At 41.5% G+C, this 60948-nt stretch overlaps 5 protein-coding genes across 6 annotated transcripts; 3 read left to right on the plus strand and 2 right to left on the minus strand.

Annotated features, from left to right (window-relative positions):
* Positions 1-2558: 2558 nt before the first annotated feature.
* Positions 2559-4684, plus strand: LOC308326077 (cerebellin-1-like; the record flags this gene model as incomplete). Its single annotated transcript, XM_080778887.1, has 3 exons — positions 2559-2757; positions 3677-3805; positions 4374-4684. 3 exons carry the CDS (start codon positions 2559-2561, stop codon positions 4682-4684), a joined length of 639 nt encoding a protein of 212 aa, XP_080635013.1.
* Positions 4685-15404: 10720 nt separating this feature from the next.
* Positions 15405-15692, plus strand: LOC308325375 (cortexin-1-like; the record flags this gene model as incomplete). Its single annotated transcript, XM_080777859.1, has 1 exon — positions 15405-15692. One exon carries the CDS (start codon positions 15405-15407, stop codon positions 15690-15692), a length of 288 nt encoding a protein of 95 aa, XP_080633985.1.
* Positions 15693-26799: 11107 nt separating this feature from the next.
* Positions 26800-43900, plus strand: LOC308325507 (ceramide synthase 2-like). Its single transcript, XM_080778025.1, has 11 exons — positions 26800-26846; positions 27973-28164; positions 31925-32042; positions 34548-34666; positions 36698-36755; positions 37285-37335; positions 38428-38520; positions 41713-41841; positions 42449-42558; positions 42936-43092; positions 43665-43900. The coding sequence occupies exons 2-11, from the start codon at positions 27974-27976 to the stop codon at positions 43878-43880; spliced, it is 1242 nt and encodes a 413-aa protein (XP_080634151.1). The 5' UTR covers positions 26800-26846; position 27973; the 3' UTR covers positions 43881-43900.
* Positions 43901-46239: 2339 nt separating this feature from the next.
* LOC308324955 (C-C chemokine receptor type 3-like) lies at positions 46240-56493 on the minus strand. Of its 2 annotated transcripts, XR_013964978.1 has the most exons (9): positions 56450-56493; positions 53921-54039; positions 52994-53222; positions 51019-51202; positions 48965-49067; positions 48186-48311; positions 47577-47781; positions 46658-47115; positions 46517-46539 (listed from the first exon to the last, which is right to left on the minus strand). XR_013964978.1 is itself a non-coding variant. In XM_080777306.1 (8 exons), the coding sequence occupies exons 2-8, from the start codon at positions 54014-54016 to the stop codon at positions 46907-46909; spliced, it is 1152 nt and encodes a 383-aa protein (XP_080633432.1). In that variant the 5' UTR covers positions 54017-54039; positions 56450-56493; the 3' UTR covers positions 46240-46906. The 2 variants fall into 2 exon arrangements, 1 of the variants encoding a protein (XP_080633432.1); XM_080777306.1 differs by having other exon boundaries at positions 46240-47115.
* A 2643-nt stretch (positions 56494-59136) lies between these two features.
* On the minus strand, positions 59137-60156 carry LOC308326078 (acyl-CoA desaturase-like; the record flags this gene model as incomplete). The annotated part of the gene is made up of 1 exon (XM_080778888.1): positions 59137-60156. The coding sequence occupies one exon, from the start codon at positions 60154-60156 to the stop codon at positions 59137-59139; it is 1020 nt and encodes a 339-aa protein (XP_080635014.1).
* Between the last annotated feature and the right edge of the window lie 792 nt (positions 60157-60948).

Consider the following 60948-nt stretch of genomic DNA (forward strand, 5'->3'; position numbering starts at 1 on the left):
TCCAGGGTCTCAACCTGACAGGGAGCCCCCCACCTCCAGGTGCTAACCTTTGTCTCTCAGCAGGTCGGGACCCTCTGGTTCAGAGCATGACATTCCAAAATTAGAAGATGGAGATGATACTGAGCAAAAGCTGCCAACAGGTATACCGGGTGTGCGGTCGGGTAAGTAACTTTTTTAAAGAGCATTTCTCAGAGAAAACCAGCACTCACGGAACTCATGTTTAAAGGCCCTTTTAATTATTATTCTTTCAATCAGTTGGCATGGTATGCCGCAGAGCAGCAGTACTGGTTCTACTGTTGCTCTGTGGCATACTATGCCAACTGATTGAAAGAATAATTAAAAGTGCCTTAAAAAAACAGTTCAGTGAGTGCTGGTTTTCTCTTTGAGAAATGTTCTTTAAAAATCACACCTGTGTGAACCGAGTGGTGCAACTCCCCCCCCCCCTCTCTTTCTCTCTCATTAGCAGGCAACAGTCTGTCAGCACGGTCTCTCTCTCTCTGTTTCTGCATGGCACAACAGTGCCCCTACTGGTGCTCATACATAGGTGAACACATACAGTAGGTGAACACATAGGTGTACACGGACATTGCTGGTTGTAGGAGTGGTTGCACCACTCAAAGATAATTTTCTATGGTATAATAGTTATGCTAATTCAAAGAGAGAGAGAGATCAGACACTGCAGTGCAACTCGAGGTCAACTGGGTACATACCGTGCTGTATGTACCCAGTTGACCTCAACAGAGAGAGAAGCAGAGATGGGAGAACTACTCACATTCGTTACTTAACTATTTATGGGAGAAAAAGAGCCTGTTCTCTTCCTGGTCTAATATTATTTTCATCGTAACTGGCCTGTTTTGAAAATGTAAAAGTACAGAATACTTGTGTTAAGTGAAGGTAAAAAGTGATCTGAAAAAGAAATGCGTAAAGTACAGATAAAGGAAACAACTAGTAACAAAGTATCTTTTACTTTGTTATTCCCATCTCTGGAGACGAGACTGAGTGAGAGAGAGCAGAGGTTTTTGTACATGGATTGGATTGAGGGATCAAGTTTAAAGAAACGTGTTAGACAGCATTCCTGTGGTAACACTATCCATATACATCTGAACTCAAATCAACCCAGAGGTGTTGCACACACTGCTGAAAATTGCATACACCACGAAATGATAACTAAATATATTTGCGTGAGTGTGGAAGACATGCAATGCCAGGCAGAAACCTCTTGTCTCCATATTTAAGTTTGTAATTTAACGCCCTACTTTGTCATACCACAGTGTCACTCAAAAGTAGCAGATCCATTAGCTCGAAAACGCAGCGCGAAGGGACACAATTTCAAGCTTGTAAATCTGCTAGATTTGGCAAAAAAATATATAGTTTTGGACATAATGGGTTTTTGTATTATTTGTAATGGTCAATATTTCATTCACAATCGCTCTGAATGTGATCCGAATAATATCGTTCACGCCTATTGTCGTTACAGCTTTGTGGTCTCTACCATCCAGTTCAGTTAGAATGCTTTTAAATAACATTTACAGTTATACATTACACAGTACATGCATTTCTTCATCCATCCATCCACATGAGAGGGTGTGATTTACAGTCAATGGCAGCGCTGAAGTGCCATTAATGACGGTAAAGCACGACCTTTGAGTGTAATATTGCAATTATACAACAGTTACCCTTAAAAAAAGAATCTGTGAACTCAATTTCATTATAACTATGATATTCACACAAAAAAAATCATATTATGTTTATGTCAGATGTAGCCAATACAACTGAAATGTACCTAGAAAATAGACCAATTACAGTATAATATGAGAATGCGAACATTATGTTCCATTATGTCACAGCAACACTCCATATGAATTGAATATAGTCGCAGCATTGTTCCATTCCACATATGGACTAAATATGCTCAGAGCTCATGATTTTATACAGATGGAAAGTTTACGCAACACTGGCTCTACTGTATATGTAGTCCCACCAGGACAACTATGATGATGGCTATGGTGTTATACTAAATATGGTGTTACACACACACACACAAACACACACACACACACACACACACACACACACACGTGCACACACATGCACGCATGGGGGGACTGTGGCTCAGGAGGTAGAGCAGGTCGTCCAATGTTCCATGGGTCGGCGGTTCGAATCCGATGTGCTGGTTGGTACCTTGCATGGCTTCGGCCGCAATCGGTGTATGAATGTGTGTGTGAATGGGTGAATGTAATGCACAATCTATGTAAAGCGCCTTGGATAAAGGCGCTATATAAATGCACCATTTACGCATGCACACACACACACACACACACACACACACACACACACACACACAAAAGCTCTCTTCAAAGCTAGGCTCCTCTTTGACACCCCTCCCCTAATAAAAAAAAGAAAAGAAAAATCATAATATCAGCAATAATTATATTCTGCCTGAATGAACCAATCAATGATCGGCCCAAACATACTCCCCCCCCCCCCCCCCCATACCTCCCTCCAATAAAAACAAGGCAACATGCCTGTTGTCTGCATTATAACATCTACTGTACAGAATGAAGAGTGGTAGTGCGTTGCTCGTTGTGCTGTTCTGTCTGTGGGAGTCTGGGGCTCTGGGAGACGGTGGTGTGGTCAATGATGATGATGAACCCGGTACCCCCTCGTTGCCCGACATCTGGACCGAGGTCAAGGGGCTGAGAGACATGCTGGTCGAACAGAGAGAGAAGCTGAAGATCATGGAAGAACAGCATGCAGGTTGGGATGGTTGAGATGCTATACAATGTTTCTTGCACAAAAAAATGTAGTTTCAAGAAGTTGAAAATGTACAGAGTTTTCAGAGAAAGCATCGGTTGTCATATTAAATTTGAACCACTTTAACCATTATTTTGTGTTTTGGCTATTCAAAAATAGCAGTTAATATTAAGCTCATGGCGCGTTTTTGCTTGATGGGGTCCCTGGAACAAATACATAAGATTGTGGGGGTCCTTAATTGACATGGAAATTGAATATCACTGATATCACATTTTTATATATTTTTTCAGAAATCTCTGTAGAATTGACGTCTGGTCTTAATGGGTTAATAGCTATGTTTCTCTGCGTGATATTTTTTTTCAGAAATGGCTGACAAATTGAGTGCCAGTCAGAACTAGGGATGTCCTGTTCACGTTTCTTTTGCTCCCATTCCGATTCCGATCGTTTGATTTTGAGACAAACAGTACCGATACCTATCTTTCCCGATCCGATCTTTATGTGACTATACTTGTATTAGAATGACTGTCATTGTTTACTTTTTCTTGAAAGCATGGAATCATAGCAAAAATAATTATGTATCGGTTAATTAGAGTGAATACAGTTCTACAGATTATAGAACTGAAGTAAACTCTTAAAGAGTAGCCTATCTCTCTCATTCAGACACTTATGCCATCATGCATAGTTGATTTGCATAGTTTCCTTTGTTTTCATGATGGTATCTTTCAAGCCTCTGAGTGTGATTAGTCTTTGTTTGATGATCTCTAGCTGGGACCAGAAAGAGAAAGACTTGCAACACTTTTTACTAAATCGCATTGCTTATACATTGAGATTTATATTAGACAATACAAATATGGTATTTTCTCCCCGATTCCGATCTTTTGACATTCATTCTTGATTCTTGATTGTGATCCTGCGTTCACAGACAAACCAAAGGTGGCCTTCTCTGTTGGCCTGACTGATTACGGGTATGTTGGGCCTGTTGCTAATCACACCACTCTGGTCTACAAGAGAGTCTACACTAACATGGGCAACGCATACAATTCATCTACAGGTAGGTGGTCTGGTTATGAGGTTAACCACTTAAGCCATGTCAACGTTAGCCATGTTAAGTTCATGTTAAGAAACTCTCACCTTACTAATTACACAACTTACTGGTCATGTTATTTGTCCAAAACCATTACTTTTCAAAGAAAGCTCTGCGGTCGGGCAGAAACCAGTAACTCCAAAATGTCGAATTTTCAGGAAATAAAAAAACAAACTAAATTAAATGAAGAAAACCATATTTTTAAACAAAGCAATACTGCCTCATCAAAGTTGGTATTGTGACTTATATTATAATATTATTGTCAGATACATGCTTCATTATATTATCACCACTTTACACCAATCCAACTCAAGCTGCTCCAAGCTAACTCCACCCACTGTGGTGGAGTTAGCTGGTTTAGCAGTTTGAGGATCCAATTGAGTTAGCTGGTTTTGTCAGAAGCGCTTTTTATTACTTTACTTGGTTCAATCTTTTAAATAAAAAACATACTCTAAACATATATTTAAAAAGTTGTGAGCTTATAGATCTGCTATTGTTGCTACTTTTATGTGACAAGTGTTCTCTGATACTGTAGGTGTGTTCACTGCACCTGTGAAGGGGGTGTACGACTTCAGATTCACTGCAGCCAACGCCAGACCCTCAGGCAAACCTATAGAGCCCGTGTTTATCTTCATGTACAAAAATGACCAGCACCTCATGGGGAACTATGGAATCAACAACCACGAATGGTTAGAGTACGTCTCTAATGGCATCCTGATGGAGCTGGAGCAGGGAGACACGGTGGACATGCGTTTACCTGCCAGTGATAAAACCTACAACTACTCTCTATTTGATGACTACAACAACCACAACACATTCAGTGGCTTTCTGCTCTATTCTTTGTAACACTGCTGCTGATACAGGGGACCTAAACATTGCAGATATCCCTATTATATATATATATATATATATATATATACATGTATACAATAAGAATTGTGCCAATGTGCACGACTGGTCTCATTTTGTTGTTGTCGGGTAAAAACCATAATGGCTGACCGGGGACCTTTTGACTCACAGAATTTTCTAATTCAGGGGTCTTCCCCCACAATTTGCATATTTGAACTGGGGACCTCCAAAATAAGAATATTTGAACTGGTGAAAGTGAAATGATGTGACCGAGATATCTGACCCTGTCTACAACATTGAGCACCTTGTTGGCCAGATAAAAAGAGGGGAATGTTGCCTTCCGATCCTCCTTAGTTTTCATACATGACTACACTCTTTTTCGGATTAAACTTTATATCAAACAGCAGTCCATAATCAGAGCACACACTAAGCAACTGCTGTATGCCCGCAGAGCAAGGAGACATGATGACCAGGTCATCTGCATACTGTACATTAGATGGTTAACGAGCCTCGATCTGCCACTATACAGTCCTACACTTTCTGAGATTTGTAGCACAGGCGATAAAATCCCAACCTGTTTGACCCCATTAGTCACTAAAAAGGCCCAGATATACCAACCTTTGTGTGTGACAAATCGTATGACTTTGACTTTGCATGGTGTGACGGTTCCCTATATTATGATATATATATTACTCTTAGGTTGTCTGGTTTTGGTATATGTTATGTTTACCCTATAGTAACTTTCTTTTATCCAATAGGATTGGGGAGCAGAGCTACTAATGATGATCAGCTCGCACCTGGGCCCGGGTGTCGACGCCCTATAAATGCCTGCTTCCCCAGTCCTTCCCCAGTTCTGTTCTTTTCATTTGCCTCCTGAACCTTTTCCACCATGCATTCTTTTCAACATTTCTGTTAATACATACAACACGTACACATACATTTCACTCATGCATACACGCACTACACCACTGACTACTGATCTCCACACTTCATCTGTTCAATCATGATTTATTCCTTACATTTACTATTTTTGTTTAATTAATAAATTCTATTTCTTTGGTAAACTGCGTCTCCCCTGTTTTTGTTGTGTATCTTGGCACCCCCTAGGCCAGGTCACGTGCATAACAATGGTTTGATGGGAGTACCAAAAATGTAAAATACGTATTAAATAAGAAGAAACCCCTCTATCTCTTGCAACGCAAGGCGTTGTGAGCTTGTAGATCGGCTATTTTCACAAATTTTGCCTTTGTTTTATATCATTTCAGAGGTTGGCCAAATATGTTTCACCAGTTTTTATATTACAATCTGTTGATTTATTTTGACGCAGGAATGGTCTGTTTTCATTTCAAAGCCTTTCTTTCTTTCTTTCTTTCTTTCTTTTTGTATTAAAGAAGTCATTTTTTAATGTAATTTAATGTTATCTGGCGACCCCCAGGTTGAGAACCATGCACTGCCTTAGCTAGCTGAGAGAGAGATGAAGCAGGGTATTGACATGTAGTTGGGGTCTAGTTGTTTGTATATCAAGTCAGTATAAGTTCCATTCAGAAATATCGGGAAGACTTTATAACATCATTCCTCTCCTATAGCAGCTAGAATGGCATGAGTGGGTGTTCATTCATTCTTGTGTCTGTGTGGACCCCTGAGACCAACCCCCTTCACTGACAGCCTTTCAATGAAGACACCGCCACAATTGATGGCTCCAAGCTTCCCGGAAATACCCGATCGACAAGCTCACGACCATATGATGGAAGAAGTACTCACATGTTTTACTTAAGTCAAAGTATCAATACTGCAATGTAGATAATACTCTGTACAAGTAGAAGTCCAAAAGTAAAAGTACTCGTTGTGCAGAAGTTCAAAATGTATAACATCTTTTGAAAATAGCTGATCGTTCTGAGCATGGATTTTCAAATGGCCGAATAGGGCAAGTCATAGTGTGTTTTCTAATACTCGAAAAAATCTACAAAGTAGCCTAAGTAGCAACTAAAGTTTTCATATAATTGTAGTGGAGTAGAAGTGCTATATTTTCCTCTGAGATGTATAGTGGGGTAAAAGTAAAATTGTAAATACTGAAGAAAGTAAAAAATAGGCCTACCTCAAAATGATACTTAAGTAGGCCTACACTACACATGTTTAGTTACTTTACACCTGCACTGCTCACGATGCGTCGCATTGGGACGCGTCGTGCAGCTTGTCGATCGGCTATTTTCGGCACGCAACTGGCCCATGCGGCAGGGAGGTATATCAATCACTTGTAGGAGGGGTATAGGAGGATGTCCCTATGGTGATTGATCAGCGCAGACAGCTATAGGATAGATGCTCCCACGCATGTATTGTCCCTGTGTGTGTGAACTGACCAGACGTGCGTTATTTAAAGCCTGACCTATCAGCCCCGCACTGCCAAAATCCATAGCTTTATTATCAGGCAAGCGTCCGTGACCACGTCCATACACATCTATCACTGCAATGTCACCTGTCAGGTGGACGCCTTTTGTATGTCCATAAAACTGTTCCTTTTTTAAATTAAAATAGGGAAAATAGTGTACTGAAGGCTTAAATAATTAGGGAAATTTAGCGAAATTTGTGGCAAATCTGCAAAATAAATGCTTACCACTAGCTTTCTTCACATTTGTGTCCATACAGGTGTCTACTATCACCTCTCAATTTGTTCCAAGCCAACTCCCTTGGGAAACTGTGACAGGTGCTTAAAGTTGGGGTTCTATTAACCTATATGCAGGCAAACTTTAAAAAAAATTCATTCTGCTTTAAGTAGCATGTGACGGGTCGAAGCTATAGTGGAGTAATTCAGACGGATGGTGAAGAGCGTGATGAAACATAATCGAGAAAAATGACGATCTTAGCGCCGAGCGCCATTGGATAAAAGACGTCCAAAGACGTTCCTGGCGGTGAATGATTTTACTGTAACTGTGAATTCCTGTTGAATGGGATGATGGCAAGTCACACATCTTCAACGTAAGCAAAGGAAACCTTGAATAATAAAAATATAAAGAAAATGGAAAAAATAACCTGTCTTCCAATAGACAACGTTGCACAGATAGTAGTCTCGCATTGCAAGAAAACTATTTCACACCTCCGTATGCTAATCTAGTCTGGAAATACATCTTCCGAATGTCCATCTTCTTGGATCTGGCAGCGTCAGGTTAGGTCATGTGGCCACCAGCCAGCCTTTACGTCACACCACTGCACTTTATCTGCCTATTGTGTGTGTGAGTCAATGGACTCTAACATGTGGAAACACACCGTGCGCTTTGAAGCGTGGCCTTTTGGTTCAGTGCTACAACTCAGTACACTCTAGTCTTTAAATGGCACAGAAAATAGAGATTTTGATCTGAAGAAATGATGATACAGTATAAATGAGTATACACAGTGCCTGAGCCTCATCCTTCTCCCCCTGACCCTGTCTGTCTGTGAGCCGTGGGAGGCCTCCGTAGCAGCACATTTTTATTGAATTTTAGCAGATTCTTTCGAATTAAATCCCATTTAGTTTTAGTCTTCATTTTTGTCGTCCAAAATGTTTTAGTTTTAGTCTAGTTTAAATCTACAGTCGATTTGTATGTATTTTGGCGGGCATTGATCATCATAGAGAGTTTCAGCGGCGTTGTCACGCCCAACCGGGAGGCATACTTTGGTTAGACATAGCATTGGTTAGACATATAGCATTGTATTGGTCTGACTGGATTAAGGTTGGTGAGGGGTGCGTTAAGGGTTTGGACAGGGTTATGGTTAGGTTTAGGTGTGCTGCCCCGTGGGAGATTAGGGTTAGGGTGAGGGTTTGAGATATCGGACCAATGGCTCCGTCGAGGCACACACACACAAACAAACAAGCCCTAATACCACCACTTTTACAGAACAACATAAATGATACAAACCAACAGACAACTACACAACCCTTTGTAGAGGGTTTATTTGTCACTCACTGATACAGGTACAGTGGAATTATCATGATGGCACTGGCAGAATGGCGGCCCCCTACGGTCGCGGCCCACCGGGAATATGCCCGGTACGTCCTGTGGCCATGCAGTCCAACCCTGACCGGGGTGCATTTAGACTATAGTCATTGGTTAGACATGGGTTAAGGTTAGGTTTAGGTGTGCTGCCCCGTGGGAGGTTAGGTTTACGGTGAGTACTGCACCCCATGCACCCCATTCAATCACAATCACAAGTCGTCAAAAGGGTAACTTTTAATCGTGTTCTCAATACATGCTGCGATGTTTCCATGACCCACATCAGGTAATTGTGACAACCCACTGGCTACACTGTAAAACAATGTGTTAATGTAACTCGGAGAGTGCACAAACGGACCCGCACGGGTCAGTTTGTGCACTCTCCGAGTTAAATGAACACCCTGGGTATTAAGTAAGGCCTTACGGAGACCCCGCTGTGCTCTCTGAAGGGGCAATGTGGTAAGATGTTGATGCTAGACGGTCTTTTCTGAACTCATGACTCACTTAATCATAGGCCTACCTGTGGCTCGGCAGCCCTGATGATGTGCATTATAAGTATGCCCCGTGCTGATTTGCTCCAGATTTGTGGTCATGTAATGCAGGGCGGCATCATAAGTGTGTCATTGCTGTAAGTTCACAATTATGCAAGAAGCAAAAGCATGGTGTTTTTGTTTTTTAGAACAGACAGAACAGAGAAACTGAATTCATAGGCTTGCTTAGTCCTGTATGATATGCTTTGATGGGAATAGAAACTATTCCTTTACACTCTGTATAGTGTAAAGAAAATAAACACTTTTCCCACATTATCAGAGTTAAAGCTTGCACTTTGAGTGATATTTTGTTAAGCTAAGTGAAAAATACCTCTACACAGTATAATGTTATAGTAATCATTGCTATAGAGTGTTTGTTCATCCCATCTCTCTAGCTCTTTAGTAATAGTCCGGCAGCCGACGGGCTTCTTTTGTTTAAAGTGGGAAATTTGCTATATATAGTCTTTTTTTATTGGCCTAAAATATTGTCTATATACATTCATTCATGAATCCATCCGGCTGTGACTATTGGTCATTTATTTCCCCCCATTAACATCCTTTGGCAGGCAAAATTGTCAAAAATGTTCAACTTTCCTTATGCTTTAAGTAGCATGTGACTTGTCAAACTAGGGTTTTTTCATGATTCTGAATCCATTCCAAGCATTAGTTTTGCACAACAAACACTTCTTGCGCTAAAAACGGCCATAGACGTCATGACAAATGTGATGAGGTCAGCACATTTTGGGCAAGTGGCTATGGCAGATTTTAGCCCAAGGAGTGTATTTTGTGCAAAACTGATGCTTGGAATGGATTCAGAATCAAAACCCCCTAGTTTGACATGTTATACATGCTACTTAAAGCAAAAGGAAAGTTTGACATTTTTGCCTGCCATAGGATGTTAATGGTAGGGTCACAAGAAACCCCTAAAGAATAAATTGCCATATACCGACAGCCGGTCAGCAAGTGGATTCATGAATGTATTGTATAGACAATATTTTGGGCCAATAAAAAAGACTATAACCAAATGTCCCACCCTGCCGGAATATTTTTATGTTTTAAAAAACACAGGCTTTTAAAACACCAACATATCTTATTGTGCAAGTCGACTAGTTGGCAAAGGCACATCTGTATTTTGGTTTGAATGAACTAACTGAACTTCTCTGAAACTATAGTCCCATGACATGACAAATATAATACAGAACAGTTTGTTCTCATGGTATTGTGTTTGTCTATGTCTGCTGTTTTGAGTGATCCGACCCTTGCATTATATCTTTTCATTATATTCATACAGTCCTCTTAATGAAAACATGGCCCTCTGGGCCCTGTTTTGAGGTCTTGTGTATTCTATACAAAACTCAAACACCTATAAAAGTCTGCCCACTGAGAGTGTAGAAATGGTAGCAAATGGACCCGTTATGGGTCCATGGCTACCACTTGTACGCTCTCAGCATTAAGTGACAACTGAAGGTTTTCCGGTGTAGATAGATAGAAATAGAAGCAGTGAGTGGAGGGGAGGGGAGAGGAGGGGAGGGGGCAGGGTGGTCACATGGAGCAGAACCCAGCAGATAAAAGGGGAGCTGTCCACAGTGCTGAATCCCACTTACAACTTCCAGTCACTGCTGTTAAGGAAGGATTCATTCAGTGCTGGGGAAGGATCGAGGGAGCTGGATAGTTCAGCCAAAGTAAGTTCTGTTCAGGCAATTATTCGGGCTGATTTTCTTTTTCTTTTTAGTTGAAAAATGTTCCTGCATTTAAAAAATGTAAATGTGGAAATAGTAGATTTACAAACTGACATTGTGATATTGTAGATCCGCTATCCCCACTAAAATTCAGATTTTGAGTTATAAGTTATGGTATGTTTTGGCCATAATATATTATTATTTTTTGATTATTGAGTAGTAGTCATTGTCAGTCATATCTTTGTATGTAAGTAATTTGCCATATCTACCCTGTGCAGTTTTTCTTTACAAAACCTAAAAGGCAAACAGCTCCTATTGTAGCCTATATGTATTTTGTCATCTATACCAGGGGGTCTCAATGTTTTTGGCTGGGGACCCCCGGAAATGCTTTGGCCATGTCTCGGATACTCTTCCCCAATTTCATCCAATTGGGGAAGAGTATCCGTTTTATATCAGCTTCAATTGTATTAATTACAACACCTTTAACCACTTAAACCCTCTGTTCTTAGTAAGACGGACCTGAGTTGTAACTTTTCACTAAATCTCTGCCAAAAAATTGCTGATAAGCTTCGTTAGCTTTGCGAGCTTGTAGGTCGGGCTATTTTTGCCCTTGTGTGACCCATGTATTTGACGTCTCCAGTGTTTTGTAAGCAGGAGAAAGCACACGTTGTAGTTGAGAGACTATGTGTTGCAGAGAAAGAGCTGTGGTTTGATTGAAGAGGCTGGTCACAGACACAGTCACATTGACGTACTGCTTAGGAACCTTTAGCCCCCGCAGGATCGATGGATGTGTACAGTACACCAAGTGCTTCTCAAATATTTTCATGTCAAAGATCTCCCAAATTGATATGTATCATTTGGTCGCAGACCTCCATGAAAATATTGTGTGGCATGGACCTCCATACTTGTACAGTAAATTGTAATGGACTATTATGATTTATGGGTTTCGAGCAGTGCTACTTGTCAACTTGTAGAAGTCCTACCTGACACCAGGGTGTAAATATAGGTGGAAGAGTCGGGAAACCACATTCAACCACTGCACATGTACAATTGATTGTTCATCTAGGGCAAAAACCTTGAAGTTTTTTAGCACAGTAGTAGATCTACAAGCTAATTTTAGTTTATTTCAGTTTAAAAAAACTGCATTACAGGTAGGACAGTCAAAGGTTATGCTAAAAGGATAATGCAAAAATGGTGCTTGTTTCCATTGTGGTCCTAAAGGCTATACTCATAGTATACACTCATTGTCTTATGAAATGCAGTATCACAGTATAGTCAGAGTATTACAGTACAGTACAGGTTACATTACAGTGTAGTCAGTGACAGTTAGCTCATGCACCACGTCTCTCAAACTACTGTGTGCATTTAACCCTTTAATTTGACCCAATATAAGCACACAGGGACCATTTGATAATTGATGCCGGGGGCCTCATTAAACCTGGCTCTGGCTTTGTAGAGCAGCTATTAACACACACACACACACACACACACACACACACACACACACACACACACACACACACACACACACACACACACACACACACACACACACACACACACACAGAGAGAGAGAGAGAGAGAGAGAGAGATTGAGACACTGGAGCACAAAGCGCTGACTGAGGAGAGTGCTTCTTCTCGCTCTGTTCTTCCAACGGATTGTTGCCAGATTTTGCTTGTGCGCGCGAGAGAGAAGCAAGCAACCAGGTCTATGAAAACAAGCCCCAAAAATAATTGACAGTCAAGCTCAGTTTAAAGCCCTTTAATCGGATATTGTAGTGGTCCCCCGTTACTTATATTTGGCACATTTATGCTTATTTTCACACATATTGTACCAGTATTTGATTGAAGTATTTATATTCGCACAGCATATGTATTTTAGTCAGTTGTATTTGCACACAAAGGAAAAGTCATGAGTTGAACGGGTTTATTGAAAGTATTATGAACATGGGAGTTGTTTCCTATCCGGCAGGATGGCCACTCAGCAGTGGACAGTATCACCTGGGGAAACAGAGGGATGTTTGGTCATGATGGGCAAGTGCAATACAGTTAAGAATGCAATATGTGTCAGGGCAATAAGTACAATTATGTAATATGAGACTGTGTTATGGGTAATTGAATACTTACTGCTTCTGTTCTGTCTGTTCCAGTGTGTTTGGGCAAAATAGCCCCCAGGCTACCAGAGCACCATATTGGTCTGGACTGGACCACAATGAAATGGCCAGGGGGTGTTTGAGTTATGCATTGGAGCTGCTAATGATAATGGGATATGTGGTTTATCTTGCAATAGTGGGCATAATTGATATTTACTTACCGGTGTAGTGATATAGATTTATAGGCTCATGTGATGTGGGTTATGTGGGGTTCAGAAGTGTTGCATGTTTGACCGGTAATATGGTAGAGTCTGCACTGATTGTTTCAGCTGCCTATAAAAGGCTGCCAGGAAGCACACACCCACTCAGTGTTAGGTCAGTGAGAGGGCATGGTGGAGCTGCACACCAACATGCCCTATTTTGTTTGCTGTGTGTGTCATGCCATTTCCCATGCTGTAACCTTCTTTTGACTCTGTGCTCATTTCCAGCCGCTTATCGGGCCAACACCACAGATATATCGAATCGAATATATGAAAATTCATATATAAATTTGAAAGATGCATAAGAACACAAATATCGTATGGGTTGGGGAGGATGGTCCCTGGCACAACATTTTCGGATGGTGGTCCGCAGACAAATACATAATTTGAAAATATTTTAGAGCCACTGGTTTAGGAAGCAATCCCAAAACAAGCAACTTTGGAAACGAGCTAAGAATAAATAAACACAACCCAAAATACAAGTGACTTTACAGGAAAAAGACATGCCCAAAGTTGCTTATAATAAGTGGACATGGCAACACTGATCCGAAGCCCATTAAAGAAGCACTGGAGAGAGAGAGAGAGAGAGAGAGAGAGAGAGAGAATGCCCATCTCAAAGGATTGGGGACATCAGCGAGTGATTTATTTATTGATGCTGTTTATTTATGCTGCTGTACTGTACCTACATGATGGGTACCAGGGAAGACCGCTTGTCCATACACGTGTTTGTTTCCTTGTGAAGGCGAGGGACTTTCTAAAACGAAGGGCATGTTCACATGACACAATGGAAATGCAATGCCTTGTATCCAACGGTTGGCTTTTAACCACTCAAAACATGCAGTGGTTATGTGGTTCTCAAACTTTTTCATGTCAAGGACCCCCAAATGTACACATATTATTACCCACTTTTGAAAAGATATGCCAAAAGAGAATGATGTACCCCCGGGACCCAAGCTAGTAAAAATAGCAGATCGGCTATTTTCACTAGGTTTTCTGATTAATGGAAATTCTTAGATTTCTATTTTTATTTATTCATGAAAATACTTGAGAACCACTGACTTAAACAGCATCCGTATTCTAGCAGAAAACGATCAACAAGCCTTGTGCCAGGGACCCCCAGAAGAGACATTTATGTTTGTTTTTTTAAGTATTCAAAAATATCACAAACTCATTTACAAGCTTGAGAGCTTGTAGATCAGGCTTCTTTTTTTTTTTTAAGCCTATATTTTTGTCGAATGCTACTATGTACTTTGCTGAAAGTATTTTTGCCAAATGGTCTATTTTGGCTGAATGTTTGCCTGTTAGAGTCAAATGTTTGCCTGTTAGAGTCAAAGGGTTAGGGTTAAAGTGTACAAATGGAACCAAATGGACCCTGCAACTCAGTAAAAAAGTGTTTGCACTCTGACTGAGAGTGTACACTTTGCATTTACATAGACACCCAGACAGTATGGTTGTGTGCAAATAATTTACTCATGAAGCAACGTATGCTCTTTCTGTCTCCTACTATAGGACAAGGTTATAGGAGTGAACCCTTGACGGATTGAAGAAGAGCTTCTCTGAACAGGAGACACAGTCCACACCGCACACGCTCTGCTGACTCAGCACAATCTGACAATCAATCCTCTCATCTCTTCCCTTCGTCATAGTGCTTGGAAAAACTATATGACATAAAACATTTTCCATGAAGGAACATCTCCAGTCTGCTCGTGCTTTATTCTATCGATCCACGGAAAATCTGAAAACCCATCAGTTAAGATTTATTTCCTTGACACAAAAATACTGCTGGTGTCACTGAACTGCTACTGAAGTACCGCCGAAGGATGTTACCTTGATGCTCTGTATGATAACGGTGTCCTCTGCAGGGTTTTCTCCTCCCGAGGAGAGAAAAGGCTAGAAAAAAGGTTGACACAGAGGTAGTCTCTAGACGACTGTTCCACGATCTCTGAGCATTACGTAAAGTTTCCAAAAATACATATAATAACAATAACAACATTTGAAAACAACTTTAAAGTCTCCAATTCAAGCTAGATTTATAGACAATTTATAGACACAAAGTTGCGTTTCCATTGTACAGAAGCATTTGGACATTGTGTGAGAGTACAGCGTACAGAAAGCATACCTGAACCCCAGCCAGCAGTATATCACTGAACAACTCCCAGAACTCCAGTCAAGACTCACAACAGTCTTAGGATGAGCGACACAAACTACTGGGTGGTGGACTACGACTTCTCGTCCCCCGCTCCTCTTCCAGGGGTCCCCAGGGGGGCCCCCGCGGTGCTGCAGTCCATGTCGCTGCACGCCGAGCAGGGCACGGCGCTGTGCTTTGTGGCACTGCTGCTGCTGCTCCTCCTCTTCCTGCTGGTGCGCTGCGTCCGCGTCCTGTTGGACCCCTACAGCAGCATGCCTGCCTCGTCTTGGACTGACCACAAGGAGCAGGGCCTGGACAACAGGGGACAGTTTGACTACGCTATAGTATAGCCAGCGAGGGGGTTTGGTTCTCAAACTTTTTTACATTTCAAGGACCTCCCGTCAATCTGGCAGTGTACGAAATGCAAACCAAAAGGGTCCATTTTGCTTGAGGAATGATCGCGTGAGTGCGATATAGCCAACACCAACATGGGACTCCTGAATCACTGCCCTCCACACACTCCTATCTAGCATCAGGGTCCTGAGCTCTACAGTGTTGTTGGCTAAGATGTCGCGCCACAGTGCATCTACAGTACGTAGGTGGTGCGCTTCTTGTCTTTCCTGACTTTGCCCCACAGTGTCAGTTTGCTTGCCACTAGTTCCAGGTGCCTGACGCAGTTCCCTGCCAGCCTCATTATGCTATAGTGTAGCAGTAGCACACAGTGGGTCTCAAACTTCAAGGGTTCACAGACTCCCATAACTCAGTGACTGTGTACAAAATGCAACTATGGACCTGGGTTACAGACCTGTAATTGTTCATCAACCCAGAAGGTTGATGGACCCCACTCTGAGAACAATTGGTATAACAAGGAGGAACTGAGTGGTTTACAGGACGGACGGTTTTGGAATGCATAGTTGAGACCAGGCCTTACATTTCCATGAAATTCCTGACCTGGTTGAATTGCCAGGCCCGATTTGACGTGTGTTTTAACGTTTAAAAAAAATCACGAGAAGGTGAACCAATTGTATACACAGTAAAATTCTCAGTGTCAATTTGTGAACATCAACACATGGAACATTACACTACATTACATCTGATAATTGTTACTGTGCATATTATGCAACATTCTTGTACTGTGCATGCACACACAGACTGTTCTATAGCAACCAACAAACACAACAAGTGTGAGGCATAGAGATGCAGAGCAGAGCATCTGTGTTTGTGCCATCATATTATTATTGTTTTTCATAGTGTGTAATGCTGAGACAAATCCCAGGACCGGATTCTGACCCAGCAGCAGAGAGCTCTGCTGCAGATGCAGGGATATCCTGATTCAATCACACGGACCCTTAAATGACTTCAGGGATGCACATGGCAGGACTTACACATAAATAACTATCATCATCATCATCATACTTCCAGGGAGACCTTTTAAACCTCTAAACCACTGTTTCCCAAACAGTGGGTCGGAACCCATTGTTGGTCACTATGGGTGACAACTCGAGTAAAAATCTAATTTTCTTTTCCTACAATACTTTTGTACATTTTGAATTCCGGACTTTTACTTTTACGGAGTATTTATATATTGCAGTATTTGAGTACTTTTTCCACCACTGACATTGTGACAATCTTATCGCCGTGTATTTGCGCTATGCTGGAAACCTCAGCAGCGTGACACGGCACCAAGCATTTATTGTGCACTGTGCGTTCAGGCGTGGGAAGTATTTTCAACTCTGGGCGTTTGGAAGCATTTATTTTGGTAATCGCCGGTGAACGCACAGCCTTAGTAAAAACTGGAGCTTGACTAGTATACACCCCTGTGGGACTAGTCAACTACTGTAAGTTTATCATCTCTGTCCAAAACTGTTACTTTTCAGGAAAGAAATCAATGTTGTGGATCTGCTACTTATGATCAAGTAGGGCGTTACAATATGGTTGAAATAGGTTTTAAGATGTTACGTCTGAGTTACATTTACTTTTGTCTGTATGTTAACTTACACCGCAACTACTTTCAGTGTGCAACACTTTGCGTGCAACTTAAGTATACAATGGGTTTGCATATTATACATACTGTACAGCTATACTGTATGTAATGTAATACAATACGTGTTCAGGTTTCTGCTATTTCATGCTGAACCAAATATACTGTTTACTATTAGCTGTAATACCCTTTTAATATCCTTGACAGCTGCTCAGGATGTGTTTGTGAAATGCTAATTCTCAAGTGAGGTGAGTTTTAACACAAGCTTTTTTAGTGTATTGCCTACGTATAATACACAGCTAGACTGTACATGTGTACCAGCTGCTCAACAGTGCCTTTAGGAACTTATTATAACATCGTACTGCATGCCCTACAAAGCCAAAGTGCAGTAAATTTGTTTTTGGACACACCGACTGACTTAGTTGTGTATCCCAAAGGTCAAATTAGCCTTTGTGAATTTGGGGGATAAACAATTACCTCAAGAACAGATGTACAATTAGTGTAATATCACTTAACATGCCGACAACCAATTTGGCTGACCAATTAAAAAACGATTTAAACCCATTTATCCGTTGAATTATTTGAGTATAGTTACTTTGGCTCTGTAGGGCAATGTGTTTTTCTATCTTACTGTTCCTCCCGCTCAAGATGTTTTTTTTATTGTATGAATTTTCTCGTTTTATTATAAAATAACCTACACGACAGCACTTTTGAAAATGAAGATTTGCTTGTTAATTGTTACTTTCCTTTCATTTGTTGAGAAGGTGATTACGGTAATTGTCATATAGGCCTAGGTAAAAAAAGAAAGTAAGGTCATTGTTTTACATGTCTAAGATGTACTCTGTTTCTACGGACCTTCCCTGAGATTAGATATTTTCCTAATGGGTTCCCTGATGAATGAAACGTGGTTTTATAATGAAATAAATCATGTTGTCTGTGAGTTGTTGTTTCTCTAAGCTGATTACCTTATCATGAACCACGTGCGCGCGCACACACACACACACACACACACACACACACACACACACACACACACACACACACACACACACACACACGCACACACACACACACACACACACACACACACACACACACACACACACACACAACACAACAACTTTTCCTTCATGGAGGTTTGGTCCTCAGATCGATATGAGTGAGATTTAAAGCAAAGCGGATCAATGCAATAATCAATAGGAAGCTCGTAAAGAGACACAGCCGGTTAACTCCAGGGACGCATTGACTCATGGAGGGAGATCACGTCTGTTGATATACAGCATATCCATGGGCCGAGTGATTTAGAGCCTCATCACCGCCTGTTTAGACTAGAAACAAAAATAGCCTACGACTCGAGAAGTATTGGAGCGAAACAACAAACACCCAAAGTAAACTTAATTGCTATCTGGCACTTAATAGACAATAGTCTACGTTCTACATCATGGCAGAATATTTGATCACAGTCGGTAACTGATATAACAAATTGAGAAAAACCTTAACGATGTACACTCAGACCCCTTCCCCTTTTCCACCGGTTGGTTCCCAATGGGAACCGGTTCAGTTCTTTTTGGTTTTTAGTCCATGAGCCAGAGCCCCATAATTTGTGGGCAAACTATACCCTGGCCACCGAAAGAGGCCGGCTGCCCAGAGAGGACAGGCTGTGCTCTCACTGTGGCCAATGCTGCATAATGACAAATATAAACACACAAGAGACGAATACAACCCTAAATTTACATTTTGACTCAGGTAACTTATTAGGTGAGTTGAAGTGTGGCAGCAAAATATGTAGCAGCCTGCCACAAAATGAGGGTGAATAAAGCAGCCACAAGAGGTGTGAGGTTGACTCCAATGAAACTATTCTTAACTTGAAAAAGTGCCCCTTGGGGTCTCCACCAGGCCAGGTCAGGTTGTCACCTCCTTCTTCCGGGTTGGAAAGGTGGTTTGCTTCGCCCATTTTGGGCCTAAAACATCACTAGAATTGCATTCATGAATGCGCCGGGCCGAAACCATGAACAAGCACCGCGATTTGTTCGTGCATGCATGTGCGTGCGAGTCATGAACGTGCACCAGCGTTACGACACATATTATTCATGTTAAGGCTCAGTTCGGCTCAAAAAAAGTATCTGTAGGCTACATTGAAACTATAGGATGGTATGAACTTAGACAGTAGCATCTGTCAATGTTAAATTATATTACATTTTTACATGCCAAGTAACAAAAAAACAACATGAGAACTAACCAGTGTATGCCTGCATGGTTGCTTGGTCAAGTGCTAATTAAGTGCTGAGGTGGAGTCTGAAGAGGTGAGTCTTCACCTTGCTAGCTTTCCATCACAAATGTGCAATAGTACTGCTGTACTGTATTGATGCGTTGTAGGGGCACGGTCTCGTGGCCTCACTTAAGATCCCGGGTTCGATTCCCGCCGGGGATGCTCTGGGCCTGTGTGTTCTCTCCTCTGTGTCATCAGTGCCCATGCCCTCTGTGGGGTTGGCAAAAGGGCCTTTCTGTGTGGAGTTTGCAAATTCTCCCCTACTCTCACACAAACATGCGGTAATCTACCTCCCCCTAATCAACCGGCTCCAACTGGTTCAAATTCTCCAATGTGGAAATTTGTTCCTGTACATGAAGGGCCTGCTCACTCACCATGCATTGAAGGAAGCGTGAGCTCAGTTTAGCGTTTCCACAGGTTGGCAGAGGGAGAGTAGCAAGAGTAGCGAGCATACAGATTACGCACAAATTAAGTTTATTTTTTATGAAGATTATGATGATGGAATGATGGATGATGGATGATGGTGTAGATCTGGAACGATGCAAAGACGCGTTGTCATTATTTATCCATCTATGTATGTAGGCTACGTGTCTGTCGCTGTTCCAACTTGGCTCGCCGAGGGACGGTGGTGTTGCTGACTTGCTGTGCCCCTAAAGTAACACAACAGCGGCGAGTGTATTTGCATTGTTCCATCTGACCGCGGCGATGATCATCATCATAACAAAATAACCGTCCCTCAGGAATAGGGAAATGTGTCATATACTGTGCTTTTATTGTGTAGTTATGATCCTAAAGTGTTAATTTCCTTCTGCTCTATAATTGCTACCTGTCTTGTGACTCTTGTCTCACCAGTCTGTAATTGCAATTGCAGTTCACCTGTGTCAAGTTCAGTCTTAGCCAATCATGTGTTGATTGTAATTATGTTGCACCTGTGTCTAGTTAGTCTGTGTCTACTTAAGCCTCGCTGTGGTCAGTGTTATCATAATATCTTGCCAGACAGTGTATTCCTGATGTCTGTGTATATGCCCTTCTGCTACACTGCATTGTGTTAATAAATAATCATTGACTGCATCGGTTTGCCTGTTTGGTTCTGCTTCTGGGTCCTCACCTGACACACCGTGACAAATTGGGCATGTATAGCTGTGTACACATATAGTCAGCTTCAAACAATATGATTTAACTGTAAGGAGAAGCAAAAATAATTGCCTGAGCTCATGCCAATCCATAATAAATAAATAAAAATCCAAGAGGCAACAGTAAACACATACTACATGTTATGTACAAGTATAAATTTTATAATTTTGGCATTTAGCAGACTCTTAATCCAGAGCGATTTACAGTAAGCAAGAACACCACAAGGTAAAACATTGAATGCATAGACATAGTCATAGCCTAGTAGACGACTATCATAAGTAAATCAAGAACTTAGAATCTGTCTAATAGAATATCCATACATATAAATAATGACCTGTCATCTGTCTACATACTATAGTAGATAACATGCTATCCCTGCAGAGTATCCCAGATTGACCACACATGTGGTGCAATTATAAAGTTTATCGTATAGATCAGTGGTTCCCAAAATGTTCAGGTTCCCAAAAGAGGGATTAGATGTTTGTTCTACAAGCACACAATGTGCCACTTAGTACCGTGTTGCTTGCTTGTAGATCGGCTATTTTCACTACTTCTTTATTTATTTGTTCATTCATGGAATTTCTTATATTTGTTTGTTTTAACATTTATTTTAAACACACGCACACGCACACACACACACACACACACACACACACACACACACACACACACACACACACACACACACACACACACACACACACACACACACACACACACACACACACACACACACACACACACACACACACACACACACACACACACACACACACACACGTATCTTTTCTTGTTCGCTGATGACATCTTGTGGATATTTTAAGAACTGGCACTGCAACCATTGGATCACCCCCATAGCCATTACAGCAAATTCAACACAACCAAGTCTGCTTTTCTATAAAATATATGTATATAATTCAAGTAGAGCAAGGTCAAAATAGCGACCCGTCATCAAGGGGTCAAGATGTCCGTACTCGGACAAATGTTTCTGTGGCAAAGATTGGTCTTCTCCGTGGCAAATTCCCAATTACTGAATGTCGTCTCCAGGTTGTTGTGTAGGCCTATGACACACTGTTATTGACAATATGGCATTAGGAGTCCAACTAGTACTATAGTGCTTCTCAAATGTTTTATTTGCAAGGACCCCCTTAACTCTGAGAGTCTATGGTCAGATCAGGGCTAGCTCTTTGTGTTTCTGCTGATATTATTGTCCACTCATTTTGAATGTCCATGGCAAAAACTTTATTCTGACCAAAATGTCCACCACAAGCCAGAATGGTGATGCCGATGACCCCTGTATGTCATACTATTAGGACAAACAGAGCAAATTAAAGGGGGAGCCATTTTCTATTGTTATGACCCGGCTCTTAGGCCATAACAAAAGGAGTTATAGACACGGCCGTTTAAAAGTGTACACAATATTTATTTGCAACATAAATTAAATCAAACGTGAATCAGCAATCCTAAGGTGGGGTGTGTTAATCAGTAGTTTAAGTGAGTGGATGTGTGGTAATGGTGCAAACAAATGCTGCTGCTCTCATGGAGGATGGGGTGTGTTAATCAGTAGATCAGTAGTGGAGTGGATGTGTGGTGTTCTATTCATTTATCAATGAGTTCTGCATTCTGAGTTTTGCTTTCTATTTTCTTTTTGGGGGGGAACGAAAAAACATTCCATGGATGCTAGCTAGACATATCCTCAGTGATGTATCCCAAGGTCATCTGGGTTTCGGGTCTCGAAACATCATACCACTTACTCAGGTGACCCAGCCGGGGTGATCAAGTCCCGACTTACGTTCCAGTAGCTACCCTCGATCAGTGCCATTAGGGAAAAACCAGGGCCACACAATCCGTTGCTCCGGAACTACTCCGGGACACTTAAAATAGCAGATCTACAAACTCACAATACTTGCAGATTGGCTATTTTCATGCACTACTTCTAAACAATTGTTTTATAATCTTTGATTTCTTCATGAAATCACAGAAAAAAACATATATTATTATTTTATTTATTTTTACTTTTTTGGAGATTTTTTTTGAAAATATTTTGAAATAATAATAATAAAAAAACATGCATGAAAATGTGTCCGCGACCCACAAATGTAACCGACCCACTGTTTGGGAAACAGTGCTGTAGAGAACATGTAGCAGATTGTATCTGATGGCTTCGTACAGGTGCAGTGTGACGACGAGGACAGCCGCGCCCCCACTGGAAGAATGTTGACACCAGCATGACGATGCTGATGTTATCCACACACACACACACACACACACACACACACACACACACACACACACACACACAAACACAGTTTGTCAGTTTGTGTGTGTGCGTGCACATTCGTTCATGTTTGTGTAGATGGAGAATGTTGATTTGTGTTCACTTAAAACTTGAGAGCAAGCAAGTATAGAGGCAGACGTGTGTGTGTGTGTGTGTGTGTGTGTGTGTGTGTGTGTGTGTGTGTGTGTGTGTGTGTGTGTGTGTGTGTGTGTGTCAGTGTGCCACAGAGGCAGATCAAACAGTTTAATGTGTACCTAAGGTTTGCTCTCCAGTCTCCATATACGTATTTAAAGCAGCATGACGGAGTGGCTATATGCACATCAACTCCATGGTGAGGGGTTTACTTACACAACACAGACCTTAACCACTTAGCCCTTTTGGAGTCCTGCAGGGCCCTATACTACTGCCTGAATCTCTTCTCACTCTACACTAAATATCTTACACACACACACACACACACACGCACGCACGCACGCACGCACGCACGCACGCACGCACGCACGCACGCACGCACGCACACACACACACACACACACACACACACACACACACACACACATGAATGGGTGAATGCAATGCACAATGCTCTATGTAAAGCGCTATCTGCGCTTTGGATAAAATCACAATATGAATGCACCATTTTAATTAGGAGATATATGAACACTTTCAATATAGGCTGTATAATTGTAACAAAGACATGTTTTAAACAATAACAGAGACATGAACTTGAATTTGTCAAGCATCCTTCCAAAAACAAATGTCCAGTGTGTCGGTTTCTAAAGCTTTGGCTAGACATATCAGTGGAATTGTGTTGCCTTTAGGAATAGCTTAGGGCCAAGTTTGTTTAAAGGTATATGGTAATTGGTAAGTCATCTTCTTTTCTGAAAATGTTTTGATAGTAATCATTGTTTGTTCAGTAAGAGGAGTCTCCCCATCTCTCCACCTCTTAGATAAACACAATGTGATGACACAAATAACTGAGCAGACATATTTTGAACTGGAATACGTTACTATACAATTTAACTAATATAGGGCTTCTCTTCTGATTGGCTGCAAGTTTCAACCTCAACTTATATGTTTTATGTGTATTAAACGAGAAATGAGGAGACAGCTGTTATTGAACAAACACTATACTATAGCAATGATTACTATCTGCCAGAATATAGAGCTATATATTTAACACTGTTACCGAACAAACATGGTTTCCTCCGCCATCAGTGTGTGAATTTCTGTCAGAATATAGATATATATATTTATGTTGTGAGCTTCTACATTGGCTAGTTTTGGCAAAGAGATTTGGTCTATAGTACTACCTCGAAAGCCCTGGTGGATTGTGTTTGAATTGTGTCATTGTCGATGTAGAGTGTTGTGGATCAACACGTCAATTTAACCATAATTTTCAATAGGCATTTAGTAGACACTTGTATCCAGAGCGACTTACAGTAAGCAAGCTAAACACATGCCTCAGTAAAAATCTGTACATGGAACTATAGAACCTATAGGATGCCAGGTCAACAATGGACCTGGCATATTTGTCTATGACATTTTAACTTTTGCATGAGACGCATGGTCGCCAAGGCTAGGTCCAGTGCTAGAATGCATGCAATGACCTATTGTAGGACATTCACGCACGCACGTACGCATGCACGTGCATTGGCTCAGGGCTAGTGGCTGGCAGAGCGGCCGGATGGGAACCGTGAGATTCCCAGTTCGATCCCGGCCTCCCCCAGGGTTAGTTTAGTTTCAAAGTTTTGAGCAAGACGTTGAACAACTAATTGCTCCTGATGAACCGTTGGTGCCTTGCATGGTTTCCTCCGCCATTGGTGTAAAGCGCTTTGGATAAAATCTAGAAATGTTCTGTAAATGCACCATTTACCATTTAGGCCTAACACACACACACACACACACACACACACACACACACACGCGCACACACACGCACATGCACACGCTCACACACGCGCGCACGCACACACACACACACACACACACACACACACACACACACACACACACACACACACACACACACACACACACACACACACACACGCACGCACGCACGCACACACACACACACACACACACACACACACACACACACACATTATACACGTTGGTTAATAATTAGATGAGCACACTGGGGATTTTACAGTGCAATGCTGTGGGCTATTTATCTCCATTCAATAGTCCCGCCCCTGTGTCTCTGCAATAGGCAGTGTTGTGTTGCCATGTCTGTTTATTATTTGAGCTTTTCTGCTTGTATATATTATTGCTTTTTTTAGGGCTTGTTTCCTAATGTTGTTCAAAAACCAGTGGTTCTCAAACATTTTCATGTCAAGGACCCCCAAATGAACATGCATTTGTCTGTGGACCCTCCATATAGTGACTAGATCCAAACTGTTCATTAGATCCAAACTGTGTGGGACAAGTGGGATGGGGGGACAGGGCGGGGTTGGCAGCGTTGCTATTTAAATGCCTTGATGTGATATGATATTCGACAATAGGCCTAATAAGTCTCACATTTTGGTAATTTTTGGTCATGGGTGGTATGGCCGACTTGGTACTGCCTAGGGGTCTGGGATATTAGGCCAATTAGGGGACTAGTAACTATAGACTTCCAAGTCTTGGAAACGAGGGACTGTGTAACGCAAAGGGGGATATCTGGTCACCCCTACCCCCATCTGAAAATGTGAGATGGACATCACCAAGACATAAAACCAAAACATAATTTGGTTGTTAGTTAAAATGTTACGGAACACATTCCAAATAATTCAACATACTGTATTCCAGATTGTTGTCTTTTAAAAATAAATAGCAGATCTACAAGCTCATAACGCATCGCATTATAACACCAGGTACATGATATTAAGGCTACAATTATACCATTCCATTGTGGTCCCATGTATTCAATTCATCAACATAGCATAATAAAATATCACAACATGCCATCAATAAATTCAAATACAAATAGAGTCTCAATGAATTGAATACACAGGACCTCAGCGGAAATAATAAGCTCTGGGCTTTTTGGGGGTTATCCTTTTAGCATCCTTTTGTATAGCCAGAATATGTAGGCTATCCCTGTATCTTTTTTGCATTCACTCAAAATTCAATAATAATGATAATAATGAAGCAAATATTTTTTTCCATTAGCCTCAGGGACCCGTTATATAAACCAGTGGTTCCCAAAGTGGGGTTTGGGGACCCACAGGGGTCCTTGAAGGAGTTCCAGGGGGTCCCCAGCTAAATGATTAGGAACCAAATGGACCATTATGGGTCTGTAACTCAGAGAGTGTACAAATGGAACCACATGGACAATCTCAGAGTTAAATTAACATTGATTTTACAATATAAATTGGAGGTCCCAGAGATAGAAATGCCATTAAATGGGGGCCTGATATGCATGTCAAACTGGGGGGGTACTTCAAATTAAATGGTTGAGAATCACTGATAGAGCCGTAAAAATCTTCTCTTATGGGGGTCCATGGCATATCTTTTCAAATGGGGGTCTGCCGGCTAATTAGTGTCAATTTGGGGGTCCTTGACATGAAAAGGTTCGGGAACCAGTGATATAAACAACAATCTGCAAAGTGGCATTGGTAGTTTTCATATGTGCAATTGCTTGTTTCTGGCTAGATCTGGCAACACTGGCAATAAGCTCTCAGCCACCAGTGCGAACCCAACCCATTTACACGCAGGCTGCTGTGAGTGACATTGTTATGTCTGATAGATGGATGGAGAATGCTGTAAGGACTAGGTAGAAGTTGAACCATCTCTGGACATCCCAGGTCTTCAACGCTGTTTACACTTTGGACTTTACTACAAGTAGCCTATGCAGAGTGAGTTGACTGAGTTATATAGCCTATTTTTCTTTAAGAAGACCATGTTATTCTTGTAATGCAGTTTCCTTTTGCAAAACAAAAAAGCTTGCAATGGACAATAGCCTAATAGGCTAACTGTGTATTTTAACTGCATTTAACCACTCTATATGGGATTCAAGTGGTTAGCCTGAAGTAAAATTACTTTAAGCCTAGATCTCTTCCATAGCCAGATTTTGTATTTATTATTATTAGCCTATTATTAATGTAGGAAATGTTTTGCACGTAATTGTTCAAAAGCCGGTTTACTTATGCCGTGCATGTGAGCAGACATATCAGATCTGGACACGCAACTCGTTTCTATAGCAGTGACAGTGTGTGAGAGTGAGTGAAGGCTATATACACGTGTTGTCAGTCAAGCGACAGCAACATGTGTTCAACAACAATGGCTGCTTAAATGTTTTAATAACAGAACATTTACATGGTGTTTTCTTTTGTTAAAATGAGTGTTAAATAGATAAATTGTGATAATTGCTATAGTGTTTGTTCAGTAACAGTGTTAAATATCATATTGTGATAGTAGGCCTAATCATTAGCTCAGTGTTTGTTCAGTTATAGTAACAGTGTTATATTATATAGCTCTAATTGTGATATAGGCTATAATCTTTGCTAGTGTTTGTTTCTTGTTTCTTGTTTACTCATTGATACACTATAGTACACAGTGTTTGTTCAGTAACAGGAGTCGCCCTGTCTCTCCAACTCTTTAATAAACAGAACCTACATTTAAGGTCAGGATACCTATTCAGGATACCCATATCTAACTGGAGAGATAACTCAAGTCATACAGCCTAGGATCCACAAGTTAGTGAAGTCGGAGGTGATGACACAAATACAATAAACGAGCAGACCAAATTGGAACTGGAACACTGCAGGGTTATGTCAAATCAAATAGCAGATCGGCAGGCTCACCATGGGAGCCTGTCTATCTGCTATTTTGCTACTTTTGAATGTGAATCCTGAAAAGTAAAAGTTTTGGACATACCGGTAATAAGGTTTCCGCCCGACAGAGACGATAGTGTAAAGAACTGTGTTGTATATGTGACTCTCTCTAACCTCCCCTTGTATTGCTGTGTGTGTGATCATCCAGCATGCTGGTGGTGGAGGAGGTGGTGCGCTGGGTGGAGGACCTGGTGTGGAAGCCGGAGTACTGGCTGCCTCCAGGGGTGAGCTGGGCGGACATGGACCGGCTGGCCCATTCTGAGAGGCCCCTGCCCCGCGACCTGCTGTTGGCCCTGCCGCTGGCCCTGGCTTTCGTGGCCCTGCGCTACATGTTCGAAAGGTAAATAAAGTAAACCCCCACCCACATTGAAATACGCCTACTAGTAGTCAGGCCGATGCGTTCTCACTCGCGAAACAAATACAACGCTCGCCCCCCAAAACACGCTCGTCGCAGTCGAATCCTGCCATATGGCAATCAATTGGCTGAGGCAGAGGCTGGAAATTGCACAGGTGAATGGATTTAGGCAGATTAGGCCCACTGTCAGAGCCTGAGCAGAGCCTTTTGTGGTGGTTCTGGAGAACCGTGGGTCGGACTGACTCGATACCGGGCACTGCACTCCCTGCGGGGTGTGTCGAATTAGAAGTCGGTGGGGCAAACGGTTCTCGAGTTACGTTCATTTCAACCGTACACACACGCACGAAAACACGCAGAAACATGGCACAGGATTATGTGTCCTTTCCTCATTTCTGCTTAAACAAAACGAGTATCCCATAGCTGTCATTAATAGTGAGTTATGGCTGTGCTGACATTTTCAGAAAGCCGCTGATTTGACTATACGCTGCAAAGCGCAGTGATGGAGGAACTACTGTGATTTATTTTACTCAAGTATAAATAGCATTACCAATATGTATAAATACTAGTCCCACTTGAGTAAAAGCATGCAAGTATTGCCATTAAAATATACTCCAGTACCAAAAGTAAAATTATTCCTTATGCATGGCCTAGATAAAAATTTCTTATTTTTTCTTTTAAATAGACGATCAACGATCTGCTATTTTTCAATGGCCGAAACATAATAGGGCTAATGCATGTTGTGTAATAATTATTACACACATGTGTTGTCAGTTCTTCTTTATGCCTGATGAAGGTCTGATGACCGAAACGTTGCTCAATAACTCAAGTGAAGACAGGCAGGATTATTTTTTATCTACTCAGTTCCAGTTATCCGACGCACCTGTCCATTGTAGGTGTGCAGAAGGACTTTTTCTTATTGTGTAATGGAAAAAGCGGCACTCCGAAATATAAGATGCAAGACTGGCTCAGATGCAATTTCACATTTTATTGAGAAGGCTTATGCGTTACAATACATTATTGGTTGTGTTGACATGTTCAGAAAGCCAGTATAATTTGACTACAGGCTGCAGAGAAACCCCACGCGTCGTTTGTCAAACACAACAAGCAGCAGTGTGGATTTGACTGAAAGCGGAGGTGTGTGTGTGTGCGTGTATGTGTGTGTGTGAGGCGCTGTGAGCAGGTGTTGTGCCAGGTTATACATGTATTGTTAGCATTAGCACCGGTCTATAGGGGATAGAGATGCAGACCAGTGTTGCCATGTTAGCTTATTATAAGTGACTTTGGGCTTTGGTTTTCTTTTCTGTAATGCCAATTGTAAATTTTGGAAGGGCTTCCTTCCTAATGTTGTTTAAACCAGTGGTTCTCAAACTATTTCAAGTTAAGGACCCCCACGCCTCCCCAAGAATTGTGTTGTTAAAATGTTTCAATACGATTTCAAGATGTATTTGAAAATAGCAGATCTACAAGATGCATAAGCTATTTTCGAATAGCCATGTGTGCGTGCGTGTGTTCATGTGTGCGTGCGTTAGTGTGTGTGTGCGCGTTCACGTGTGTTCGTGCGTGCTAATGTGGCCTATAGTTGCTTCTTCTGGGCTTGTTTTTGTACAGTATATAGACCCGAACACATGTTTTCTCTTGCAAAATCTGGCAACGCTTAATGCAGACAGACAGTGTTGTATTGTTAGAATCAGCACAGGTCCACTAGGGAGCCACCCTGCACTATAATAACATCATGCAAACCTCATCCTAAATTACCGTACATCTTGTTTTAGTAGCAGAGAAGTCATGTACATCAGTGCCTTTTCAGGTCGTGGCCCCAAAAATAATCATATTTGAACATGGGGACCTGACTCGGTTCCACAGATAAATATTGTGAAAATAGTCAATCTGAGTCGTTTGTAGATCGGCTAATTTAATTATTTGTTGATTACTTATGATGATTTACTGTTGATTCAGTAATAGTCATTTTATTTTCTCTATCTCTCGTGTAAAGGTGAAGATCACTATCACCTCTGATACACCGGCCTGCATGGCTTTGACCACACTTATCTTCCAATCTGCATGCTTTGTTGTGCCTACTTAAGCAAACAATCGGGTCATTAAAATGGATTAAATGTTAACATAAATTATGCCAGGGTGGTGACCATGCGTGCTGTGTGTGTGTGTGTGTGTGTGTGTGTGTGTGTGTGTGTGTGTGTGTGTGTGTCTGTGTGTCTGTGTGTGTGTGTGTGTGTGTGTGTGTGTGTGTGTGTGTGTGCGCGCGCGCGCGCGTGCGTGCGTGTGTGTGTGTGTAGCCTGTCCTGTCTCTAGCCTTTAGAGCTTACTGTAGATCGGCTATTTTTGAAAGATTGACACCTTTTTAACTATGATTACTTTTACTTTTCAGACTTTTAAGTATATCTTTATACGTTTGTACTTTTACTCAGTCAAGTTCTGTTTGAATACAGGACTATTACCTGTAACAGAGTATTACTCTGTTACTATTACCTGTAACAGAGTATTCTTTATATTTTTCTACTGCAAACTATTGCAAAGAGCCAATCTACAAGCTCACAACGGGTCGCTTTGCGCCGCATTTAACTACTTCTTTGTTTCTAATCTAATTTATGCAATTTCTTAGATTTTTATTTTATTTCTTCACGAAATTACTGAAAAAAATCATTGCATTCTGTTTTTAATTCATTTATTTCCTGAAATGTTTATAAATAACAATATTTAAAAGCAAAATGTAGAAAATAAAGGGACCCATAAAAAATGTGTCCGCGACTGACAAATGGGTCCCGACCCAGAGTTTAGGAACCAGTGGCCTGATGATGTGGAGTGATGACCAGTGAGGGACAGATATACACCTGTGTTATCTGATCTAGTATCTTACCAAGTGCACACTCTAGGTATTTTACAGTCAGAGGGATTAGCAGCACTCACGGAAATGACCTTCACGCACAAACACAGCTCTCTGTGCCAACAATCTCCCCGCACGGCCGCACCAATGAAACACAAGAGTTGTAATTCCTTTGCCTGAAGCTGCAGGCAAACCCACTTCCAAACTGTTTGTGCTGAGTCAACAACTTGTAGAATGCATGCACACGTCTGGAGGCAGTGATGCTAAGCAACAAGTGTTGTAAGTAAGTTAAAGGTGACCAGATGTCCCGGTTTGGCCCAGGTTTGTCACGGTTTCAAGCTCTGTGTCGCTGATGAACAATTTCAGGGAGCCTCAGCACATTTAAAACTGTGCGAAATCTTTTAAATTTGTTTATATAGACCTTCGGGCATCAGCTCAAGCTCCATGTCCATAAAATGTCGCCGTTTTCAACATTCCACTACCAAAGTGTTTGCCAGTGGGGGGCGAGGTAGCCTATACTCAGATGTCTTACGTAAAAAGTATAATACGATAACATTTATCAGTTACAACTAAAAGCCCATTCAAGTTTGACAAAAGTATTGAAATCAAAATACAAAAGTACGATTAAGCATTGTGAGCTTAAGCCACAATATGTCGTTGTCAGCTTAACAACTCTCAAAACCCACCTTTTCATACTATCATTCCATACTAACTATTTTACCTTTAGACCTATACTTCTAGGTCCCTGCTGATAAAACAGAACAGAAAAAAACACTGCGATAGATTGGCTACTTTTGAATATTCAAAAGATTTTCTGAATGCATGGCAATACATCTGCAATACACAGTGGATCAATATTGGTTTAGTCAGCGTCCTGTGTGTTGTGTTTACGTTGCCCCCCAGGTACGCGGCCCCGCCCATGGCCAGGTGTGTGGGGGTGAGGAACAGAGTGCAGGTGATGGCGGCCCCCTCCCCAAAGCTGGAGGCCTTCTACACCCTGCGGAGCAGACAGCCCACACAGGTCAGTGCTCTATATACACTGGTTCCCAAACACTGGGTCTCTATACTATTTTCACTAGTTTGGGTCCCGGACAAACGTCTTAGCTCTCTTTTGGGTCTCGACTTGAAAGGTTTGGGAACCACTGAGCTAGAATGCTAGTCAAGATAGGGGGTGTCAAAAGCAGAGGCCTAGATTAACCCTATTATTAACCCTTAACTTTCATTGGAGTATTACAGACTCTCCAGTCCCTAGCAATCAACAATTGATTGATTGGATACTTTAGTAGTAAAAACATTTAAAAAGCACAGAGGTACAGTGTAAATAACTGATTCAACCATGGTTACAACGGTTACTTATAAAGTAACCGTTGTAACTCAGGGGTTCCATGGTTACATTTATGTGATCACTATTATGCTACGTCAATGTGTAAGACTTCTCCCCAAGGATACAGTAAGGCACAAGGAAACCATCTGTTTCCATTTGGACAGATTGAAAATAACTATAATTTATAGCCTACGTTTTAACCACGCAGCCAGCATCCATATACCGGGGGGGAACATTTGCGCTGCGATACGTTGTGAGCTTGTAGATCAGGTATTTTGGGGCAAAGATATTTGGTGTAGTATTAACAAGAGCTTGCTTTTGACGGAATAATAACATTGGATCGATTGGAACACGTACAGACCCTTTTTTTTCTTTTCTTTTTTACCATTTCCTGAAAAGTAATGAAGTTTTGTCAGCACCTGTCAGCCTGTAAGCCTTTGGTTATTTCTCCGAGAGATTGGTATCACAATGCCTACTTGTGATGACAACACGGTGCTAGACACACATCCTTGTTCTTGAAAACCTGTGGGGGAATGCACACACCCACACGCGCACACACACGCACATGCACACACAGTCACTCACGCACACGCGCACACACACACACACACACACACACACACACACACACACACACACATGCATGCACAGTTACGCGCACGCACGCACGCACAGTCACACACAGTCACGCGCACGCACGCACGCACGCATGCACGCACGCAAGCACACACGCACACACACACACACACACACACACACACACACACACACACACACACACACACACACACACACACACACACACACACACACACACGATGCTACCACACACTCTGAGCTCAATGCAAAACTCCCTCTAGCACTGTCATTAGTTGAAATGCAAAGTGGTGGTAGAAGTGTTTTTAGTGTTTAAGAGGTTCAGTGCTCGGACAAAAGTTGAGAACCCCTGCTTTGGAGTGTTTGTTCAGTAACAGGGGCCTCCCTGTCTTCCTAGCTCTTTAGTAAACACAATAATACGTCTTCAGGTCGTGATCAGGAGTGGATTATACACAAGCCTAAAGGGGCCCAAGCCCAGGGGCACAGCTCAGGGGACACCACCAAAGCCATGACCCTTTGTGTGAATTGTTGCCGTAATTAACTTCACATTTCTCATCTAAGGGGGGGGGGGGGGGGGGGGTGGTTAGTCATTCATGTCCGAGCCCCAAAAGACCTACTGAAAAAGAGAAGGAATAGCCTAGATCGGGGGTCTTCAAAGTTTTTCAGCCAAAGCACTCCTTAGGTGACAGAGAGATGAAGCAGGGATCCCACTACAGATTTCATAGATAGCTTCATGGACTTGTTTGACAGCACTGTCATGAGTGTATGTTGGATTTGTGTTAATTTGTCTTTTCAGACAGTTAACCACTTAAACCTTCAATGCTTAGTAAACCTGACTTTGTACTTGATAAAATCCTATCCCACAAAGATGCGTCCCCCCCAGTAGTAACTCTGAGGACCCCCTGGCACCCACCTCACCCCAATCAGAGGATGTAGGATCTATTGCAGATATAATATATATTATTAACTTGATTAATTGTTCAATAGATATAGCGGTACTAAAGTTTATGAAATGAAGGTCGGGTCACAGGCGAGGTCATGATAAGGTCAATATGTGCACGGACATGCAAAAATGGAACAGGACTGAACATGAATTGACGACTATGCAAAAGGTGTGAGAACCAGGAAGAACTAGAAAAAGTGCCCCTCGGGGCACAGGTCTCCACCAGGGCAGGTAAGGTTGTGGCCTCCTGGTGGCACTATAATAAGCCAATGTGATGGCAATTGGATGATTTGAGGCATTTTGCTCCAAAAATGTGATTTGCTAAAATCCACCTGTTGGTGGCCAACGTGAAAAGGGTGGGATATATTCCTCAGCCTAGTAGGAACGTCTGTGGAAGATTTCACGTAAATTGCACGCTGCGTTCATGATTTGAGGCCAAAACACATTTTAGTTGACTAAATCAACTGTAGATTTAATCCACTAAATCGTATGATATTTAGTCGACTAAATCTAGACTCAAACAAAAACTTTTCAGGTGACTACAATGTGACTAAAACTAAATGACAATGTATTCAAAAGACTATGACTAAACCAACTAAAAATGTGCTGTCTAAATTAACACTGCACTTGTCTCTGTCCCCTCAACCCCCCCTCAACCACAGAGCCAGATAGTGGGTCTGTCCACACAGAGTGGGAAAACCCACAGGCAGGTGCAGGCCTGGTTCCGTCTGCGCAGGGATCAAGACAGGCCCTGTCACACCAAGAAGTTTGGAGAGGCAGCGTGAGTGCATCATTACAGTTACACTGTTGTTGTCGAGCAGAAACCTCTTGCCTCCAGCACACACACAAGCTGCTGATCTGCTGCTTTTGATGCTTTTGAATTTTAATCCTAAATTACCAGTTTTGAGCGTGTGAGGTTTCCACCCGACAGAGACGATATCACTTAAACACGTCTAAACACATTTCCTGTTTATTTCCTCAATGGGACAAGTTCCTGCTCGGCCAACTGTAAAAAAAAAAAAAAGGGGGAAACCCAATAAAAAATTACCATCAGAAAAAAAGCACTTCCTGTTCGGTATTTACCTTTTGTTCTTTCCTGCATAGATAAATGATTTCAGGGTGTTAAGTTCCAATTACTTCTAACTAGGGATGTCAGGGGTTAACCGGTTAACCGGTTAGCCGACCGTTAAGAAACATCCGGATATTTTTATCAGCTTTAACGGTTAATTTGCATAATAATAAATACGTGTTCTGATCTTAAATCCCTTTATTTTAGATCGTTTTTAGTAATAGTACAACATAAACATTACAGAGACTGTACTTGTCACTGTACAATACTTTAAAACAGTTGTCATGTTGCACACATGCCTAAAATTGTTCTTATTTGCACCGCCCAGCTTAATTGTCACACTCCAGGCTGCATGAACAGCGCTCTGGCTCGGTTTTCTGCCCCCTCAATATCCCAAAGTTCTCTGTTGTACTTCTGGCTAGTTGGCTACAAGGGTAGCTTTGCGGACTTGCGGTAGTCGAAATGTAAGCGAGTGACAGCGAGACGAGATGAACACATGTCGACCGTATAAATGCAGAGACCTACTTGGCATTATTAATTCCATTATTGGCCATTTGGCCTGGACGGAGAACGTTTACAGCCGCTGCCGCTTCCTCCTCCTATCCGTCTCCCCACACTGGGCACTGGCACGGCTTACGGCTATCAAGTTAGCCATGTGCTATCGATGTTTGAGGGATTTCTCGTCAGCGAAAAGTCAACAAACAGAACACGGTGACATGCTTGCTGATCTTCCTTAATAATAAAAAAAAAGGCTTAGCCCATGCGTCCAGTGGCTTTATAGGTAGCTCAGATCTGGACTGGATTTATTAATGTTTTGGACTAGAACTGGCGGACCTCTGTACTGTAGACGCGCATATGCATGCATCATGCAGATGCGATGCATTGTTTATTGATGATTAAGCCTACAACAATTTATTTATATTGTTAAATGTTGCTTTTTTGTTTGTCTTTTAAAAAAGGAGCATAAATAAATGTATACCATTCGTCTACCAACTTTAATTATGTAGCCTATACATGCATATTACATTTGGGGTAGCCTATTAAAAAAAAGAAAAAAATCAACCACTATCCGTTAATGACCCGGTTAATCCTGTCGGCTAACCGGTCGGCTAACCGGTTGGGAAACTATCCGTTACTGACATCCCTACTTCTAACGTGCCAAAGTGGTGGGTACAAATATGCAGAGGTGGAAAGTACCTACTGTACTTAAGTACTGTTTTGAGGTACAGTACATTTACTTTATTTGAGTATTTAAAGTTTTTGATACTTCTACTCCACTACAGGTACATCTCAGAGGCAAATAATATTGGCCTATTGTGCTTTCTACTCCTACTTACTATAGTTACTTTGCAGATTTAGATTATTAATATGAAACATGCATTATTTTACACTATTATATATACTATACTTTTAAACTTTATTTTAAATTACACCGTAATGTTATACCTTTCAAGCCGGGAACACCTCTGTATCATTTTAGTTGTTGCTCTATCTACAGTGTATATAGCAACATTATTTGTTTTATGTATTTATTCAGAAAACTTCAGAAATGTTTTACGCTTAAGCTTAAGCTTAAACGTAAGCTTAATACAGGCCTTATAGTGATATTAGTGATATATATTTCTGGCATGAAGTACAAAACAAAATGAAAATAAGTGGTGGAAGAGTTCTTCCAGCACTGAAAATGAACGTGCAAAATGGTGTGTATAAATATTATGCTTTGTCCTTACATTGTCCATACAGCTGGAGATTTCTCTTCTACATCACTGCTTTCCTGGCTGGGCTGGCATGCTTGATAGATGTAAGTGTTAATTTAAATATATTTAAATTACAGCACGTCATTTTGTGACATGCTGCGAGCTTGTACAACAGTTTTTTCTTTATCTAGTAAGTGCGAGAACTTAAAAGGTCTTAAAATGGTGGGCCCGCTTGCAATTTCCTCCTCACAGGTTGAGAAGCACTAGAGTTGGGGGTGAAGGTCATACGGGTTTTTGTCCACAATACGTTCATTTCCACTCCAGGTATAGCCACGCTGCTTGGCGGCTAGCCTTCAGGCATCATCAATTGGTTAGACCAGTGGTTCTCAACCTTTTCAGACCACCTTAGACAGCCACAAGGAAACAAAGTTACTTTGTAGATTATGATTATTATTACAGAACATACAGTAGCCTACATTGACCACATCATCCCAATACATTTCGGCCATTTGCAAATAGGCGATCTACAAGCTCACAATGTGACCCAGTGCGGCACATTGTGAGCTTGTAGATCTGCTCTTTGAAAATACATGAGGTGGTGTGAATCCTAACATCTTTCTGCCCCCTCTATAGAAACCCTGGTTCTGGGACCCCAAGGAATGCTGGAGGCACTACCCTCTACAGGTCAGAACATGATCATGAATCATCTGCTTCCTCATTCTCACATGTATCACTTTACAAACCGTTTCCATCCTCTGTATCACACATTCAGGATTCTATAAAGCATCACGTAAATAACGTCTTATCATTCTATACAACATCTCATAAACAAGTCAACAACAACCCTATTTGTCATCACTGGAGGCTTTCTTTTTTTAAAGACCTCTTTGCCCAATGGCTAAAAGAGTCCTGAACATTAAAAAGAAATTTCCTTTAATGATTGATTAAATGAAATAGGTAATTATTATGTCAGTTGTAGCAAATATCAATAAATAATGAACAAACCAACAGATAAGGAAGTAAAGGAACTGTACAAAGACACACACACACACACACACACACACACACACACACACACACACACACACACACACACACACACACACACACACACACACACACACACACACACACACACACACACACACAGTTTTATAATGTTTAGAAGTAGGAACCATGCATGCAGCACAGGGTGCTGGCTAATACCAATAGTTATAGTTACTATTTGTCTCTACCTTACTGTTGGAAATGATGGAAGTGATGCCACAAATAAATGAGCAGACAACATTAATGGAACAATATACAATTAATAGGTTCTCTCTCCTGACTGAATGAAATTGGCAACCCACCTTAAAATGTATTTTCTGTTTATTAAAGCGCTGCAGGAAACTCTTAAAAGCATATCCTTACACTACCTAGAATGTATAATGTGTGTTTCAGTAGTATTGTATTGTCATGTCATTGTGTATGGTAGCATATCGACCGACCGATCGAACCGATGTAAAAATAATTCCGATATTTTTCACCGATATTGACCGATATTTTACAGATATTTCACCAATGTTGACTGATATTTCACAAATATTTACTGATATTTCACCAATATTGACACAATAATAATATCACCGTTAATGGCTTTTAAATGAAAAATAATAAAAAATAAATCAGCAATGAGCTCAATATAAATATAATATATAATAGTGTAATATTGGTATCAGATGATTTGACCCTGCATATCGGATATCAGCCATAATGGATGTTCTGCTCCCCCTACAGCCCATGGAGAGAGTCCATTACTGGTACTACATGTTAGAGCTGGGCTTCTACACGTCTCTGCTGCTCCGCATCTACAAGGACATCAGGAGGAAGGTATGAAGCAAGCAACATAATCCACTTTAAACGGAAGTGTTTCTTAATGATTGGATGGAAGAGCATGGTGAATTAGATTTGTCACAAAGAACAATAATGTAATCAAAATGTTGAACACTCAACACTCACTCACTCACTGCTCTAAAGGTACGATCCATTCCATACAGTACGTTGTATTGCTGTGATGTCTGACATACAGTACAGTAAAGAAGGCAATACAAATAACTCCACAATCACTATGTAGCAGTTATTAACATACTTTGACATCAGGGCAGCAATGTCAGTGAGGCCACGAAGGCCATGGCCGTCGTTGACCCTCAGTTTGGCCTTGCGCCCCTCAAAAAAATGGCATGCCTCCATGCTGTATTGATATGGTAGCCTACCTTTGGGAGAGGTTGCAGGCAAACGCTGATCAAAATAACAATAATTCTACATTATCTAATTGTGTAGATTTCTTGTAAATTAAGTAATGCAGATGTTTAACAATAATGTAACTCTTGAGAGCGTAACATGAAACCAAACCATTTGGTTTCATTTTAGACAGGAATCTCGAAGCAAGCATGCTAAGCAAAATCAGGGAATGTTAGTAAAACCCTCATAGGGATACAATAAATACATAAGCAATACATTGACATGATATTTAGCTTAAATCAGCAGACAATGGCCCAGTTTCCCAAAGGACAATGGTGTAAGAGATATGGTGTAGCACAGTGGTTCCCAAACTGTGGTGCGTGCACCTCTTGTGGTACGCAAGCGCCTTGGGGGAGCGTGACATGAAATGTCTAATGGTGGTGCTATGGTTTTATTTTAAATATATTAACATATTATGCCAATATATGGCAAGTATATGCAGAATATAGCCTATCCTGCATATATGTCATATTTAGGTTCATATATGTGCATATATGTGGATATATAGGAAATATATGTCTCTATATAGCTTATGCAATTTATATTTCCATGTGGGAGGGTGCGTCAGCTAGGTCGGGACGTAACAGGGGGTGCACGGCCAAAAAGGTTTGGGAACTGCTGGCACCGTAGCACATGCTCAGATGCCCTCTAGGCCGCACACAGCAGCCTGTGAACATAGACATTCCGTGCATGGATGTGCCATGCAATGGTAGGCCTCAGGTCTACATTCTGAAACTTCATTTAATAATATTTGTACTGCTGGACAGCTGACAGTAGGCTCTCTTTACTCATAAAACATATATATACATAAATATATTAAAAAAAAATATATATATATATATATATATATATATATATATATATATATATATATATATATATTATTTTTTTAACTTTCCTTGTTACCAAAGCATTTTTATAGCCTTGCCCTTATGTTTTAAATGTTCCTGTTTTATTAGATTTTAATTAATTTTAATGGTGTGTTTATTTTTCTCTGATTTTATATATATATATATATATATATATATATATAGTGACGGCCCCCTGGGCCTTTATTCTACTATATGGGGTTTCGCGCGCGCGCGCGCGTGTGTGTGTGTGTGTGTGTGTGTGTGTGTGTGTGGCTGTGCCTTTAACAAATCCATTGCAGTGCTGGATTGGAGGGCAAAGCCAGAGATTATTAGTGGAAGGGGAGACACCTGGCCATTGTCTCTTCAAACACTATTTAAGAGACGTGCTCTGCTCTCACAGCACTTCAGATCTGCATTTCTACACAGGCTGCAGGGGCGGCCGCAGGAGAGAACCTTTGTTAATTTGTTTGTTTTGGTTCTAGATTTTAGGCAGCATGTTTCCCTGCCAACCTAAGTTGTAAACTTTGATCTAATTGATTCAGTTCTTTAATTCTTTTTTCACAAGTATGAGAAGAAATACTTATTTTTGGAATGTCCTCCGGTGTGGTTTCCCCTTCTTCGTTATGGCCCCATGAGCCAGCCATAACAATATATATATTTTTTAAGAGTAAAGAAAGCCTACTGTCAGCTGTCCAGCAGTCCAAATATGATTAAATTAAATATCAGAATGGTAGACCTGAGGCCTACCATTGCATAGCACATCTAGGCACGGAATGTCTATGTTCACAGGCTTCTGTGTGCAGCCTAGAGGGCATCTGAGCATGTGTTACACCATACCGCTGCCTTACACCATGACCCCTTTTCCACCGGTTGGTTCCCAATGGGAACCGGTTCAGTTCTTTTTGGTTTTTAGTCCATGAGCCAGAGCTCCAAAATTGGTGGGCAAACTATACCCTATATTAAATTGTTTATAGGATCAATACAAGTAAATTAATACATGGAGGCTGGAGGCTGGGGTGGAGGAGGCAGCTAAGCATCAGCGGATGCGAAGCAGGCACCAAGACAAGCAGAGATGAAGTGAATGCAAAGCCGTTATCTATCTAATGGTACCGCTATGTTCAAGCATGACTCCTGATTGGAGTATGAATGTGTGACGTAATGATCAGCTGAGATGTGAATGAGAAATTGGAAGCTAGGCTGATTGATACAATCAGCTGGCTGATTACAGCTTAGGCATTGCAACATGTTCCTGTATAAACTATAACGCTGTGCTTCATTTTACACTCTCACAAGATCTATAAGGGTCCATTACCAACTCCACCAGTTTCTCAGAATTTTATTGAAAGGATAGCCCCTTGAGATGCAGCATCTCATTTTAGAGGGGGTCCCATACACAGGGAAAAAAATTACATACAGTACAATGCAGTTACACAAATAGACAGTGCACAATAGACAATACAGACATGTACAGATAGTTAGCTTGCTCATCCTCTCCCACCCACTCCCCCATCCCCCCAACTCTCTCTAGACAAACAAATTGAGAGTACAGTACAGTAGACTTGAACAGAGGTCAGAAGTAAACAGCAGTACGCAGTGTTAGTAGCATGAACAAGTTGTTTTGAGGTGTGAATACAGGGAAGTCCTGAAGCGCCCAGGAGAGGTAACAGATCTGAGAGAAAAGATATTGTTCCAGTCAAATGGAGCTTTGTAGTGGAATGACCTGCGTCCAGATTCAGAAAATATTCTGCTGGGAATAGCAAAGTAGGGATGTTGAATATTTCTAGTGGGTATGGGGATGTATAATACATCCCCATTTAGCTGGGGACCACCTGGAACCCCCTCAAGAACCACTGGTGGACCCGGACCACTGGACTAAATTACCGTAACAATGGGGGATATGTGAATGTTTAATTTGTCTGTTCTTGGTCAGGATTTTAAGGAGCAGGTCATCCACCACATTGCCACCATCTTCCTGCTCAGCTTCTCCTACTGTGCGAACTACATCCGCATTGGAACCCTCGTCATGTTGCTGCACGACTCCTCTGACATAGTGCTGGAGGTAACACACGCACATGCATCCACACGCACACAGATTTGCTATTTTCACTACTTCTTCTGGAAATTATTTTACTTTTTTTATAAAAATGATTTTAATTGATTAACAGTTGTGATTATTTGTGTTTAATCTTTTTTAAAATCTTAAAAAAACTAAACAAAAAACAAACCAGACCTTGAGAACCATTGACATAATGTGTAATATGTACATACAGTCATACGCTGTGTCCATGTTATTTGAAATGAAAACATCAATAATACCTTATATTCAAATTATCTGTATGTTCACATTAAATACGGTAGTTTCAAATTGCATATATTAGGCCTATATAACTGGGGTGTCTCCAAATTCACTACACAAATTGACTTTTATAATATCTTTCTATGCTCCAAGTCCATGGAGCTCTAAACAATTCTTCAGATGTTTATTCCTTCTCCTTGATATTTACATTGATGCCTTGACGTCCAGCACCTGGCATACATACCGGCAAAAGACGTGCACACAATCCTCTCTGTGATCTCTCAGTATACGACAGTACACCAACACAACCATGCTACCTTGTTTCTATTGATGTGTGACGTCACCCTACTCGTGTGTCGTGTGGTTTCAGTCGGCCAAGATGTTCAACTACGGTACAGGATGGAGGAAGACCTGCGACAACATGTTCGTGGTCTTCACCGTGGTCTTCCTGCTCACTCGCCTGGTCATCTTCCCCACTGTGTAAGATGTTGTCTCAGTCTAGTCATGTACATTTTTACTTGCTGACACCAGTTTTATGAATAGTACTGTGTGTCACATGTGTGTGACTGTGTGTGACTGTGTGTGTGTGTGTGTGTGTGTGTGTGTGTGTGTGTTCCTTTACTTCCTTATTTATTGGTTTGTTCATTATTTATTGATATTTGCTACAACTGACATAATAATGACCTATTTCATTTAATCAATCATTAAAGGAATTTTCTTTTTAATGTTCAGGACTCTTTTAGCCATTGGGCAAAGAGGAAAAGAAAGCCTCCAGTGATGACAAATAGGGTTGTTGTTGACTTGTTTATGAGATGTTGTATAGAATGATAAGACGTGATTTACGTGATGCTTTATAGAATCCTGAAGACCACTCTGATTTCGTCTATGGAGATCTATCAACCATTCACTGGTTACTACTTCTTCAACGTTCTGCTGATGGTGCTGCAAGCGCTCCACGTCTTCTGGGCTGGCCTCATCTTACGCATGGCCTACAAATTTATCTTCTTAGGCAAGGTAAGGGTTCATGTCAAACATCAAACAATACAGTACACTAATGGCAACAGCAACACCTTATGAAACAGGATTAGGCAGAGCTCTTTTGGGAAGACAACATAATTATTCCCTTTTGACTTTGATGTAGTACCTCTTTTCAAACTGTAGGTGTCATACCAGACCACAATATCTAAATGTATCATTAGATCAGTATAGACTACCTGTAAGGCTGTAAGTAGTGCTGTTGTGTGTTATTAACACACTGGTACTATACCATGCAGACTGGATAAAATATACATTTATTTAATTAAATTTCAATAAAAGAATAATGAATATTGTAATAGAAGCTGTGTGCTTGATTCATATTAAACATTTTAAAATGCTTTTGCTAAAACAGGGGGAGGTTTGTACTCGCACACAGCGGATTTAATTTGGTTAGCATATTTTGTTCTATATACTCTGTATTGAATGTCTATAATTTTGTCAATTGTTACTTTTCAACACACATACCATATAATACCATATGCTCTAATCAAAATGTCATTAGTATTTATAAACTGTTCAACGCTGCTCCTGTCCCCTCCTTCCTCCAGCTGGACAAGGACGAGCGCAGCGACGAAGAGAGTGAAGAGGAGGAGGAAGAGGAGGACAAGGACAAAGAGAGTGACAAAGACAAGAACGCAGACTACAGCTGGGAGAGGACAGAGTCTCTGAACTGTAAGCTCTCCATGGTGTCGTCCAGCTGCGTGCTGCAGAACCTGGCCAACCACCGCTCCTCTGCCGCCCACAGGATGAGGAAAGCCCAGTAGAAACACGGAACACGCCCGTTTAAAACCCCCTGGTGAAAGCATGGAACCACCATGTTTTCACTGAGGAAACCTGTATAGCAGAGGTTTTTAAACAGTGTCTGGGAATGGGGCCCAGTGTGCGCTTGTGCTAAGGGTTCAGGGTATATGCACTCTTCCTACTCTTCCTAGGTTGCAGAATGGAACCAAATAATAATAAAATGGACCCTTACGGCCCGGGTCCACTTAGTTCCATTTGTACACAATCAGAGTTACACACCCCGTGTAGGGCCATTTGGAACCCACTCAAGGACACTTTGAGACCCACTGGTGTTTCTAGTGAGCCAAAATGCAGCAGCACCCTGACCCTATTTGACCAGAATGGAACAGAGCCTAACCCTTCATTAGTATCATCCCTAACACCTGCGAAGGAAGTGGGAAGAGCTATTCTGTGGGCATATGGCCTACCCTAGTGGGTTTAAAGACGAAAGGCCAAAACATTGCTTATTTTCTAGTAATCACACCGTATGAAGCCTTGAATTCATGGAGATGTTTTCGTTGCATTCCTGAGCCAATATTTCAATGACCAGTCAGTCATCATATTTTTAGCTCAGGCCCAACAACAAGCCCAATTTAATTATTTGTATTACAAATAGGGGCAAGTGGCAGGTCTACAATCTGCACTATTTGTTTTACTTTGGAAAACAAATAAGAAAAAAAACATATTTTGACAATTCAATAATGTTGACAAATCTTTACACATTTTAATAAGGTTTAAGTTTTGAATTAAATTATATTGTGTTACTATCGAGGGGACAAGAAATAATCATATCAAAAGGAAAAGCATGCATTTCATTCAATCTGACCAGAAGCTGGGATAAAACAGTAGGTTTAGACATATGATAGATGAGTGACGTAATCACTGTCTGGATGTTAATGCTGTTCCTGTTGAAAAGTGTGTTTGCAGAGGATGGTTGTGAATAACCTCAGGGTTATTATGGGACCGGTATGATTCTGCTGCACGGAGCAGTACTGCTATTGAACACTTAAAAACACTAGATATTTCATTGTACGTCAAATAGCGTCACCACAAAGCTCGCACTGTACATCACGTTTTTTGTTTGCCGAATGTTCACCAATGTCTGAAGTATGTTCACCTATTTTTGCTACTTGGCAAATGTTTGCCATTGGTTTCTAGAAAGGTGCCAGTTCATGTACTGTACCACTTGAACCCAAGCATCCCTGAAAATAGCAGAACTACAGGCTTGTAACGTGTTGTGAGCTTGCAGATCTGCTATTTTTGGCAAGGAGGTTTGGTGGTCCGTCTAACTATAAGTGTAGCACCCAGAGACCTAGCCCACAACAATCGTGCTCAGCCATAAGTTGCATACGTTGCCCTAAGTTGACAACGTATCCATTGGCCAATGGGGCGTAGCGTCAACCGGTCAGTCACTGTCTGTGACTGACACAACAGTAGGCATATGTCACATCTGAATTAGGATCACATATTTATAGGTACATTTAACATAATTAGATACCAGCTAATACTAGATAATGAAAGCATCGCTTCCATTTTATTTGTTTATTGAAGTTGATTAGTTGTATATTGTTAAGATCTACTAGGCCTATATGATCAGTCCCATGTTAATTTGTCACAAGCATTCACATTCCCTCAATAGGCTATTGTTTCATTGTCAGTTGGTAAACTACGTGAATAAACAAACTTTTACACTCATAACAATAGCTATCTATTGTTGTAGTACAGAAACCGGTATTCAAGTAATAGTTAAATGATTTTCTTTAATGGAGATTAGACCGAATGATTGGATTAAAATAATTCAGTGGAGAATTGTTTTTTGGATGGCTCTACAGTACAAATAAATTATATATTTCAGACCGACATGAACAACGTACTTTTTTTTACTAGTGTGCTTCAGGATGTTAATCAAATGTACCCCCATTCATACCGTCATGTTGAAACTTAAAACATGGAGTGCCACAATTATTTTCCACTCTAAAACATGATCATCAGGTATTATTATAATATACTTTTTCCAAAAAGTGTACAGTATGTGTTCAAATCCTGCTTTTATGTGGACACCAGTTCATTAAGTATGCCTGGTTTGCCTGATGGGTGGTGATCCACCTGAACTGAAGCTGCACCCAGTTGTATGATAAGGGGGGATGAGCTTATTTCATTCCCCCGTTTGACTGTCAAGGGTTCAGCCTCCAGGAAGATACCCTAAATACAGTTAATACATGCACCATTGCACATAAAAACGACTCCAGGGTGTATAATGAAGTACTGTCACCTCATAGACACATGAAAAACTGTAAAAATAAAATAATTGTGGCACTCCATCTTTAAATTCAAGGATATATATATATATATATATATATATATATATATATTATTATTTATTTATTTTTTAAATATTTTGTATAGAGGCACAGACAGTAGGCTGACAGGAAATGGGGAGAGAGATGGGGGAGTCACAGTGACATGCAGTAAAGGCCGTCGGGATCGGGAGTCGAGCCCGCGGCACACTGCCAGACTGGATTACCAAGTAATTATGAAATGTAAATGTGAAAAAAGATTTTACACTTTAGTTGTCAAGAGAGTCCAAAGGGAAGGAGTGAGGAACAACTCCAGTATTGCCAGCAGAGGGCGCTTGAAGCTAACCTGACGCTGCCAGATGAGGGCGGTATTGGGGAAACATATTCCCCAACACAACACTCTGTGAAACAAATTTGTGTAGCAAGCTTTTTGGATCTGGCAGCGTCAGGTTAGCTTGAAGCACAGTAAGTAAAAAAATGAATTATGGGAAATTATTTTAATGGCTAATGCCAAATCAAATGGATTCAGAATCAGATCTTAGCCAAGTCTCCTGAGGAGGCGCGTCTGAAGCCTGTCCTGAACGGGGTATCCGGACGTAAAAACAAATACATTTTCTTAAAATGTATGATTATCACTTTCATCTTTCTTTTTTTCTTTCACGTGGCCTAATACAGGGTGGGTGCCGTGACACAAATCAAGGGTGTCTCACGAGTCACTCAGAATACTTAATTTCAATTGACGTGCCAACTCCTACATTCCAAGTTGTCACAGGTGGTATAGGGGGGTCTTCACGGTCACAGGTGGTATGGGGGTTCTTCTGTGAGGTGGTCCTGCTGCTCTGGCTGCTGAGGCTGATGTGTCTTCTTAGACAGGGGATCTTCTTGGCCAGCAGCCTCCTGAAGTGGCTCTGGAACTTCTTACCTAAAAACAGAGGGGGGAGAGGATACTTAAGTAAAAGTATCAACACCACACTGTATAAGTAATTGTCCTGTATTTAAAATTTGACTTGAGTGAAGGGGAAAATAAATATTGGCTCATTATGCAGAATAATTATGCCATTTCAAAAGTGTTTTTTCAAAAGTTTTCAAAATTCGACTTGTCTTGTGGCGCATCACATTGTGAGCTTGTACATTGGATATTTTTAAATAGACCAAGTATAACATAATAATAATACTTTAAATCTACAAAATAACGTATTTTTCAAAGTCGCAAAAGCACCAATATTGCCTCTGAGGTGGAGGAGGAGATGAAGGGTATTTCTGGTAAGCCCAGTTATAATGATCATCTTTGAATCTTTTCCTCAACATAGAAGGAAGCATTGAAAAATGGAGAAATGGACACATATATAAAGCACAGTAATAGTGCAGTATAGGCATTCTTACCCATGAAGGTGTAGAACACTGGGCTGATGCAGCAGTAGAGGTATGCCACGTTGCGTGTCACGTACAGATAGTAGCCCAGTGTGTCTGACTCTTTGCACGACTCTGTGCTGTTGGTACCGGCAGAGATTCTAATGGCCTGCAGGAGGATGACGCTGTTGTAGGGCGTCCAGCAGGCAAAGTAGGTGAAGACGATGATGAAGATGAGCTGGATGGAGCACAGGGTTATTGTGGTTTAAACCACATTAAATCACACTTGTCATGAATCATACATCATCATACACTGACACCACATTCCGTGATACAAACACAACACACCTACACACTGCTGTGCATAGGAGGGGCTAGCGCCCCTCAAAAAAGAATAGTGAACAAAAAAACAAACAAATTAAATGCTTTGCAAAAAAAGCCTGTATACGTACCTAAATGAAATGTTTTCTTAGTTTTAGCCTTTGTCACACAGTGTATATATATCACACTTCACACACACACACACACACACACACACACACACACACACACACACACACACACACACACACACACACACACACACACACACACACGCACACACACACACGCACACACACAAAACAAAATGACTGTACCAACCTTGATGGAACGACACTTCTCCTTCATACGTGTGGACATGATACGGACAGTGATGCTGACGTAGCAGAACATCAGCATGCAGAGAGGAAGCAGGAAGAACACCAGGAACTGTTGGTAACAAATCACCTGCAGGGATGGAGAGGAACTGTTACTCTTAATATTAGTATACAGGGTTCTCAAACTGTCCGGGTCCCCCAAATGATTTTGGGTGGGGTCCGTCAGAGCAATTGGTTTCTCACTCAGCAGTAAACAAACACACTTAGTAACCTAAGCACATGCAGGCTATGTGCACATTTCTAAAGTTACAATTGAAGGACTTTTAGGCCTTTTTAAGACCTTGAAAATGAATAAAATAAATAGCCTAAACAGGACACTGTGGCAAAAGTAGTAAACAAACTATACTATGAAAAATTGGCGATTGGACATTGGCCACATGCACTAAATTAATACCTACATTAAATTACTATCTTCAAACTCACAATGCCAATTCTTTAGTATGTCTATGTGACCTGTCTTCAGTGGACGTGGTCCATGGCCTCCTCAGCGTATCCTACCTGTCTGTCTCCAGAGGTCCATGACCTCCTCAGGGTATATCCTACCTGTCTGTCTCCAGAGGTCCATGACCTCCTCAGGGTATATCCTACCTGTCTGTCTCCAGAGGTCCATGACCTCCTCAGGGTATATCCTACCTGTCTGTCTCCAGAGGTCCATGACCTCCTCAGGGTATATCCTACCCGTCTGTCTCCAGAGGTCCATGACCTCCTCAGGGTATATCCTACCTGTCTCCAGCGGTCCATGACGTCCTCAGGGTATCCTGTCTCCTCACACAGCAGGCCCTGAGCTGGGTCCTCACGGACGTTCTGCAGCACAAGCTCTTTCAAACTACAATGACAATCACAGGGCATCACAGGGGTGGGGCTGATTGGCTGTGGATCTGGGTCCAACACTTCAAAAGCCTCACATTGCTCTGACAAGCTCTGGGAATTGGCAGCTAAACAGCAACATGAGACTCCATTCCTCTCGTCTGCCAACCAATCTTTAACCTACCTTTAGTATCTCAGTTATTAGTCTGTTTCAATTTGTACTTTGTTTCCTTTGAGCTCCAGTTACAATTGTTTGATTCAATCCTTGTAAATAATTAATTTATGTAGGGGTGTTTTGGTACTTTTGTTTGGGCTCATTCCACACCCTCCTATTTTCTCCTTTTTATTACTTAGTTAGGTAAGTAGCCAAAGTAGGTTTAGTTTTTGTATTCTTTGTTTTGCTCAGGGGTTTGTGAATAGGGATTTATTTTCAGCTGTAGGTGTTTTACACAGTACAGCAGCCTGAAGTCACTTGTCATTTTAAAGAAAAGTTAAAATATTTCTACTGAAGAAAATAAATATAGGCCAATATTTAGTTTGAATTCCAGCTGTCGTCCATATCAGTATCACCAATGTCAGTCTTAAAATACTGTATCAATAGTAAACCAATATCAACATAATATAGGTTTCAAAAATAACATTACAAATAACAATACATTTGACTGTTTCAAAGATATTGTGTGTTTTAATGTGACACTGATAATTTTGGATAATTAAGTCTGTTTTCTGGAGGAACTTTGGAGAAAAACAATGAAATACTACATTGTCTGCTATTATATGGGCATACTTAGGCCTATTGAATCAATAAGAATGTGATTTTTCTTTTTTTAATGCGCCACCTGCACCTAACCCAAAAGCCAGACTAATATCACTGTGTAGACTGTAGATATTAGTCTGAAATCTCTGTGGAGCCTGCATTTCTAGGGGCTCTGGGGATAAACCCTCCCCATATTTGCCTCCTGGGCCTTAATTGGTGCCACACAACTTCGGGGGCAGACAAATCCAATCACAACCAAGTGGGGCCAGACCAAATCTGCCGAGGACTATTTTTGAGTGGTGCAGCCGCCCACTCCAAGGATCAGCAATGTGTGTCCCTTTGAATGTCCCTTGTCTGTTTAGAGTACCAGCAGGTGACAAAGCGGCGCTGCTGAGCTTCACACTCTGCACAAGTGCATGATGGGAATCTGAGTTTTTAGTGTAACACCAATAGACTGTAAAAAATATGGACAAAGCGTTCCGCGGGTCTAACATGAACGTAAAATGAAGCCTGTCAGTCCTTGCAATGGAAGTCGCCATCTTTCTAGATCCGTTTGGGCCCAGCTGGCCCATTGGCTGGCCCAGACAACGAGGCGGGACTTCCCCCCTTCTTCTTCATTGGTTTTGATTTTGACTCGAGTGGGTGGGGGATCCCGTTCATAGACTGTAACGGTAGCCACGCCCCTCAGAACATGCGCGACTTTATGGTCATTTTTTTATAAATGGGACCATAATTTTCCAAAAAGAATATTATGACATTAGAAATGAGACTTTAAACTAGTGACTGGAAGCAAAAAGTATTCATGACCATGTTTATTAAGGTAATACAGTCTAGGTGAAGTTGGGCCCAAATACATGGACTTCTATGGGGCTATGGGTTTTTTTGAGCCCAATGACAGCGCCACAACAGGCCATTATATGAACTTTCATTTCCTTAGTGGCTTCACAAAATATCTGTCTGACTGCCCCCCTGGTAACACCATACATCAGTAGGTACATGAGAGACAGTACAGTACAGTACAGTACAGTACAGTACAGTACAGTACAGTACAGTACAGTACAGTACAGTACAGTACAGTACAGTACAGTACAGTACAGCCAATAGTCTGACAACCAATAATCCGACAGCCAATAGTCCGACAACCAAGAGTCCGACACCCCAACAGCATTATTTTTCACTCGCAGTTTCGTCTGGTTTCCAAGCTAAAACGTACCTTGCTAAAATGCTAATGCACCAGACTGCCAGCGATGCACAGACAGCGTAGGTCTTGGTCCTGTTCTTGGCGGCCTTCACAGCGTGCACCACGGCCAGGTACTGGTCCAGCGTCATGAGAGAGAGGAAGAGGACAGAGCTGTAGAAGCCGATGAAGTACACGCTGCTCACCAGCTTACACAGCACTGTAACCAACAGACCATCAGAGGAACAGAAGAATTTGTTACATTTACTCCATTACATCATTTGATGCTCCATTTGATACAATTTTCTAATCTCTGGGACCGTGATTTATACAATAAAATCCTAACTCTGAGTGTACAAAATGCGGGCCCATTTGGTTCCATTTTGTACACTCTCAGAGTCACAGTCCCGTAACCCCTCAAGGACTTCTGGGGGTCCCCGGACCCCAAGGGTAGATAGAAGCTATCAAAAAATAATCTATGTCTGCATGGGGTCTCGGATTTGGGGCATGAGCTTCAGATGACCAATTAATGGAACAGGCCATACGACAATTGGGATGGGCCTACGGATCCCGAGGATCAAAAACAGTTGGAGGCACAGGATTAAAAAAAAAGAAAAAAAAGAAACAGGCCTGAGGTGGAGGCACTTCACCCATTATCAACATAGCTGGGGACTGGGGAGGAACTAATAAAGATTAGACTTTTGGTGACAAGTTTAAAAAAATTAGGTATGAGGTAGGTACGAGCTTAAGCTTTTCAAAAAACACCACAAACGAATTGGGCTCGACCCTATAGCGTCGCAGTCCCTCCCCCTTTCAGAACAACGAGTGGCCCAGGAAATTAATCCCAATGCATTTTTCCCATGGGCATTTCAGAAAGTATTTATTTAAAGACGTTTACGCCGCGGACAAAGCCAACTCTTGTCGTGACCAATCATGACAAAAAACACAATTTTTCGGTCCAAACAAAGAATTGGAAAGTAGAAAGAAACGGCAGGTTACAACATTTTTTTTTGTTGTTTTTCTTCTTTGTAATTATTTGTTTGGTCCAAAATATTGTGTGTGTTGTCATGATTTGTCACGACAAGAGTTGGCTTCGTACAACGCTTAAAACGTCTTTAAATAAATACTTTCTGAAATGCCTATGGGAAAAATGCATTGGGATTCATTTCCTGGGCCACTCATTGGGAGGGACTGCGACGCATAGTGGTCTCCTAGCACAGCAGTGACACAAATATTAGATTAATATTGTCACGGGGCAACCCGTGCCCTATATACAAAGACACTTGAAACTGCTTTCTATAACATGCAAGGACTAATGTTTTAAACTTGTGTATGGAAAACTGTGTGTTCACTGATTGTTTGCTAATTGTCTCTCCTGCACTGCTGGTGGCATTGCCCTTGATTTAGGAAGGGGCCAAGTGCTATGCAGGGGAGGGGGGGGGGGGGGGGGTTACTTCTTATGCTTTGAGTATTTGTCATTGAGTGTTCATGCTTATTTATATTTGTTTAATGGTAACACATCTTTAGTATGTTTAGGTTACTTTTATACAAGGGATTATTTATGGCAGTATTTATTTATAAGTATTTATTGAGAAGAAAGGTTGCTAATTGCTCTGTGTCCTGTGGTATGATCCACCCCTATTTAAGGGAGGCTGCAGGGACAAGTGGGTTAGTTGGTTGTGGGCTTTAACACAGGTAACAGTCCTGAGGGAGAGCTACAGGGCCTTGGGTGACCAAGGTTTAACCTGAAGAGAGTTCTCATGTGATCTTGTTCAATTGTGTTTGCCTAAGTATTTGTTCTGTTGGTCTATTGTTGGCCAGTATTTAGTTTGTGTATGTGAATGGCACTGAAGAAAACTGTCTGGAGGTTGGTGGAGGAGTTTGGGGAAAATAAAAGCCCTTAACGAACATTTCTGACTGTTCTTGGAGCCTTGGCCGTTCGGGCAACTTCACAAATATATTTTCAATGGATTCTGTTACTATTGGGTGTGCTAAATACTGGTAAACCCACCTCGTCCAAAGACCCACTCGGATGAATGGTAGGTGGCCCAGAAAGGAAGGCTGGAGGCGAAGAGTAGGTTGGAGAGAACCAGGTTGAGCAGGAAGATGTTGGTCATCTTGCTGAGCTTCTCAAACTTGTAGATGATGAAGAGGACCAGCCCATTGCCCAGGTAGCTGAGCAGGAAGGTGACGTAGTAGAAGACGGGGATGAATCTGGCTCCGAACTGGTTGACGTCGACCTTGGGGACAGTGGTGGAAAGTAAGGTAAGTACATTTACTCACTTTAGTACAAGTTTCTTTCTTTCTTTAAATTCTTTACTGGGATGTTTCTCATTTGCAATACTTTTACATCTTCTCCAGTACATCTCAGAGGCAAATACTGTATGTTTTACTCCACTACAATGAATTTCAATAAAAAGTGAATTAATAAAAAGTGAATTACTATTTTTATTTTGTAGATTTAAATTATAATTAAAAAACCTACACTAACCGCTTCAGCCCTATATACGTTGTTTGGAAATAGTCGATGTAAAAGCTCACAACTTGAACTTGTGAGCTTTTAGATCTGCTATTTTCAAAGGACCTCATACAGTACATTTGGAAACTTGAGCGAAATGGGTCCTTCTGCATAATGAGTAGGCCTACTTTTACTTTTGTAACTGGTGCCAACACTTTTGCACTTTACCCACGTCAATTTGGAATACCGGACTTCTATGTTCTACAGTAGGCCTACATGGCGGTATTGATACTTCAGGCTTATATTCATTCATACTCCAGTTTTAGGTGACCACCAAAAACGACAACATGACGTCACATCACGCTTCACGTCGCGGTGGTCACCACTCTAACAAATCTCTCTGTTTTTACTAAGCACCAACATGGTGGTACCTTATCACCTGAAACTGGAGTATGAATAGGCCTTTATTCCATCACTGACCTTAGGACAGTGAAGGACGTGTCCGTCCACCACTGTGGACGGGTCGTCTGTGGTGTTGTAGTCTTCGTACAGATTGAACAGGTCATATTGATCCATGGTTAGACGCTTTAACGGTTAACCTGTCGGAGAGAAGGACAGAGACGCAACAAACGTCACACCACACTGTGATTAGCCACGATTAGCCTCACACATACAAACACATGCTGTGTGTCGAATGAACCAAAACCCAGTACTCCTCAATAAAGCAAATTTGGGAATTTGTTGTGAATTGATTCGATTAAATAAGTACATGCACAAGTACTGTACATCCTGAAAAGGCAGGGAGGAGCAGGATGGAGCGGTGATTTGGTATTTGCCAAACAGGACGGGGCAGGGCTCTGTAACCATTGCGGAACCATTGCACATTCACAGGGCTCTGGGGGAGGCTCTTTGGTTAGAAGGCTGCAGCTGGCTATGAGTGTTTCATCATGACATAATCTTTCTTCCTGTTACCATTCATTATTGTATTTTTCATTATTCATTTAGTTTGTATTTTACTATGACAACAAAGGAAGAACTGTCGGTCAGTTGCTCTGTCTCTCCTACATCAATTAACCCGGGTGTTAAGCTAGATTGAATATACTAGTTGCAGCTTAACGCACACTGTTAAAACACCTTGAGGGCCCGGGCCTATTTAATCCATTAATAAAATGTGGCCATCGTCAGCAAGCGCCTCTAGGCTGTATAGCGATGCGATCAGTTTTCATAGCACGAATTTGACAGATATTATCAATCTTCGTCTCGGGCACATGACCGTGCACTTGATGGTGTTAATAATTGTTTATTTATTAATTTTTTATACCGGTAATTGCTGTTGGCGCTACCTCCTCTTATGTCTAGCTTTTACTGTGTGTGTAAACACAAACTTCGTCCTAACACAAACATTAAATGCCATTGACAATAAATGGACCATTTTGAGTGTTTGTGTAAACACAAACATTGCGTAACACAAACATTGAAGACGATCACAATTTGCATCCTCACCTTCATCTTCAATGTTTGTTACACAATCTTTGTGTTTACACAAACACTCAAAGCTGGCCATTCATTGTCAATGGCATTCAATGTTTGTGCACAAATACTCAAAGCTGGCCATTCACTATGAATCACATTCAATGTTTGTGCACGAACACTCAAAGCTGGCCTTTCATTGTCAATCACATTAATTAAATGTTTGTGTTTGCATAAACACTCAAATACTGTAGTGCCGGAATCTTCCCCAGTGAGGGGGATAACTTGTAATATGATATTGGCTGTTTGTATTCTTTTTGGAAAATATAAAATTATACTCCTATGGAAATTTGACTTCTATTGACTCTATAAACAATTTAGTACATGTAAGGTTTTGCCCACTCAAATGGTACCTCGTCAGATATGATAAATACTTTCTTTACAGACACGAGCGGTTTTATAAACATCATCATCCGACATATTTTACCGCTTTTGTTTACATACTAGTAGCGCTCGTTGGCTGTGTTTGTTTGGTTAGCAAACAGGTTAGCCATAGCCACATGATTGACACAATGCCATCTGCTTTCCTACTATTCTGATTGGTTGGTATGATTCATACCGTATGAACCAATCACCGAAGACTGCCTCTTTGGCAACGCCCATCCCAGAAACGGTTGTAGTAGGGAGGGCTTTCAGACTGAATAATGGAGTGAAACGAAATGAAAATTCAGGCTGAGTGTCAGGCTAGGCCTGCTCACTTTGCCTAAAAAAATGGCAACTAAAAAATACGGGGAAGCAGCTTTTTGCTTCTACGTCAGCATGGAACAAGCTCCCACTGTACCTTCGTCAGGCAGCCTCTGTAGACATTTTTAAAGCACAGCTCAAGACCCACTTCTACAACATTGCTTTTAATTGATCTTTTATTTTTTGTTATTCATGTCCTCACTGTATTGCATTACTGCTTGTTTTTTAATGTCCTTTTCTTTTTTATTCTCCATTGTTCTGTAAAGCACTTTGAGCTGCATTTCATGTGCATGAAAGGTGCTATACAAATAAAGTTTTATTATTATTATTATTATTATTATTATTATCAATGATGGACAAAACCACTTAACTCCAAATGACCAACAGTTTGAGGATCCATTGGAGTTAGGAGGTTTAGTCAGAAGCACTTTTTTAATAGCCTACTTTTCATCTGTTCATTATTTGTAAAACCCACAGACGTAAAGGGTGTTCGATATCACTGATTTATACTAATTAATTAAAAGTTGAAAACTGAGTTACTGGTTTCTGCCCAAAAGCATGCTCTCTCTCTCTCTCTCTCTCTCTCTCTCTCTCTCTCTCTCTCTCTCTCTCTCTCTCTCTCTCTCTCTCTCTCTCTCTCTCTATATATATATATATATATATATATATATATATATATATATATATATATATACTTTAACATAAACATAACTTTAGATATGGAGATATAAGCTGTGTCATAAACAAATTATTTTGTCTTGTGTATTTAAAATAAAGTGTGTATGGCGAACTCACCAGTGAAACGGAACAGCCAAGACTGTGCGTCAGGATTGAGTTTCTGCTGACTGAGTGAAACTGCTACTGTTTCACCATAGCACATTAAAGAGGAATTAACTTACGGACTGACTTACTGACACTATCGTCATCGTGGACATCATGAGCAGAACTCAGGAACACATATAAAACACACCACATTTCACTTAACCCATTAAGACCTGTGGCCTACAAATAATGTTAAAAAATAGCAGATGTACAAGCTTGGGGCGTGGCGCGAATCGACACTGTGAGCTTGTATATCTGCTATTTTTGAATAGTCAACACTCAATACGCAAGAATCCTAAATGACACATGTTTTTTGAAAAATATAAATTAAATAAAGAACTGTTTAGAAAAATGTGGAATAGTTTCTAAATATTGTTTAATACAAATCTTCTCCAATGAGGGTCCGTGACACTATCTATCAGCCAATGGGAGGCTCAGAGCAACAGTGTGTCAGTGTAGCAGTATGGGCGTTGACTTCTACTCTGCCCATCCTCCTCCCAGTAATCAGTGAGCCGATTGCTTGCAGTATTTAAGCAGCACACACTCTGCCTGTGTTAGATTCTCCTCAGTCGGTGTGTGTGTGTTCCCGAACAGAGCTGGCCCTTTGGGCTTCAGCAGGCCACGCAGTCCCGCAGCGTGTGTGTCATGAAGGACCCTTCATGACAATTATCCATCCCTCAAACAAAGCTGGCTTCAGTATTGTTTGTTTTCATTATGCTCAAACCAGTCTGTGTGCTACCGTCCGTCTCTGCACGGATGGCACACCCTCTTGGGTTGTCATCAGCATCCCTTTTCCAACAACACAAGCTAGTATAGATCCCAGGGGCCAGCGAACATTAGTCAAGTTAGTGTAAAGTTTGTTGTCAAACTTTTCAATTTCAATGACCTCCGTAACTCTGAGTGTACAAATGGAGGGTCCATTTGGTTCCATGTGTACACTCAGAGTTATAGACCTGTGAGGGTCCATTTGGTTCCATATGTACACTTTCAGAGTTACAGACCCACAACTCCACAAGCTTGGTCCATTTAGAACCCCCTCAAGGAACACTGATGGTTTCACCTCACTTTGAGAACTGGTTTAAACCCATGTGCATGCAGTATGTTGCAAATGAAGAACACTCACAGGGTGATTCATCCGTGTTGCAACAAAAGATTGGCCTATGATGTTTCTTCAGGAAAACACTTTCAATTTCCCAGAATTGCGCCTTTTTCATTACTATATGTTTTCAGTAATAATATTAGTAATGCTCTTTGACTAAATGTTTTCACTGAATACATAAATAAATAAATAAACTGATGACAAAATGTATAGACAATTCTGTCAGAAAATGATGTCTCCCACAGATCATGTGGGTGTCAGCCCACTTGAGAGTCATTAGGTGCATTAGGAGCACCTGGCCAGTGCTCCTGGAACCTCTATAAAAGAGGGCTTGCCAGCCAGCATTTATTGTGTCCCTCTCCAGATGACAGCACCCTTCTGTTTGTTTCCCTTAGCTGTTTGATTTGCACACTACAATACACCTTCACCATATTAACCAGACATCCACACTGATACCACTGATCTTACTGACTTCCACATATCATACATTCTGAAGCATTCTATATATTAAGTTAATATTAGTTATCTCTTGTAAATAAATTATTGTTATTTTGAACACTGCTACTGCGTCCTCCTCAATTTGTCATGGCCCGACGGGCCGGGTTATGACAAATTCATTGTCAATGTAAGCCAGCGTCATGACGTTGCAAAGGCACACCCAGCATGTAGCTCACAGCACGTTTTTGCATCATTTCAACTGCCTGTGTGAATGCACCATTATGTTGCGTTCACACAGGCAAACGCAACAACGCAGTCTACCATTCATTGTCAATGGAAGCCAGCGACATGACATTGCAAAGACGCAATGATGCATGTAGCTACTCCGTTGCGTCTGCCCGTGAACGCACCATAATAGACCCCCAGGTGTGGTTATAATATTCAAATATGTCTTCCTGTGTATTTTGAGGGGTGCTCCTATCCCCAGCTTTGTGCGTCTGTGTGTATGTACCATATTTATGATGATTTGATTGGCTGAGCACAGAATGTGATGTATGATGAGAGTGCCCCTTACTTCACGCGAAGAAAACCTTTGAGTCAAAAGGCTCAATCGAAATACACCTAATAATCCTGTGTGACTTTAAGCACAATTAAGCATACTTTATGGAAAGATTTAAGACCCACTTGGAGCCAATATTAGTCCAGGTTGAAGTCATAAAAGGGGATCACCACTCCCTCACACCACTAGTGTCTTACCAAATGCTGTAGCCTATTTATTTTATTTTATATATTTATTTACTCCTTTTTGTTCCCAATGTAGTCGTTATGCCATTTCATTCCATCCCCATTTCAGTGTTGTCACAGCTGTTGTATCCTACTGGCACACCTGGCAGTACAGAGCCTCCACTAGGAGTCCTCCGCCCCATCCCGTAGGACTATGTGCGGTGACAAATATCCCCACCTAGGCTTCCCTCCCCCAAACACGGATCCATTGTGTTCATAGACACTCAACAAACGGTGGATTTGAACCAGCAGACGCCATGGTTGTGGGCAGGTATGTTACAACTGTATACCACCTCCTCGCTCTTGCCAATTCTGTCATGGTTCGACCAGTCACTATCCTTTAGTCTGAAATAGCCGAGCTACTTTTGTGGCTCCCATCACCAGTTCTCTTAACACGTGCACAGATCAGCTCCTTGGACACCCTTTTCCGGTCAGAGGCCAGACCCAGGAAGCACATGAGATCAATAAAGGCGGTGGTGAGATTCATTTTGTAGCCAAACTCGCTGGTGGAATAGTCATAGGGGAACGTGTGGTGGTAATTGTGGAAGCCTTCCCCCACAGCACTGAACGCGACAAAATAGTTCTCCCTAGGGTTGATGGTGTGGTCATAAGGACGGTTTCCCCACATGTGAGCTGCGCTGTTGACCAACCAGGTTGCATTGAGCACGAGCGTGTATCTCAGGATTCCAGGGACAAAAAATCCCACAGCCAATGATTCACCCCACAGGTACACGGGTAACAACATGGGGACAAGATAGCACATGATTAACACGGAAAGCCCATAGTGCCTTCTCTGAAACATGACCACTTTGTCTGCCTCGAGGTCAGCAAAGTTAAGCTTGCGTCCTTTCTCGACGACGTCGGGATGCTTGCGGACCAGGAGCCAGCCGACATGAGCAAAGAAGAACCCCCGCATGGCGTTGTGGGGGTCGGCGTCCGTCTCGGAGTACTTGTGGTGAACGCGGTGGTCGCGGCACCACTCGTAGATGTCATTCTGGAAGGCCATGGAGTGAGCGAGAGCGAGGAAAACCCGCAGAGGAAAGGAAGCTTTGTAGGACTTGTGGCTCCAGAGCCTGTGAGCTCCGGCCGTGATGCCGAGACCACTGATGAGGAAGCACACAGTGGTCCAGGCGAGGGTTAAGCCCTTTGCGGAAGGGATGCACAACACTCCGTAAAGCGCTGAGATGTGTAAGGCGGATATCAGGATGATGTTTCTCCAAACCAGCTTCATTGGTGGCTTTGGGCCTTGTTTTTCTTTATAGGTGTCATCAAACACATCGCCAGCCAACGACGTATCTGTCACAATGGCGTCTTCGCTCCGTTGCTTGTTGGTGTTGTGGTCCTTGCTGTCGGTTCCCATATCTGCTGCATTCACGCCCAAACTCAAACTAGATACGTATGTTCGTGCAACACGGCAAGAACTCTTGAGTTTATTTTTCACCTGCAGCCCTCTCTGGACTTAGCCTATTTATATACAGCTGCATAGAGCTTACTCATCATGACACATTGATGACATAATGCCTTACCATATTATGGTTGTCAATTCAGATTGAAACCTTCCCAAATATAGAGTAATTTGCGTCAGAGCTAACTATCTGTGTCATAGATGGTCACATGCATTGTGATCCAACCAATGCAGTATAGTACCTGTTGTACTCTGTCTGTCTGTGTTCCTTTTATGCCCATATATGGACATCTCTGTCTGCATGTCTGCCTGTGTCCCTTTTGTTGCTTTTGGCTGAATCGGCGGTTCTGGAAAGCTGTCGGCAGTTCTTGAGATACATGATTAAAAGACGGACATACAGTACATACATACTGTGGAGTCGCGCTTGTGACCCCGCTGCCAGACAGAAGACGCCCTTGAGCGTGAGACACGCTGCCAGACAGAAGACGCCCTTGAACGTGAGACACGCTGCCAGACAGAAGACGCCCTTGAGCGTGAGACACGCTGCCAGACAGAAGACGCCCTTGAACGTGAGACACGCTGCCAGACAGAAGACGCCCTTGAACGTGAGACAAGCCCTCAGGCTGGTGTGTGACCATGTCTACGTGCCCAACCTACTTCTCCGCCAGGCCGAGATGATATTTTTGTGCATGGATTGATATAAAAAAGAAAATGTATTTTGCAACTTGTCAACTTTCACTTGTGTAA

This window comes from Protomyctophum bolini (assembly GCF_963924005.1).
Source record: "Protomyctophum bolini genome assembly, chromosome: 12".
Classification (NCBI taxonomy): domain Eukaryota; kingdom Metazoa; phylum Chordata; class Actinopteri; order Myctophiformes; family Myctophidae; genus Protomyctophum; species Protomyctophum bolini.

Bases quoted from the DNA above. Each gene is read 5' to 3' on its own strand.
- LOC308325507 (XM_080778025.1), top strand. From the start codon at position 27,974: ATGCTGGTGGTGGAGGAGGTGGTGCGCTGGGTGGAGGACCTGGTGTGG. The intron at 34,667-36,697 runs GTGAGTGCATCA...TTGTCCATACAG, and splicing joins AAGAAGTTTGGAGAGGCAGC to CTGGAGATTTCTCTTCTACA. The intron at 38,521-41,712 runs GTATGAAGCAAG...GTTCTTGGTCAG, and splicing joins ACAAGGACATCAGGAGGAAG to GATTTTAAGGAGCAGGTCAT.
- LOC308324955 (XM_080777306.1), bottom strand. From the start codon at position 54,016: ATGGATCAATATGACCTGTTCAATCTGTACGAAGACTACAACACCACA. The intron at 53,223-53,920 runs GTCAGTGATGGA...ACTGTCCCCAAG, and splicing joins ACGTCCTTCACTGTCCTAAG to GTCGACGTCAACCAGTTCGG. The intron at 47,782-48,185 runs GTTGGTACAGTC...TGCTCCATCCAG, and splicing joins AGAAGTGTCGTTCCATCAAG to CTCATCTTCATCATCGTCTT.